At 36.7% G+C, this 67,713-nt stretch overlaps 6 protein-coding genes across 8 annotated transcripts; 3 read left to right on the forward strand and 3 right to left on the reverse strand.

Annotated features, from left to right (window-relative positions):
- Nucleotides 1-662: 662 nt before the first annotated feature.
- Nucleotides 663-2,315, forward strand: LOC306864771 (neurogenic differentiation factor 6-A; the record flags this gene model as incomplete). Its single annotated transcript, XM_079408989.1, has 2 exons — nt 663-861; nt 1,326-2,315. Exon 2 carries the CDS (start codon nt 1,332-1,334, stop codon nt 2,313-2,315), a length of 984 nt encoding a protein of 327 aa, XP_079265115.1. The 5' UTR covers nt 663-861; nt 1,326-1,331.
- Nucleotides 2,316-22,787: 20,472 nt separating this feature from the next.
- LOC306864814 (eukaryotic translation initiation factor 1b) lies at nt 22,788-24,196 on the reverse strand. The gene is made up of 4 exons (XM_079409051.1): nt 24,010-24,196; nt 23,387-23,550; nt 23,208-23,309; nt 22,788-23,101 (listed from the first exon to the last, which is right to left on the reverse strand). The coding sequence occupies exons 1-4, from the start codon at nt 24,038-24,040 to the stop codon at nt 23,057-23,059; spliced, it is 342 nt and encodes a 113-aa protein (XP_079265177.1). The 5' UTR covers nt 24,041-24,196; the 3' UTR covers nt 22,788-23,056.
- Nucleotides 24,197-24,503: 307 nt separating this feature from the next.
- On the forward strand, nt 24,504-33,617 carry LOC306864749 (ATP-dependent zinc metalloprotease YME1L1-like). 2 transcript variants are annotated; one of them, XM_079408957.1, is made up of 18 exons: nt 24,504-25,151; nt 25,665-25,784; nt 26,178-26,361; nt 26,760-26,855; nt 27,297-27,406; nt 27,551-27,698; nt 27,795-27,878; nt 28,144-28,317; nt 28,404-28,556; nt 28,644-28,776; nt 28,863-28,925; nt 29,556-29,668; nt 29,757-29,912; nt 30,015-30,166; nt 31,582-31,708; nt 31,793-31,866; nt 32,422-32,508; nt 32,586-33,605. In XM_079408957.1, the coding sequence occupies exons 1-18, from the start codon at nt 25,119-25,121 to the stop codon at nt 32,727-32,729; spliced, it is 2,151 nt and encodes a 716-aa protein (XP_079265083.1). In that variant the 5' UTR covers nt 24,504-25,118; the 3' UTR covers nt 32,730-33,605. The 2 variants fall into 2 exon arrangements, with proteins under 2 accessions (XP_079265083.1, XP_079265082.1); XM_079408956.1 differs by having other exon boundaries at nt 24,515-25,151; nt 27,795-27,902; nt 32,586-33,617.
- A 565-nt stretch (nt 33,618-34,182) lies between these two features.
- Nucleotides 34,183-40,950, forward strand: pks1 (polyketide synthase 1; the record flags this gene model as incomplete). The annotated part of the gene is made up of 6 exons (XM_079409865.1): nt 34,183-34,296; nt 34,374-34,527; nt 34,604-34,764; nt 34,854-35,057; nt 35,141-35,322; nt 35,407-40,950. Exons 1-6 carry the CDS (start codon nt 34,248-34,250, stop codon nt 40,948-40,950), a joined length of 6,294 nt encoding a protein of 2,097 aa, XP_079265991.1. The 5' UTR covers nt 34,183-34,247.
- A 660-nt stretch (nt 40,951-41,610) lies between these two features.
- LOC306864646 (patched domain-containing protein 3-like) lies at nt 41,611-46,424 on the reverse strand (the record flags this gene model as incomplete). Its single annotated transcript, XM_079408782.1, has 4 exons — nt 41,611-44,169; nt 44,257-44,402; nt 44,987-45,108; nt 45,693-46,424. 4 exons carry the CDS (start codon nt 46,422-46,424, stop codon nt 42,221-42,223), a joined length of 2,949 nt encoding a protein of 982 aa, XP_079264908.1. The 3' UTR covers nt 41,611-42,220.
- A 3,218-nt stretch (nt 46,425-49,642) lies between these two features.
- Nucleotides 49,643-53,427, reverse strand: LOC306864782 (retinol dehydrogenase 12-like). Of its 2 annotated transcripts, none has more exons than XM_079409003.1 (7): nt 53,306-53,427; nt 52,888-53,000; nt 52,655-52,810; nt 52,464-52,568; nt 52,181-52,390; nt 51,233-51,425; nt 49,643-51,064 (listed from the first exon to the last, which is right to left on the reverse strand). In XM_079409003.1, exons 1-7 carry the CDS (start codon nt 53,317-53,319, stop codon nt 50,962-50,964), a joined length of 894 nt encoding a protein of 297 aa, XP_079265129.1. In that variant the 5' UTR covers nt 53,320-53,427; the 3' UTR covers nt 49,643-50,961. The 2 variants fall into 2 exon arrangements, with proteins under 2 accessions (XP_079265129.1, XP_079265130.1); XM_079409004.1 differs by having other exon boundaries at nt 50,978-51,107; nt 53,306-53,395.
- Between the last annotated feature and the right edge of the window lie 14,286 nt (nt 53,428-67,713).

Here is a 67,713-nt window from a genome sequence, read left to right on the forward strand (position 1 = left end):
TGTGTGAGGAAGGTGGGGAGGGATGGTGTGAGTGTGTGCATGTGTGAGAGAGTGTAAACAAAAACCCAGACTTATTTTCATATGTAGAAGAAAAAAACTGTTTAAAATCTCAGAATCCGTGTTGACTGGGCACATTTATTAAATGTCAGAGAGTCAATTCATCTAAACTTTATCTAAATTTATGTTTTGACTGTCACATAAAAAATGCTTTCATGATGACAGACAGTAGGATCAGTCATTTGGCAAACGCCCTTGAGGAGACTGACCAGGCAAACAAGAGCCATCAATCATCCAGTTCCTGCTGTCATTCACCAGCACTGACCATTTTTTTTTACATTTACACAATATACCTGATATAAATAAGAATCTATTTTGTGTCTATTTAGATTTAGTCTGCTCATGCATGAAAATCAAATCCCAATTTCTTCATTTCTATCAGCAAAGACTAAGAAATGTAATTCCCTGACGTCTCACAGCATTCCTGTTCATCCACGGCATCAGATTCTAATGTTGAATGCTGGTACTCGGTCCTTTATTGAGGCTGCTTTGTGGTTTTGCAGTGGTACGCAGCTCGAGGCACACGCCAGATGATCAGGGGAGGAATACAGGTCCCCCGGGACCCGGTCATGTGACCAACCCATGCCACGTGACGTCAGCGGCAGATGGCATGGGTACCAGCTCTGGCAGTTGGCATCAGTGTCATTTCTCTTAGCGCGAGACAAGGAGAACAGTGGGGAGGTGAGAAAAACGCACGAGCTGTTCACCTGCTAAAACACCACGCGGAAAAAAAAGTTGAAAATAGGAAATATGAAAATTGTCATCTGACACCATCATAATCCAGGTAAACTGGATCGTTCGAGGGTAAGGATCGACATCTGTGCTGCATGACTGTGTCTGATTTTAAAGCCTTATGTTTTGTAAATGCACGAATGTGATGCAATTTCACACATGAAAACAAGTTTACTGATTCATTTCTGTTGCAATGTCAGTTGCAGCTACATTTTTGTGATTTGATTAGAGAATCAATATCTTCTGGAATTCTGTCTGTAATTGTTACGTTAATACACCATTGCATACGCTCAGAAAAAAGGTACAAATGCTGTCACCATGCTGGTATCTTTTCAAAAGGTACACCTTTGTATCATGTTTACCCCTAACGGGTGCATATTAGTACCTTTTAAGGTACATTTTAGTGAAAGGGTACCGCCCCAGTGACAGCTTTTGTACCTGTGAGAGTGTATTTATTGAGCACCATGTATAGGTTGTTTTTAAATCGCTGCTGATTGATTCAGAAGATCTATTATCTTCTCATCATCCCCAGTTAGAGCACAATGCTGACTCTTCCGTTTGAGGATCCTGTCATAATGGAGACACAATTCGGGGCAAACTTTCCACGGGACTGCGTGGGTGAAATGAAGGTCACCAAACAAGAGCCATTTAAAAAGGAGGAGATGCTCTCCCACACGATTGAGGACGAGGATTCGGAGAAGGATGAGGACGAACGGGAGGACGAACAGGATGAGAACGGTCTACCTCGGAGGAGAGGGCCTCGGAAAAAGAAAATGACCAAAGCCAGGGTGGACCGGGTCAAGATGAGGCGCATGGAGGCCAACACCAGGGAGAGGAACCGAATGCACGGTCTGAACAACGCCCTGGACAGCCTGCGCAAGGTGGTGCCCTGCTACTCCAAAACCCAGAAACTGTCGAAAATCGAAACCCTGCGGCTGGCCAAGAACTACATCTGGGCACTTTCTGAGATCCTGAGCACTGGGAAGAGGCCTGACCTCTTGACCTTCGTTCAGACCCTGTGCAAAGGGCTCTCGCAGCCCACCACCAACTTAGTGGCCGGATGCCTGCAGCTCAACGCCAGGAACTTCATCACGGATCAGATCAACAGCGAGGCGTCTTTCTCCGGCAGGTCGCCGTACGAATCCGTGTACACGACCTACCACAGTCCGGGTGTGGTGACGCCCTCTGGACCCTCGGTAGATGCGGTCAAACCCTTCAGGCCGTTCAACTACTGCAGCTCCTATGAGTCTTTCTACGAAAGCGTCTCGCCGGAATGCGGAAGCCCTCAGTTCGACGGCCCCTTAAGCCCGCCTATTAACTTTAACGGGATCTTTTCCCTCAAGCACGAAGAGCCGGTCGAATACGGCAAGAGCTGCCACTACGGAACGCGCTATTGCGCCGTGCCGCCGCGCTCCTCCATCAGCCAGACCGCGAGAGGCTCCTCGGATCTCCACTTCCCATATGACATTCACCTCCGCGGCCAGTTTTACCCGGTGCAAGACGAATTAAACACTTTTCATAATTAATGAGAGAAAGTCAAACGTGAGTGAAAAGGACTGAAAAATGCAGGACATTTAATCGCACATGTATTATTTATAAAGTCCATCTCTGTTTTTGGTTTTAAGCCATTGGATGTGTTATTATTTATCCTTTTTAATTAAATGGAAAACGTGCTTAGTGTTCCTAATTATGATTTTAAAATTATTAGACAAAATATGTGGTCTGATGGAAAAACAATCCACAAACAAAAACAATGTGTTTTACGCAGAGTTTCTCGTTTCTTTTTAATTTGATGGCCTGTGTGAGTATTTATAGATCTAAAATCTGTCAGTATAAGGACTCTTGCTCCAAAAGGCATATTTTAATTATAAGGTCATTTGAATATTAGCGATGAAAATTCAGTAAAATAGGAGAGCAATAATTGCTAAGGGTGCTATGCAATACACACGTCTATAATTCTCGATCTGGCCATTTATTATCCACTTAATTTGTCTAAACAATGTTCGCACAAAGTTTAAAATATTGGTGTTATAAAGAATTAATTGCTCATCATTTTGTAAAGCATAAATGCGTTTATTCGTTTAAGAGACGTAACATAAAAACGTAAGAACATGAATTGTATTTATTTCCTTTGAATCAAAATTTCCTCATCATTTACGAAAGTTTCGTGATGTATTACACAGTGCACTATTTAAATGTTGGTTAAAATTGATTCAAAAATTGCCTATTATTATTATTATTATTATTATTATTATTATTATACAATAGTAATAATATGTTAAAGACCACCACGAAGAGGCAATTATGGAATCGATTTGTTTTCCTATAGAAGATGATATATTTAAATGGATGTAATTCTGAAAAAAACGAAAAAATGACGGTATATTATTCATTTGTTTCATTGATTTCAAGTTGTGCAATTTAACTTTATAAATGTGGAAAATCGAGTTTTAAGCACCCTCTTAATTTTCAAATATTTCAAATATCTCACATTTGTCTATGCGCATCATATTTAAAAGTATGATAAAGGAATATCACAACACGATGATGTAATTATGCAACAGATTGTTTGACAATTCCGTATTTTCTCAAATGTAAAGTCGTCGATATATTGTGACACTGCGTACAATCTCGGAACAATCACTGTAAGCAAATGCATTTGAAGCATGTAAATCTCTAATGGAAAGGTCTGTGTGCTGTTTAGTGAACTCATGTCACGGGAAAACCTGCCTTAATATATTTGTCACGCATCATTTATGCAATGTCATGGACGTCTGCAGTGGTGGATTCGTGCATTCTGATTTTTATCACCAAACGGTATTTTGTGTGTGTGTGTGTGTGTGTGTGTGCAAAAAATTACTGAATGCACTGAAACTGGTCTTTGTACACTGTCGAGCTGTTTTGTACAGTAAAATAAAGTTGAATTGAATACAGTTCTGTGTTGAAAACACTGTTCGGAATACATGGCACTCTCCAAAATCAAATTAAAAAAAAAAAAAAAAATATATATATATATATATATATATATATATATATATATATATATATATATATATATATATATATATATATATGTGCGTGTGTGCCGCTAGAAAAAACGAAAACAACATTTAATGCAATGACGCATTTGGATAATTGCAAAAAGGCTATTGAACGCTTTAATATATAGATCAATAAATTTAAAGTCTAAAAACATATAGGCCTATCTGCTACAATCACTATTACAGAGATCATAACTGTCTACAGAAAAGCAGAGAGATCATCTGGTTATCAAAAGAGGACAAAGGAATTTAATTCATGAAGTCGCCAAAATCGGCAAATCCATCTCGTGCATTACTTTACAGGCTCATGCGACGCGTTGGTCAAGGTTAATTGTAAAATGAGACGTTCTTGAGATGTTATTCAGGACTGGGTTTAGGGGAGTAAAGGTTGTCTGGCTTGGAGTCTCTCCTGTCTCCGAGCTGGACGCGGGCCAAACAGCGACAGACTGCGGCATCAGGAGCCCAAAAACAGCTATTCCCCCGCGAATGTGCATTGTCATCCCCGATAAACCAGAGTGACAGCATTCATAATACGTAGGTTACAAAGAAATGGGTTTAAAAGCCATAAAACGAATAGTTTACGATAGATAGATATATATTTTTTAATAATTCAGGGTGCAGTCTTGTAGTTCAAACTGTGGTTATGAGTTTGGAGTGTGAATTGTTTAGGATAAAATGCACAAAATAGTCTGACAGTTTTGACAAAACAGCTTCATAAGATCTCACAAGACTTCTCTTTTCTCGTAGTATACTCTTAAAAATAAAGGTGCTTTAAAAGGTTCTTCAAGCGATGCCACAGAAGAACCATTTTTGGTTCCACAAAGAACTATTCACTCAAAGGTTCTTTAAAGAACCATCTATTTCTTACCTTCTTATAATCTGAAGAACCTTCTTTCACCACAAAGAACCTTTTGTGAATCAGAAAGGTTCTTCAGATGTTAAAGGTTCTTTATGGAACCATTTAGACAAAAAGGTTCTTCTATGGCATCTTCTGTGGAGTGTAGGCCTAATTGATTCCTTTTCACGCTTTCAAAGAAAAAAATAGACCAGTAATCTCCGTTAATATCCAATTAATCATCACGTTGTCCTAAAACACCTAATGCTGTTGACAGGTGCAAAAAATCAACCTGCACAATCACAGATCGTGTGCGATGAGACTCTCGATCTGCTGTGGGGATGTTGAGGTGTCAGAAAAACCCCACAGTGGCGATATTTCACACAACTCAGAGAGAGGCAGAACATATGCTACCCCAGAGACAAAGCTGTCAGGAACGAACAGCTGAAAAATGAGCAGCAACACTTCTCTATGCTTCTGGAAAGTTCTCACCACACGCTTTCTGTCGACGTTTTAGAGCGTTATTTACTTTTAGGTAAAAACGTAACTAATCTGTTTACTGACAGAGAAGATGCAGGCCTTATTTTAGCCAGTCCCTGTATCCAGTAAGCCTATTTAAATTCGTTTAGCCTACATATTTCATTCCTAGAACTCTAACAATATAAAATGTCAAATATAAAATACACTTTAGAGTAGACTAGCCTGTAGAATTTTAATATTAAAATAATTATGAAACACAAACCAATTTGTGAAACACCTGTTCTGGCCAACATATAGGCTACTGTTAATATAGATTTACAACAAATATGACATGAACATGAATTATATTAAAATACGATTATATGATTAGGTTAGGCTATGAAAAAGGTAAAAAAGACGATTTTTAACTAAACAAAAATGCTATGCAAATGTGCATTACTAGTGACAAGGCCCATAATATAAAATAGCCTATATTTTTCAAATATCATCACTCAACTCAGCTTTATCAACTCACTCATATATTAAGGCATAGTGACCTTAGTCAAGGACTTGTTAAACAAACCCGAATAAATTGTTTTCAGAGGTCAGAGGTCATGCCAACCTGCCATTATGACCTCGTTATATACTCTCTGAGTAGGTACTTATTTTGAATAAGTACTTACTTTGTGCTGTTTTATAAATACACTCTTAGAAATAATGGTTCTTTATTGACATTGATGGTTTACATTACACAGAAGTTTCTTTATTATTAAAAAGTTCTTCACATTAAAGAAAAAAAAAATAATTTTATGAACTCTTCACTAAAAGGTTATTTGGGGAACCAAATGTATTAAATTTTTTTCTGGCATTAGTGTGAGAACCTTCTTTTGGAACTTAAATTGTTCAGACGGTACTGTGAATTTCGACATATTACTCTTTTCATATACTGTTTTTCACCTACTATATAGAAGGAAAGTATGCATACTTGGGTGCTGCCTGGATGTTGTTAGCATTGTTCCATCAGCCCCAGCTGGACAATGCTCCAACTACATCATATGGCAGCAAAAAGCATCTTATATAATATTATGGTATTTGCTTTACCAGTTTTTTTAGGGATCTTAAAGCATGCAGTGGACTTTTCCTCTCAAGTCACAGCTCAGGATACTCATAAACAAGACTGTCCAAACAAAAATGAATTTATTTTTATTTATTTTCTTTATGTACTCACACTCATGTCATTCCAAATTGGTATTTCTTTCTTCTGTTGAACACAAAAACAACATATTTTGAAGAATTTTGGTAACCAAACAGTTTTGGGTTCCATTGACTTCAATAGTATTTTTTATTCATACATTGGAAGTCAATGGAACCCAAAACCTCTTGGTTACCAAAATTATTCAAAATATGTTCTTATATAACTATTTTGGTGCCATCAGCCAGTCAGCTTTGTCACAATGGCTTCAGAGTCACATGGCATGCACATATCAGGTGACTGGTTAAAAAACAACCTTCAGCAAAATTGAGTGCAAAGGTGGCAGATTTCAAATTGTGTATTTCCAGGGCTGCATGCAATTTAAATAAATGGGAATGTGTAACAGATAGCGTTATAGATGTTCCAGAAGTGTATTTATAATACACACCTACAATATACTTCATTAACCATTGAGAAGCTCTCAAATTTAATACACGCTATTAAAAGTGTAGGAATTCGGACGCAGCCCACGTTTCCGAGCTCATGCTAAACATGCATTACAGATGTTGAGATCTCTGCCGGCGTGCTTCAGAGGGAGGTTGTTTGATTATAGTTGTTAATGAAGTAGCTTTCACTCAGTAGCTTTCGGTAACTCACACCTGAGAGCCTCAGAGACAGTTTCTGGAATGAATTGCTTGTTAATAATAACGGTAATTAGGAATGAACAATGTAGAGCTGGTGCAATGTTGATTTATCTGTTCAACGCCTCTCTAACGGGTGGAGAAAGGGTGTTGTCATACGTTAGTCCCTCTCCTGCTCCCTCTCTCAGTCTCGTTCCCAAAAAATCTCCACAAGTCCCGGGTCGCAGATGGTGTGGGACACAGAATTTTCCTAATAATCTTTCTTTCTTTTCTTTTTTCGCGCAAGTGCTGGTGGCTTAGGGATTTCTCATTTTAATTAGAGGGTTTAAGGAGATAAACCCCTTTGAAAACCATGTCCTGCGAGAGGAGGTGCAGGTGATCCTCCCCACAGAAGCAACCACATCGTCAGCCAGCAACTCATTTGCATATTAGATTGGTGTCAGTTTGGCACCCGTCCTGGCTGAGATGAACGCCCCTATTTCTAGACTTGGCACGGTGTGTTCGGATCCTGGCACGGGACACGATTGTGTTTTCAGTATAAGGGTCCCGGGGTACTTGATCTCTCTGTTATTATACGGCCCTTACATTTGACCCACAATCTTAACTTAAACTAATAGAGACTCACAGGTCTGGAATTGGCGTTTTCTCACTCGCTTTGTGCTGGGATTTTTCGGGTACGAATCACTTTTACATTCAGCCTGACCGTCAATGGCTGAAAAGCTATTTGAATTTCATCTAAAGCTGATTTTCAACTAGTTGGCAGAGAGCGTGACATCAAGAGGCCCTAGAGCTCATCAATCTAGTTGGTAGTTAATGTGAATTTCAAAACCTAATATTAAAAATGTATGAACTATTCCCATTTGGACAAATTACATGAAGTTTGTCTGAAGTCGATGTTGGCTAATCACAGGCACATTTAGCAGCCATTAAACCCGAATGTTGGACAGTAAAGTCATTTGTATTCCATGTTAAATCTAGACTAAAGGAAAGTTAATGACTATTTCTGATAAATGTCTTTGCCTGCACCCTCAGCACACATTCCGACACGAAGATCAATTGAAAACCTCATTTTATATGGATCAGAATGCTTTAGTGATTTTTTATTTTTTGAGATACAGGTCTGACAGGTTCATCTCAGCTGCTATTTATTTCATATTTTATTTCATAAACTTGTCCAAAATGTTGTCCTGTGACTTATTTTATTCTGGGAGTTATAAGATCAGTGTGAGCTGTTGGTTTTCAAGGCTGGAAACAGACACTGTTAAAATGTATTACTTTGTAAATCAATTTTGAGACCATTCCAGTCTCAATTCAGTTATTTCAATTCTTGTTTCAAACTAAAAAAACATGAGGAAAATATCCTTTATCAAAAGTAAAAGAGAAAAAACATAAGTAACTGAGAAAAAATGCGTATGTGTGTGTGTGTGTGTGTGTGTATGTGTGACTGTGTGTCTTTGTAAAATGGCACAGACACAGACACAAGGACCAAATGGTCTCTTGGCACCAGATTCAGTGCCATAAATTATCACCGCAGTTAATGGTGAAGACGATTTCATGCAAAAATCTCTCCTTTTTTGTTCCCACAAAGGCGGCAGTGCGGCCCCACTTCTAGATACTTACCAAATTAAACCAAAAAACACACAGGTTTTCAATCTTGCAGTAGAATTTTCTAAAGATTTCATATTAGTTCTAAATTAAATGCTTAAAGGTTTTGGGGTTTTCATTAAAATCAAAATAAGTGGTCCAATCTCATATGCCACAAAGCCTATCTGTTTCCAGTGGACTACATTTCCCAAGATTCCATTGGACATTGCATGGCAAGGTAGGCCAAAGCTTTTATTTGAATGCTCCCAATAGGCTATAGATCCTTAGATTGATGCATAAAAATGTATTTGCACAGTTCCCCGCTGCAAAAGAAGTCATGTTTTACATCAGTTTCTAAATAAGTTGTCCATCTGTACTGAATGTAATGCAACAAAAAATAACGTGGCAAACCCGTCTTTCTGTTGAGTTCAAGCGAAAGGTATGCGAAAAACAAACATAAAACTGACCACTAGTATGGTTCCTCCTGAATAGGCATAAATGAGTCCTATATTGGTCGGTTCTTTCTAGTGAACCAAAAATATGCAGAGCGATCAGTACTGTACCTTGAATAATGAACAAATTATTCATATGGTCCGGGGTCATTTTTTGAAAACAAAAAACAAGTTTTAAAAAACAAGTTACCTGTGTATTTTATTCAAGAGATTCAAGAGTTTTTATTTGTCACATGCACAATTATACAGAGTATAACCAGCAGTGAGATGTAGGTAAGTGTTCTGAAACACTACCATGTGTACAACATTATCAGAGAGAGTATATTTTAATTAATTTAATTAATGTGTGTGTGTGTGTGTGTGTGTGTGTGTGTGTGTGTGTGTGTGTGCGTGCATGTTTATGTGGTTTATGAGGACACAAATTTGTATAATGACATGGGTATGACAGAGGTATTACAATATGAAGGTGGTTTATGAGGACACTGCCTATGTCCCCGTAATTCAAAAGGCTTAAAAAACATACTAAATGGTGTTTTTTTTTTTTATCTAAAAATGCACAAAGTCTCCTGTGAGGGCTAAGTTTAGGTGTAGGGTTGGTGTAGGGCAATCGCACACACAGTTTGTTCAGTATAACAACCATTACGCCTATGGAGAGTCCCCATAAACCACAAAAACCAACATGTGTGTGTGTGTGTGTGTGTGTGTGTGTGTGTGTGTGTGTGTGTGTGTGTGCGTGTGTGTGTGTGTGTGTGTGTGTGTGTGTGTGTGAATAAAGGCTACTGTTCTAATAATCTTCTATAATATGAAAACTACAGATCATATGTACAGTAAAATTTAAGTATCAAAGATATATAAAATTATCTGTGTTATGTCAGTTACAGATATGAAAATATCTTTTAAACTGAATTTTAGATTCATATGTTCTTAGTCACGTAAGATGACAAATATTTCATATTTTGCTTGCTTCAGTCAGCATGACCCATACAAAACACTTTGATCAGCACAAACAAACTAAACGACAGTTTTACTCCAAATAGAGCAATATGATGTATTATCGTCACAATAGAAATGGCATTTTTTTGCAAGCATGAGTGATTCATGACTTCTGCTGCCAAAGCATCATGAATCAAGCGCACATTTCTCTTTGCCTTATTGTGCCATTTCGAGCCAGCGATATGAAAACAGCTTCGCCTCAGCGTAATAAAGTGAAGCATAGCTTTAAGCAAAGGTGCTTTCATTTCTGTTTTAACAAAACATTTTCAGATTCCATCAAAGTGGCAAAAAAGTGTGAGAGGATTATAAAAAAAATATGGTGAGCGATAAACAGGCAGGCAGGTGTTGATGATGCAAATGAATCAGATGACAGATGGTTAGCGACTCCATCACTCACTGTGTGGATAATGGATAGAGGTAATCAAATCCCTCTGTGAATTTGGGACTTTCTTCAGAACTTTCTCCATCTATATCACCATCAAACACTTCCTGAGCTGTGCAGCTCCACTGGAGGGAGGAATCAGCATGGTGTACAGTTCTGAAAGACAATTTTGCCACAAATATTCGTTCCATCATTGCCTTCAGGTGTCAACCTTTTTGACAAGTCACAGACATGATAATGAGGGTAAAGCACCTTAAGCACTCATGTCTGAATATCCCTCAAAAAACATGCAAAACACAATCATAGATATAAATATAAACCTTGAGAGATGCCCTCGAGAGAGATCTATCAGTTCAAACATCTCTGAACAACAAGGTTCAGACACAGTATAAGCAGAAACATCCTAGCCTTTTATAATATACAAAAGCTGAACAAATAGCTGATGTTTGTAGAGAAAATCCCTTGCGTATCTTTTATGATTGTTCATTCAAAATAATCTTTTAGGAGAGTTTTTGCACAAACCTGCAAATGCACAAATGCACAAATGTGCAAATTATCCACATTTACAAAACCCCCCTTTGACTGTCTCATCACATTTCATGAAACTTAATAAAAATGTCACTAACCGCGAAAAGTGACGTGCATTAACACAATACTCATCTCCCTGTTTTTGATCCACTACTCTATAAATCTGATGAATGAATCTTTAGGGATATGCTGCTGTTTGAAACATAGCCCTCTAGAATATGTCAAGCATATGTTACGTTCAGTTGAAACCGTCATAAGATTGGTGATCAGGTTAGGCCTTTGGGTGATTTCTCTGTTTCAGAACAATTCTAATGAACCTCTCAAACATGTCTGTGAATTGCTGTCACTACCTAATTGTTCCATATGCAAAAAAAAAACACACTCTCTTAAATTTAAAATGACAAAAAATAATTAAATAAACCAATAAAACTTATGTTTTCTGCAATCTGAACATTTGTTTGAAGCATTTTCTAGCAATTTTATATAAAAACTGTCATCCACACCCATAAATTCATAAATTGGCATTGTTGTATGCTCAACACATGCACACTTAAAGGAATAGTTTTCCCAAAAAATGAAATTTCTGTCATTATTTAATCACCCTCATGATGCATAAAATACGTGTGCTGTTATTTTTTTATTTGGAATACACATAAAGATGGAGCTCATCATGCTGATCTTTAGAGTTCCAAAAATGACAAAAAAATATTATAAAAGCAACATAAATGTTGGACATATAACATGTACATTAATTATATGCTTCTGCATGCATATAAATATGCTGCCTTTAGACATATTTTGGGGTTTAAAAAATCCATGGAGAAAAATCCTTCCTGTACCTCGATCAGAAGCGCATGACACTAACAGCCATACATGCATTCCCTGGGAATCGAACCCATGACCTTGACAGTGTTAATGCAATGTAATGTAATGGCATTTTGGATAAAAGCATTTGCCAAATGAGTGAATGTAAATAACAGCATACAGGTTTAAAATTACCTGAAGGTGACTGAATTATAGAAAAATACTCCCAAAAAATCACATAGAAAATGCAGCTGATGAATTGCAGTTTTTACTGTTCTATGTAACTTTCAATTAAATACTTCAACTGGAGCCGTGGCATTGTGGCTAGTGTACAGTTGTGGTCAGAATTATTGGAACCCTTGGTAAATATGATCAAAGAAGACTGTGAAAATTAACCTGCTTTGTTAATCCTTTTGATCTTTTATTAAAAAAATTCACAAAAAGCTAACCTTTCATTGGATAATAAGAATTTAAAATGGGGGGAAATATCATTATGAAATGAATGTTTTTCTCTGATACACATTGGTCACAATTAACGACACCTTTTTATTCAATACTTTTTGAAACATCCATTTGTCAGTTTAACAGCTCTAAATCTTCTCCTATAATGCCTGATGAGGTTAGAGAACACCTGACAAGAGATCAGAAACCATTCCTTCATCCAGAATCACTCCAGATCCTTTAGATTCCCAGCTCCATGTTGGTGCTTCTTCTCTTCAGTTCACCTCACTCATTTTCTACAGAGTTCAGGTCAGAGGACTGGAATGGCCAGCAGAAGCTTGGTTTTGTGCTCAGTGACCCATTTTTGTGTTGTTTTTGAGGTTTGTGTTTGGATTATTGTACGGTTGGAAGATCCAAACATGGCCCATTATAAGATTTCTAATAGAATCAGTCACTTATTGATTTTTTATCTGTTGGTATTTGATAGAATCCATGATGCCATGTGTCTAAACAAGATGTCCAGGACCTCCAGCAGAAATATAGGCCCACAACATCACAAATACAGCAGTATATTTCATTGTACACATGGGGTACTTTTTATCCCTGTGTTCACCAAACCCATCTTGAGTGTTTGCTGCTAAAAAGCTCATTTTTTAGTTTCATCTGACCATAGAAGCCAGTCCCATTTGAAGTGCCAGTCCTGTCTGATAACTGAATATGCTGGAGATTGTTTTTGGATGAGTGAGGAGAATTTTTCTTGAAATCCTCCCAAACAACATGTGGTGATGTAGGGGCTGTTGACAATTTTTTTTTAAGGTTTTCTGACCCCGAGACTCAACTATTTTCTGCAATTCTCCAGCTGTGATCCTTGAAGAGTCTTTAGCCACTCAAACGCTCCTTCTCACCGTGCATTAGGACGATATAGACACACGTCCTCTTCCAGGCAGTTTCATTACATTTTCTGTTGATTGGAAATTCTTAATTATTGCCCTGATGGTGAAAATGGGGATTTTCACTGCTCTAGCTCTTTTCTTAAAGCCACTTCACTAATTTGTGAAGCTCAATTATCTTTTGCTGCACATCAGAAATATATTCTTTGTTTTTTCTCATTGTGATGGATGATTAAGGGAATTTGGGCTTTGTTTTCCCTCCTATTTATATTTCTGTGAAACAGGAAGCCATGGCTGGATAATTTCATGTTCATAATCACCCTAGAGTGCTCAAAATTGTGAATATGAATGGGAGTATACTTCAGAGATATTTTACTCTTAAGAATTTCTAGGGGTGCCAATAATTGTGTCCAACGTGTGTTTGAGAAAAACATTTATTTCATAATGATACCCCCCCCCCCCCCATTTTAAGTTCTTATTATCCAATAAAAGGTTAGCTTTTTGTGAATTTTTTTAATAAAAGATCAAAAGGATTAACAAAGCAGGTTAATTTTCACAGTCTTCTTTGATCATATTTACCAAGGGTTCCAATAATTCTGACCACAACTGTATGTGATCTGATACTCATTTTGAATCTGACTTGCAACACTTTCTTTTGCTGAATTTCTGTTCCCCTCCATTTTTCCAATTTGCCATTTTCTTTCCTATATGCATGTCTGGAGTTCAAACAGAAGATACAAGCAAAATTTCCAAAATCATGGGGTTGATGCCTATGGTAATGCATGAACTTATATGCATGTTGTGTGTTGGATAAATGCATCTGCCAAATGCAAGTGTAAATTCATATAGTACTGTGAATAAAAGTGGCAAAAGAAAAATAAATATGCTTGGATAATGCATCAAAATGCAGTAACAATTAATGCACTGATGCTGGCTTGGATAAGCGTGTGTGTTTGAAATTGAAGCTGAACTGAAACACTATGTTGCAAATTTATGTTGGTCAAGGGTTCGATTCCCAGGGAATGCATGAACTGATAAAGTGTAAATCTTGAAGACAATAAAAGTAGCTTTGGATAAAAGCATCCACCAAATGCATAATTTAAAAAGAAAAAAATAAATAAATTGCCAAAATAATAAAAATAAGATGCTTGGATAAAGCAGAATTATGCAACTACAATTAATTCACTGATGCCTACTTGAAAAAACTTTCTTTTGCTGAGTTTCTGTTCCCACCTTTCCCTCCATTTTTTGTTATTTATATCTTATTTGTGTTCCTGTAGCTCAAACAGTAGAGCATGAAGCTAGCAACATCAAGGTCATGGGTTCGAATCCTGAATTCCTGTTCCCTATTTTTCTCTTTATCTTTTCCTGTTTGCAATCCATTTGCCATTTTTTCTTAACTGCATTGTAGCTCAAACAGTAGAGCATGGCACTTGTAGCACCAAGGTCATGGGTTCAAATCCCAGGGAATGCATGAACTGATAATGTGCAGGCTCTATCTTGGATTAAAGCAATGTATATGTAAAGTTATATAATACTGTGAATGAATTGGCAAAAAATAAGATGCCTGAATAAAACAGAATAATGCAACTAATTACAGCACTGATGCCTGCTTGGATGAGGTTGAATCTGACTTGCAACACTTTCTCTTACTGAATTTCTGTTCCCACCTTTCCCTCCATTTTTTAAAATCTCATTTCCTGTAGCTCAAACAGTAGAGCATGACGCTAGCAACTCCAAGGTCATAGGTTAAATTAAGTCACGTTGAAAAAAGCACCTGCCAAATGCATAATTTTAAATGTAAATTCATATAATATTGTGAATAAAAGTGGCAAAAAAGATGATTGAATAATGTCGAAAAATGCAGCTACAATTAAAGCACTGATGCCTGCTTGGATGAGCATGTGTGTTTGAGGTGGGCTGGGTTGCGATGGTATCCTTGGGCCTTGTGCGGCAGTCTGTGCTGTTACACCTTGCTGCCTGTTAAGATTGCCCTGCAGAGACAGCGGGTAGCACAGTCTGCCAGCCCCAGAGAACTGCGAGTCAGGGACGGCTGCCAACACAATGCCCAGGAGAGAGAAGATGGGGCCGAGGGCAGGCGACACACACACACACAGAGCCTTCCTCTGGAGCTCATTACAGCGATACCTCAACACGATAGAGCAAGCGTGGGCTGCGGTTCTGTGAAACCACCCACCAGACGATCCTGTGTGCGTGTGCATTCAGAAATGTGTCACTTCTTTTATTTTTCATTTTCATCTCTAAATAGCAGTAGATGGTAGAATGTAAATGAGATGGTTATTACGGCAACGTTCATCAAGCCGGGCTGGAGAGACTTCAATAGCTTGATGAATATGCATGCAAATTTGTTAATTAAGTTAATTATTCTGCTGAAAATTCATTTGTCTTCCAAGGACTTTTTTGCAATGATTTTAACATGTTTCTCTCATTAGTCATGCTCCATGCTATTTAAAAGCACTTTGGTCCACTTTTTAAAAGTTTGACAGTGTTGGAATGAGAATGGAAGATTAAAATAAGACGATGGAACAGAAAATGTGAGAAAGGAAGGATTTTGTATCCTGCCTTTTGGGAAAAAGTAAATGTCAAAGCAAACCAAAAATCTCAATCATGTTGAATTTTAGACATTTTTCTGTTTATTCATTTGCATGTAATATAAACATAAGGAGCATAGTGAGCCATTCAAAGGGGGTTTTTGGGTTAAAGAATTACACTTGAATTTGACAAAACACACAAGCTTAATTATGATTTTTAATTAAGTTTTTGAAACAGTTGTGGTGAAATAATACATAATAAATACATTCAACAAAATGCATTCATTACATTTGCTTAATGATATTTTAAGTTCTAATAGAATTGCTGTTTGAAATGAGCGCTGCTCATTAGAATAGAGGAAGCGGGAATATGTTGTTACATTAAGACTGTTTGATCAAGACAAATGTTTGTTTAGTCAATTAGGGTATTTACAGTAGCCTGTGTTCTGCCTCTATGGAGGTAATGTCTTCATCAGGGAATTTGCATGAAAATACGAGTGAGTTTTGTTCAGATCTAATTAAATGATACATTTTTTATGCATTCATATGGACTGCAAGACAAAAATGCATAAAGAAAAGGAAAAGGTACTGGTAACGACTGCTGTTTAATTTATGGACATTTTCTTTAACTCTAAAAAACAGCACAATGTAATGCGTAAATCAAAATAAAACAGGTAAACACCTGTGGATAATTAGGTTTTGATTTGACTTTTTGTGTATGTGTGTGTGTGAGGGATTCAGTTTTGGATAATGAAGTTTTTGCCACCCTTTCCAAAGTCCATAAAAAACATAATATAATTCTAAAAAATTAAGTAATCTAAAGAAGTACTTTTCAGAACACCTTCCCCTCCCTACAACAGCAAGCCAAGTGTCACCTTTTCAAGTGCCATTATGTAAAACAATCATGTATGTATGTCCTCAGTCGAAGGCAGGCGGCTAGTATTCAATCCTGTCTGTATGTCTGTCTGCATGTTACGAGCCTGTCTGACTGTCTGTGTGTGTGTGTGTGCGTGTGTGTGTGTGTGTGTGTGTGTGTGTGTGTGTATCTGTCAAGCTGTCTGTCTGTGTGCGACAGGAGGCTGTAAATCACTTGAAATCTCTCAGAAATGCAGCGAGCAGCTAGGCTTCTCTGTAGGGGGTCGTCATCTTCTCTTGTCTCGAAACACGCTTCCATACTGCAACAGACCGGCCAACACATACTGCAGCAACTGGCCAAAAACAAGTAGAGACACATGCACATTCCTCATGTATGGAGCATGTGGAGGATGCACAGATTGTGGAAGCACATGAAAGCTTACAGATACCCGTTGCATAACATGAAAACTTGACATTGATGCACAGATTTTGTGATGTAAGGTCCTTAAATTTGGTTTTTCATGCACTTATATATTTAATAAGCTCTGTTTCAAAATCTTGTGAGGTACTTAATTACTGCCTACTGCTTACAGTAAAGTCCTAAATGTTTAGTTTGTATCTCACACTAAACTACTGTGGGGCTTCAGAAGACTAGGAATATAGGCATATGTACAATATTTTTGTGTTTGACAGACATAGTCACTATGACCTTTGTATGAAAAAGCTGCATCTTCTTTTGTGTTTTCTTTTGTGTTTTGTGTATTTCTTTTCAAAAAACAGAACAGCAAACGAGTTTGGAATGACATGAGGGTGAGTAAATACATTGTTGTTTACAAAATCACCACAATCATGCAAATGTTGGCATGTTGCTAAGCTAACAAAGAAATCTCTAATAGAGTGCTGAAGGGATGTTGTATTTTTGTAGGCCAAACTTACGTAGCATTTTAGCACCATTAGGCAATATCACTTGTGTTTTCTAAAGCTTGTCTTGAAATAGGCAGTTGCTAACAAGCGGCTAAATGGGACAAATAGGAGCTGTCCGGGACATTGAACAGGTAAAATAATGTACTCGCCAGTCTGCTTTCACAGTCTCATTGTAAACTTGCAAACTATTCTAATTTAAACTTTCAGGGAAAAGTAAAAAAAAAAAAAAAAAAGTTTGAAATAGTTGTTGAAAGTTTAATGGTGGTGACATTGAAGTCATGTGACCCAGTAGTTATAATTTATAGCCTGAGCTTATATAGTTGAGTTTTTTACTTCTGATGATTGTACTTAGGCTTCAAAACTGATCATGATGCACAAAATGTGTTTTGTTGGTCGCAGAGCTTATTTTCTACAATATTCTAAAAGCCTATGTATGGAAAATGATGTTAGTTTAATGTTGAGGGAACCTGGTTGATGCTAAGTTCTGGATGGCCTACAAAATATATCCTCACTGCATAAAACACATAGCATATTCAAATATTGGGTGAAATGGTCATTTTTTATTAGATTTGCAGTAATATATTGTTTATAATGATAGTTGACTATGTTATTCTTAATCATTTTTTGTTTCTATACCACCTGTTCTAGGATATATATTTATTATTATAGAGAAACTATATATATATATATATATATATATATATATATGTATATATATATATATATATATATATATATATATATATATATATATATATATATATATATATATATATTCTGTTTAAAATTTAAAGTTTTAGTAATTTTGTCATGTTTTTGTTTTTTAAATTTTTATAGATAGATAGAAAATGCATGTAATTCTGTCTTAAATTTTGGCTGGAATATCTTAGATGGTAATAATTAGTATTCTGCCTACTGTTTCAAACTGCCTTCATGTCGGGACCAAGCCTGTGACGCCTAGAGCTGTCTAGGTAGGAAGCTCGCTAGGTTTTGGAACGTTGCTATTGTTTACTATGAGGCCCAGAGCGTTACTTTCATTACCAGTTCTAACTACCTCCAGTCAAAGCTGTTTAATGCTCTCTGGCTGACTTTACAAAGCTTATCTCCATGAACAAAAAACCTGAGGTGTCCACGATGACCCACAAAACCCTGAGGAACCAGCATACAAATTCCACAAGATGTAATTACGATCAAGTTTGTTGTGTCTCACCAATTAACCCTGTACATATCTGAGCATGTTAAAAAAGTGTAAATGTGAACTTTTGTGCGTGCATATGGTACGCAGCCATTCTCAACGACTCCCTTCTCATCTCTAAAAATGGATCACTCAGAGAAACATATTGTAGCGACGCCAGACCGTCCGTTTCCCTGGCAGATGCCGACACCGTGAGTACGAGCCAATGAAAACACATAGTCCCCTGTTCCCTATTTTAATTGGGATATTTTAGTGCTATTAGGCTCCAAACCTCCTTCCCAAAACATTACAAATGCAGATCCGCACCCCGTCATGGTCACTGAACAAGGTACAATCTAGAAACTCAGGTGTCTCTGAAAGCAAGCGGCGGATGTGTCTGGCAACCTGCTCCGTTGATGAAGGTTGAGCTAAGACTAGAACAGAAGAACTGGATGAATGCCATCATTTTGAGGAGCTGCTGTTTTGAGGTTGAGTGTGTAGAGTGAAAAGAGGGGGGTGTTCGGGCTCTGAGGGACTGACACCATATGTTATGTCAGCATTCATTACACTTTTATAGAGGCCTACAGTGCTTTGCTTTCAACGGAATATGTTATCTGTATATAGGATGCATCTGCTTAAAGATGTGCACAGAAAACAGTTTTAATATTTGATTTTTAATCTATCAAAAGTGATAAATTGGCAAGGTAGGTGTACACCGATATCAATTATATATCGCCATCTGCTGGTTTCAAAAGTACTGACATATAGATTAATTTGTACAGACAGCACTCTCACAAAGAGACACATGGAGAGCAGGGGGAAAACAATGGAACTTTTCTTCTCTGAGCATTTCTTTCTTTCTTTCTTTCTTTCTTTCTTTCTTTCTTTCTTTCTCAAAGGAATAAGGAATGGTGAATCTAAAGTAAGAGTCCACACAGATAGCAGTAAGGCAATTGGCTAAATTAGCTAAAGTAACTAGAACAAGGAGTTTTATATGTTTGCTTTAAACAACTATAATACTTAAATTAGAATAATTTTGTCATCCAAACAAAAATGCCAAATATCAGCATATATTTTGTAATAGTTGCTGGATGAACAAGTGAAAATAAATCAGGGATAGACTACATAATTAAGGCAGATTTCAAATGAAAACTTGACATGTTCTCAGGACCAGTGGACCATTTTAGTATATTTATTATAGTTTTTAATAATATTTTTAAATTAGCTTTTATTTCATATGTTTAGCTTTCTCATTTTCATTCTTTTTTTATTTTTAAGTATTACTATTTATAATTCATTTTTGTTTCAATTTGACCTTTTATTAATTTCCAATTAGTTAATTTTAGTGCTTGAACTTATTTCAGTTATTTTCACTTGTTTAATTTTTTTTCATCTAATATTTTATTTCATTTCAACTTTACTTCAATTAACAAAAGTGTTTTTTAATAGTTAATGATAATAACCATGTTCAAGACGAGGGTATTTTTCAGAAATGTCAGATTGGGGCAGGTTGTCACGTTGATTTTGAGGCAATTTATGAAACGTTTTATTATTATTGTTATTATTATTAAACAATTTGTTAATAATTTCTGTGATTTGCTCATTTCTTTTAATACTTGTTTACGTGTTTGTATTCAAATTCTGTGAAAATCCATGAAATCGCACATTATGTTTGAAATACTGATTGTTCTGTTTCTGGTCTGATACTGGTTGTAATTAATTTTGCTTTATGATCTTCATTGCATATTTCATTTAACTCCACAACGTCAACTATGAATGTTAAGAATTCATAAATTCATTTTCCATATCTCAAAGGGAATATAGAAATTTTTGGTCCAGTTAATCTGCTGGAAAAAAGTCTTTAGCAGGTGATAATGTCACAGCAGTTTCCTCACCAGCTAAATCACCTGAACACTTTTTCTTTTTTTTTGCATTGATGAGTTTTCTCTTTTTCATTATGTCTAAGCTGCACAGAGAGGCTGTTGCATGCATAATTCTCGGCCTGTTGGTCAGATATGACAGCTGTACTCGAAAAAAGCTGGAGGTAGGGGTCAGTGTCACTAGTATTATTTATTACCAATATCAACCCGCAGTGAAACAGAATCTGAAGCTGAATCACTGCTTATAGAGACGTGAGCTGAGAGGGGTGAATGCTCGGGAATGCAATACCACACAAAAACAATAGCAGCTGGCTGGCCTCTGGCTAAACACAAACAAAAATAATGGAATCTGCTAACTGCCAGACGGGCATTTAACAGTTTTGTCCAACATCAAGCTCTCATGTGGAATTAATACATATGAATGCATAGCCATTCCTTTCCTTTTTCATATTTAAACACACAATAAGCGCATAAACTCAGCGAGCTGTAAAATGGCTTTTAAGCCTCTTAAAAAGTGATAGAGATCAATTGTTCAGATATGAATGGACCGATTGTTAAAATGAGTGGGGGGGGGGGGGGAGAAAACAATAAAGCATTAAGAGCAGGAAGAGTGTGCTGATGAATAGGAGACATCCATCATTAACTCTGTGTGTTTGTCTGGTGGAGGTAATGGAGTGGAGCAGAGAGGACGGTGGACAGCCCCAGGCATCCACACGTGCTCCGTCTGTTTCCGTCTTATTCAGACATCAGCCTCTAAACTCAGCACTTCATTCCTGACAAACTGTTTAATGTTTTTACAAGCTGGACTCTGGCAAAAATGAACAGATTACCCTGCATAGCGAGTGAATCGTTATTTGAGTCGAATGACTCGTTCGAATCGGTTCACAAAACCAGCGATTAGCTCACGAATCGATTCTCAACAGTTTACCAGTGTTTCTGTGCTGTATTGAATGTTCTTAGTCACTTTCATCCGCAAAATGGCTCAAAAACCTTTGACATCAAAACGAGACATCAAATATCTTTGTGAATAAATTCGATGAACAAGTTTCATGACTAAGCAGGGTTTTATGAGTATGTAAAAGTGACTTATGGTCATATGCAATTAAAATGACACATTTTTAAAAATAAGAATTTGTTTGGGCTTATTATTGCTGTTTAATAGCTTGATAAATAACATCTTATTCACAAACAAGGAGATACGGGGTTTAGAAGTTATATGTAAAAATGACTGATGATCACATACAAAATTGTGCTGTTATAATATTGACCCTGTTGGGAAAAAAACAAAAAAAAAAATAGAACCATCACAGAAAATTCTAATGGTTTCCTCTGCAAATATCCATTACAAACCACCAACTTTTAACCATTAAAAATGGTTTTCTGTAGTGTGTTTTGGGACATAATCCATTAGGATTTATTGGTTTTAACAAGCCACCAACAGAAGGTGACCAGTTACCAGTATAGACCCGCAGGGTTGTGATAGTGTCCATTTTGGGTTTTTTCAGCAGAACTATTTTAAATAACTTTAAGTTTTATACTTTATATTTAGGCTTATTCTCACTGTTTCTACAGATCGGTAAAAGTCACCTCCTTGCAGTTAAAACAGAGGAAAAATGCTTGATGAATGATTCAACTGACTCTCGCAAAATATTTGAGTTACTGGGCTAAAACAAAATGTCCAACACTACTTTTTCACACGTGTGTTTTATATTTGAGGTATTAAAAGGTACTTGTGTTCTCCCAAAATATGAAGATTTAAATGGTTTAATCATTGCAAATAGTCCCAAGTAATTATTTTTCAGACTTTCGTGCTGTAGTAAAAAGTGTTCGAAATACCCACACAGCCAATGAGATTGGCATCCCTCAGTCATGACTGCCATTCCATGCCCTTTAAAGAGGATTACGCTCATGTTTAAGCCTGGCCAGACAGCCAGGACACTGCAGACTTAGGCCACAGCTGAAAGGATTTCCAGCCCTGACAACGAGCCAAACTACAAGAGTGTGAACAAAAGCAGTTTACAAACCAGAAACATTATCAGTATTATAAACTTCCTCCGAATAGTGCACCACAATGGAAATTAGTACATCCATTCAAGATCATTTCCTTCATAAACCTCTAGCCAATGCTTAAAAAAAAAAGCTAATTTTTAAAAAGTTTTTGTTTAGCTGCCATTAGAATCTAATTGCTCATTTTTATTGCAATACTGAAAGATAGTCGTAAGACTTTGACTACATACCAACTACGTGGAACGAATACACAAACACCCATTTCATTCGTGCAATTTAGATTTAAATAATTCAGTCCTGAAAGTTAAGTCTTATAATACTTTGCTACAATAAACATTTATGTAGGAAGAGAAGACAAATGTGTAAAGTCACATAATTTTATTGTCCTTGATAAAAAGATCGTGCAATTGAGTGCATCTATCATAAAACGTTCACAACAAAGATTCAGTATCTAATTCAGACCAGCCTGGAATTAGTGGTCCGCTTGAGGTCATTATTATGACTGCTAAAAACAAACAGTTTTACCCTGCTGTCAGTGTCGTTAGCATATGGTCACAAAAACCCTGCCATGAATATACTAGGATTGCTACATGCTGGTGCAGTCCTTTAGAAAGCCCTGGAGGGGCCAGCACTTTAAAATCCGTGAACCTTCAACTGCTCCTCCTTTACGATGTTGATCTGCGAAACAGAGGATGAAAATGAGTAACTGCTTAAACCAATCAAATTAACCAATTCAAACATACTTTGGAAAGAGAAACCGCTTGCAACTAGTAATATGATTTACCTCCATCAGAAACTGACAGATATTCTTCCTTTGGTCCCCTTGTAACTGAATCACCTCTCCATACTCCGGGTGCTCGATCACCGTACCATTGCAGGCAAATTTCTGTTAAATGCAATATTACTCAACATCAAATGGCACTTTGGGAGAAACGTCTTCAAATAACTGAAGCTAGAAAATACCTTTTTAAAGGCTTTTACAAGTTTCTTTTTATCATAATCATCTGCGATGCCTTGCACCGTGGTCAGTGTCTTGCGGCCGTTCCGTTGCTGAATCCTTATGTGGATTTTATCCTCAGTCCCAGCCGGGAGCAAGTCGTCACCCTTAGTTGCATCAGCAAAGGGATCTACGGAGAAACAATGAAACAGTCTTGGTTACAAGAAGTGAATCTCACATATGCAATAAGAGCTCAAGACTGAAGATGAATTGAAAGTCACACAATGAGATCAAATAATGAGCAACATGAGATTATGGTTGATCACCAATATACACATGCACGTTATTTCCCCATCTGTGGGACCTAAGTGACAAAATCTGGTCACAAACATACACTTTTGATTACTGGATAAGAACTTTTAAAAGCAATCTTACACGTTTAACTAAAAGGCAACGATATTTAGTCAAGGGAGTATAAATAGGATACCTGTTTCCACTCATACTTTTCCTTGTTTAAATACAAATGCTAGTTACTCATTGCGTTTACTGTATTTAAGCAATATTTTGGCACTAATGCATTCATGAGCACACAGAACAACGCTCGAGATGATTTCCGCTTGTTATCTCGCACACGATGCGTGCAACTTACCGAAGGACTGGAGGTTCTGTATATTGGACATGCGATATTACTGCTTTTACTTTAACAGATGAAAGACTAAGGCGATCAGTGCCGCTTGCAGACGCTTAGATTTGTCGTTATTTTATAACACGGCCTAGAAACCACAGAGCGGCTGCTTTTAATCTGCCTGATGCAACTTCCTACTAATGTGGGACACAGCGGAAGTGCTTTCATGCACGAGGCATTTCCAGCTGCATTTAATTTAGAATCATATATTTGTAGATAAGAAAGCAAAAGAAAATCCTACTTGTTGTTTATTACTAATATATAATAAGTAAGAAATAAAAACAGTAATTTTTAAAAGCCGTAAATTGTGAATTATTTATTCTTTTATATTTTATTATATTTATTTAGACTGATTTACTGATTGTTTTGCGCATGGAGCACAGGAAAAAAATAAAAAAAGTAAAATATGCCTCTCACAGCATAATGTTATTTAACGAGGTTGTTTGGTCTTTAAATAACCCGGAAGTAAAGCTAACTAATCTCTAGCTCATAAATTAACGATTAAATTCAGACGATTCCAACACATCATTTTGGTTATAATATAATTGTATGTTATCATCACAATATGTAAAAATGGTGTATTATATAAATAACAAAGATTATATTCCAAAGAGAAAACACTGGGCTTGTTTTACTGTGATATTTCCATTATAATATCCTCCTTTGTGCTTGTTTTCGCTTCATTTTAAATGTTTAGTTTGATTTGAATAAGAAATTGAACAAAACTGATTGACGTTTTCTTATCTTTCTAACGTTTGAAATTTTATTGGCTTGTTATGTGATTAATTTATGATAGTTCATGAACAGAATATTTTTTCACGCCTTACCGTTATTGTCCAGCAGGAAGCACTAAAGGCAACGGTTGTTGATTTATACCACCGCCGAAGAAGTGAAGATATGTAATAGCGATTGATTCGGTGAATTTAACAACGATGTGTTTCGGGTTTACAATGAAAAGGGTAGAGTCATCGGTGAGATTAACAACAATAACACCGGTGAGATTAACAACAATAACACCGGTGAGATTAACCTAAAAACAGAAGAGCAGCGCTAGAGAAAACCTCTCATCCAAAATGTTTTCTCTTCCTACAACCTTTCAGTCGCAGGTATGAGGACATTTAAGTTAATTGTTAATTTCAAAGGCCTTTTTATTGAATAAATTAGTGGCTTTAGCCAGTAATAGTAACCGAGAACGAGAAACTAAACAGTGTCAATGAGACTCTTAATGACAAACATTGATTTTATAAATGTAATCTAGATATTTAATATCGTTTACTGTTAAAAGTTTATTTTAACAACATCCTATTTCTGGCTGCAGTCACTCTTTAAACTGATTACATCATCTTCATTTCATCTGTTGAGATTCTTCTTAGTTTTTCTTCATTGTTGATTGAACATATACTATACTGGTGTTCCACATGCATGTATTTTTAGTTAATTTTTGTGTTTTCTGATGACATTGTTGTGTAATATTACCTTCATGCTGTTATATAACAACAGCTGTTTGATAAGGAAGTTTCAGTAAGTGATCAACATACTCTATTAACAATCATATAGAGAGCTTATCATATGATCATCACTAGGTTATGCAATGTGACCAAAATGTTCTCTTTTTTTAGGGAATGGTGCCTTTGACCCATCTGATCAATGTGGTCCAGTACCTGAAGAGTTCAGCCAACTCGGCCGTAACCACATCAGTGCAGAGTCTGCAGAGAGACCTTGACCCACTTCTCAGTGAGGTATGACAGTCACTACAACAGCACACACTGCTTTATATCATGTGCATGTTAGAGTTCTTGTTTACACTAGGTTATTATAGTAACTAAAAGCAAACCAGTTTTATTACTGAAAAAAAAAAAGTACTTTATTGGAGCTAGTTGCCAGTGCAACATTTCTTAGTTTTATTTAGTTTAACCTGATATCCTTAAATAACTAAAACTTAAAAAAGAAAATAATAAAAACTATATAGACCTATAAATATATATATATATATATATATAACAAAAATATGAAAACTAAAATAAAAATGGAAAATATAAAAATATTCTAATAATATATATATATCAAAATGATATAAAATAATACTAAATTAAAATACAGTACTAAAAATGCTAACTGGCCTGTTTTCACAGCCTAAAGTAAACTTAAAGGACCTGGGTCTGTCAGAGCTGAGGTTCAGTCATGTACATGATGTTCTGGAGCACCTGCTGCCTTCTATAGATCCAGAGGAGAAATCCATCTCCAGCGCTGCTCAAAACTCAACAGCATGGAGAACGTCTCACATTTCTGCCCCCTCCTTCTGCCAAAACAAATATGGTGAGGTTACCCACAACATGAGGTGATGTCGTGTTTTGAAGTATACTTGTCTCTGTGAAATGTTAGTGGCTTTATTCCCTTACAGAACTTTCTTTCTTTATCAACATTGTGCTGTTGAGGAATTAAATATAGGCTGGTTCAGCTTCACAGGGAATGACACCGTACCATTTCAAACCTACTGTACTTGAATACTTTATGCAAGCTAGATCACATGTAGATAAATGCGACACATATTTATTAGGATGTTGAAATATTCTGTTTTATGCACAAACAAGATTCCCAACAGCTTTTCAGTCTTAAAAAGTTTTTTTTTCTTGTCATTCAGACACTAATGGCCCATTGTTTTCTCATCAAAGTGATTGCTATAAATTAAATTGTATGTGTTCTTGTTAACATAGGGTTCTCTCACAAACACATGGGACTTTTTGGCTCTCCGGTGTTTTGCAGGCAAAGTTCCAGCCCCGTCCAGGCAGCCTGCGTAGATCATCTGCAATGTAATCTTTACCTACAAGTGACTAAAATTTAAAGAGGCATTCACAAGGACTTTTAACAATAACTCTAACTATGAAGTTTTAATAATTGTTATAATTCTATGGGAATAGTGAAGTTCACACCACAACTATAATGAAAACAACATAGATAAAACGTTGTTGAAATCAGTTTAGAATATTTTTTTTTCTTGCTGGTGAACAATGAAAACAATCCATCCTGCTTTAAAGAGCTTGAACATTTAAAGAAAGACAACAAAACTGCAATGCTCACTTATGTTAATCGAAACATTATTCTCAGTTGGTTTGGATGCTAATGTAGTTATTGTTATGATTTATAATTTTTTTGGTGAACTGGGCTTTTACTCGGTTACATGCTGTTACATTATGTCTATAAATGAAATTGTGGGTTTATTTTGATGTGTGTCTTTTTGTGTTTATGCTTAGTATGGGTCCAAAACAGAGGTTTCAAGACAATGAGGTCCAAGACTAGACATCAGCAGTCTGGTTTTGAAGGTCCAGTAGATGCAGAGAATTACACGCCAGCCTTTATGAAGGTTAGTAAGCTTAAATGACACAAAAAATTGTTAAGGCAAGTCTGGTCTCAGAAATACAACAGAAATATATGAATGTTCTTAACCTTGTATTTTTCCCTTGCCTTTTATTTGTATTTTCTGAATCCTTTTCTCTATCCTCTTCAGGGCCTCCTTATGAAGGAAAAGCGAGACATGGGGAATCTTGAACAGTTACTGAAACAGAATAACTTGCCAGAATCTCACCAGGATGCTTTCAAGACGGGCTTCACAGAGGGCTTCATGAAAGCTCAGGCTTTGACGCAGAGGACTCAAGGTAATGCTTTTTACAGCATCTTATCTAACATTAGTTAAATAGTAAAAACCATGTTTGCTGCAAGAATTTCGTTCTTATTATTGCTGTTTCTAACAGATTCTGTAAAGAGGACACGTCTGATTATTTTTGTCCTCTTACTGGTGGGTCTGTATGGTGTGTCCAGGAGCCCTCTCTTCTCGGGTAAAGGGTCATTTTCCGACGCTGGTTTGTTTCCCATTTTATTATTTCCTTATATTTGCTTGTCTAAAATCTATTGACTGATAGCATGCATTTGACTCTAGCTGTTTTTCTTCTGCAGCTTTTGTAATAATGTAAAAACAATGTATGAAAGGATTTGTTGCTGTAGTGTGAAATTATTGGTTGTTTTTTGACTCTTTGAGTTCTGAGCAGATAATTACAGTGCAATATGATTAAGCTTTCATTTGATCTATTTACCTATATATAGTTCGTTTCCGCACCACCTCTGGTCTGGATTCAGCCGTGGACCCCATTCAGATGAAGAATGTCACCTTTGAACATGTGAAAGGTGTAGAGGAGGCCAAAAACGAACTTCAGGATGTTGTTGCATTTTTGCGAAACCCCCAGAAATTCACTGTGCTCGGTGGTAAACTTCCCAAAGGTGAAACTCTTTACTTCATTTAATTATGGAAATAGGTTTTTTGTTTTTCGTTTGTGTAAAATATCTAAACTAGATGTGTATTTTAGGTATCTTGCTTGTGGGGCCTCCAGGAACAGGAAAAACCCTGTTGGCTAGAGCTGTTGCAGGTGAAGCAGATGTGCCCTTTTACTACGCCTCCGGGTCAGAGTTTGACGAAATGTTTGTGGGAGTCGGCGCGAGTCGCATCAGAAACCTTTTCAGTAAGCCTTTTAAAGAAAAACGGTCTTGTATTGCCCATAATGCTTCTGCTGTTAATAAAATTGCTCCTTTACTGTTTTTTCTTACAGAGGAAGCCAAAGTTAGTGCACCCTGTGTAATATTTATTGACGAACTGGACAGTGTAGGAGGTAAGAGAATCGAGTCTCCCATGCATCCATACTCGCGACAAACCATCAACCAGCTGCTCGCTGAGATGGATGGGTAAGTCAGTCGCTTTTTATTACATTTAATGTCTTCTTTTTGAAAGAAATTGCACAGGTCTGATTTTAATATTTTGTTGATTTCAGGTTTAAACCCAATGAAGGAGTCATTGTAATTGGAGCTACCAATTTTGCTGAAGCTTTGGACAAGTAGGTTTCTACAGCCACCGTTAAAGGGATAGTTCACTCAAAAATGAAAATTCTGTCAGCATTTACTCACCTTCATGTCCATATTCTTTGAAACTCAAATTGAGATATTTATGAAACCTGAGAAATTTCTCTGCCTCAGTTGGAAGTCAGGTACTGTAACCAAAACTTAGAAGATCCAAAAGTGCTATAAATGCATAGTAAAATGAATCCATAGAAGTCAACTGCTATCTCTATTGTGAAGAGATACTATCACTTTATATGGTGAACATTTTATTTACATGACAATTTTAATTTTGGTTAACTATCCCTGTAATTCAGTGTTTTTACATGCAAGTATATTTATAATTTAATGCAAACTCTAGGTTTAGGCTTATAGACTTACAAGTGGGTTCCATAATTTGCATAGAGCAGCTCACATATTCAGAAATACTTTAAAGGCGTTAAAGCAACAACTATAAATCCCATTGGTATTCATCTTTAACTAAGAATGTTTGACTCTAGCTTTAACATGAAACTTATTGCAGGTAGATTCTACTGTTTCCTTCTTGACGGTTAACACTTTACTCTCAAGTTATACCATATTTGTGATAAACTAAAGCTATAAACTTCTTATGATAATGTGTATTTCAGTGCTCTGGTGAGACCAGGCCGGTTTGACATGCAGGTCACGGTCCCAAGACCAGATGTGAAGGGACGCACAGAAATCCTGGAGTGGTATTTGAAAAAAATTAAAGTGGATTCTGGTAAGAATTATTTAGAAAAAAAAAAAGTTTTAAAAATATTCTTGTTAGGCCAGTCCAGTAAAATAATCTGTTTTTGTGTGTTTTGTAGCTGTTGATGCAGAGATCATTGCTAGGGGAACAGTGGGTTTCTCTGGAGCCGAACTGGAGAACCTGGTGAACCAGTCAGCTCTGAAAGCAGCAGCCGATGGGAAAGACCTGGTCACCATGAAGGAGCTGGAGTTTGCGAAGGATAAGATCCTGATGGGTGAGGCCAGTAGGGACGTACAGCTTAGTCTCTGCAACATGTGATGGGGATTAATGCTTTGATCAAGAGATTCTTTCCTGACATTCTCTTCTCTCTGTCCAGGCCCAGAGCGCCGGAGTGTGGAGATTGACAAGAGAAATAAGATGATCACAGCCTATCATGAGTCTGGACACGCTATAGTGGCTTATTACACCAAAGATGCAATGCCCATCAACAAAGCTACCATCATGCCACGTGGCCCTTCACTTGGTCATGTGAGTAGCTGGTTCCATCATGTTCCATTATGTTCCATTAAGCACTTTTCCCAGATTGACTAATACAAATTTCTAAATCTGGATGCGTGAAATATTGTTACAATATAGCTCATTAGCCGATATGATAGGTTTTGTGTTAATTTATTGGTATAGGTTAATGTTGGATATTTAGTTGGCATTCTCATTTCTCATTTAAATTTTTACATTTAGATTGCATTTGCCATCATACACTATATTGCCAAAAGTATTGGGTCACCCCCTTCTAATGAACATGTTTGGCTACTTTAGTAATTTCTATGAGTACAAATCTTAATGTTTAAGCATATAATGATATTCTAGGGACTTGTGTGCTTCTAATTTTATAGCAACAGTTTGGACAAGATTCAAGATTTTTATTCGTCACATACACAATTATACAGAGTATAACCAGCAGTGAAATACAATTTTTACGTTTCCATCTTTGTTGCCACAGTTTTGTTAGTGCCTTTTTCTGTTCTAAAGAAGGGGGTGTCCCAACACTTTTGTCCTTATAGTGTCTATACAAGTCATTGGTGTTTGGTGATGAGTTTTTGGCTCAAGGTCTGCATATAAAGTCTCACCAGAGGTGTTCAGCTGGGATCAGGACTTGGCTTTCTGCAGACCAGTCAAGTTCTTCCACACTGATTGAATCAATCTTGTCAAACATGTTCATTAGAAGGGGGTGACCCAATACTTTTGGCAAAATAGTGTATAATGGTCACTTAAAGTAAATCATTAAATCATTTATTAACACTTAAATGTAATCTTTATTAAATATTTAATAATTAGCAATTGTATGTAATAAGTATCATGCCTTGAATGATATTATTATTTATTTTACTTTATTTTAGAAGTTATTTTATTAGATTAATGAAAGTTACAAGAATATACAAATATTTTTCTAGTTTTTCAGGAGCTTTATTTTAAATGTATTTAAACAAAATACTATAGAATTTTGATATCAGTAATAACTTGAAAGTAATTATTATGCATTTCAGACAGATTTTTAATATTAATGCATTCCTAGTCACAAGTCTTGAAACACAGTACATTATTTCACTTGAAGATAAAAAACATTTTTGCTGCTGGATTATGGGTAGTGTAGTGTAACTGAGAATTTAGACAAGATGAAATCACTTATGGGCTTCTAAAAAGGAAAATTTTATTCTTTAACAGTTTTGATAGATTTTGAATGACATTTTCACATATAAAAAACAACTTTTGAACTCTTAGCTCACCTGCCTTGAGATCTACATGAAGTTTATTTCACAAAAGAAAAAAAAAACATTTGACAGTTTGCAGAAAGCCCCAGCCCTGCATGAAATTAAAGCTTTTGCTCTCCAGGGTTATACATCATAAACCCATTGTGCCACCTCTGTTCCTTTGGTCTCTCTCAGGTATCCTTACTGCCAGAGAATGATCGCTGGAGTGAGACACGGGCCCAGCTTCTGGCTCAGATGGACGTCAGCATGGGCGGCAGGGTTGCTGAGGAACTGGTGTTTGGAAATGATCACATCACTACAGGTGAGAGGTGTCCTTAACTGATCACTGCTACTTTGAATTCGTTGAAATATCAACATTATGATGTTTTATTGGTTCCTCCTACAGGTGCATCCAGTGATTTTGATGGAGCCACTAAAATAGCACAGATGATGGTGACACGGTTTGGAATGAGTGACAAGGTAAAAAATCATTTTTTATTCTTTTTTTTTTTATCAAAAACAAAAACACTCACTAATTAAATAATTAATTTGTTTACCTGCATGTCATGTGTCAATTATCAGACATCAAAGAACCATGGAAATGCAAATGTGTTGGTAAATTACTGAACTATTAACTTAAAATCTCAGGTGGTACTTCAAGTTAATATTGTAGGTCAAAGGGATTTGACTTGGATCGTATTTTAAGTGAAAATATTTAATATATTCAAAAAGAAATGAAGCAAATAGCTGCTTGGAGAAGCCATTTGAGTACATCCACGTGCTTAAGCCATTAGGGATGTGTAAGCGCTCACATTCCAGACTTAAATCTGCGTTTCATCCTAATCCCTTCCCCGGCGCTCAGTTCATACTCCACGTCCAGAAATGAGCAGCGCACATGCAGGGTCTAAACTACACTCACATCCACCCATCTCTAACGTTAGGATGCTGTAGTAATCAGCGACTTGTGTAAAAGCCTTTGTGCATTACTATTGTGTCTGTAACTGTAATTCACTCACCTGTCTGTGCTTTGAGCAGCTGGGGGTCATGACCTACAGTGACCTGACGAACCACAGCCCGGAGACCCAGGCTGCTGTAGAACAGGAAGTCAGGGTGCTGTTGCAGGTAGGTGTTTAGTTTTTGTTTGTAAGTGATATTTGACTGATGATTGTGTAAATTCATCTTCTAATTGTCTTTTTCAGAACTCGTATGAAAGGGCAAAGAATCTACTTAAGACCTATAGCAAAGAACACAAGCTGCTGGCCGATGCCCTGCTAACTTACGAGACTCTAAATGCAAAGGAAATCCAGATAATCCTGGAGGGAAAGTCACTGGATCCCAGATGATGAAGTCTTGGATCAACAGAGACATTTCAAGGCACATTCTTACTTTACTTGTAAATATAAATGTTTGTAACAAAGGCTTTTGAACGACTTTCTAGCCTTCTCTCTTAATATTTTTCATTTTTAGACAACACGTTGGCTTTCAAACACTTAGCTATATTTTCTATTAATTTGAGAAGGTAAATGGATGGCAAAAGTACATATGCCTGAGCATTGAACCAATAGGTAATGGCTACAAATCAATTGATGTAAATTCTCTGCTTTGTTTTAAAAAGCTACAACAGGAAGAGGATGATGTTCATTATATATTTATTCATCCTATTATTTGTTACCCAGTCACCAGATTGAAGCACTTGTTTATAAGTAATTTTGTGGAATGGATAAAAACAGGAAGCTCATAAATGGTGCACTTTGCTTGAAAGCAAATGGCAAACCAGGTTGTCCCATTATCAGTAACCATAGAAGTATAGATTGTTCACTTTTTGTCCATGCAGCCCTAAACCACAAACCAATTATGAATGTGACTTCAGAATGTCAGTATTATTTTAACATCTACAGATATAGAATAAATATATCTGTAAAAGCGTATCTGAACAATTGAGTGCTGTAGATTTTTTCCTAATATTTCCAATGGACCTTACTAGCCCCTGATTCCATTCATCAAGTTATTTATTTGAATATACTCTTCCAGGGGTTGCTAAAAGCCTCTTGCCCCATCCTCCGCCACATTTTGGTTGTCTGCATGTGTGTGTATGGCTCAGGTGACTGCACTGTTTATATGTGTTTGAAAAATTATTAGTGTGCTTTCTTTTGAAGTTAAATACATGTTTATTTTTATTTATCTCAGAAATGAACATGGCAAGATTATAAATAAAGTTGAAAAAAAAGCTTATTTCCTTGTCGTTTCCTGAAAGTAAGAATGTTAAGCTGGGATTTTGTTTGAGATTGAAATGAACACTGAAATGAATTTGGTTTAATTTCCTGGATCTTTTTCAGAGGCCCAGAATAAAAGACTAGCAGTAAACCATTCAGTCTGAAAATTGCAGGTATCATGTTAGGTGTGCTGAGATAGTCATTGGTTATCTTATTTCAAATTAGTGGTCTACACACATTCAGGTCCTTTTTTCTCATCATTTGTTACATGTTTCTAAATGGAAGCCAATTAAAGCCAATCATGAATTAAAGAATCACCCCAATAGCTTTAAGACAATAGCTTTGTTGTGTCCAGTGAGGGAAACTGCAATCATTGTTTGCATCTTTACCCAAGTCTGTAATTACAGAGTTTTGTTTCAAACCACAATTACTGGTTACAAGAGGAAGGATTGCACATTTAAAGACCCTTTGTTGAAAGAAATGTGCTTTCCCATTGGTTTTCAGTTGTGAAAGGCTTTATAAAAATGCCTAGATGTTACTGGGAGCTGATGAATACTGGCCACAACCATGAGGAGACCAGCAGAGCTGAGAGATGTTTTTAATTTTTGCAAAGAGATATAATGATCTTTGAAAATAATCATTGCTAAAATGGACGAGGATATTGCTATCATTGGAATCGGATGCAACTTCCCAGGAGGTAAATATGTTATGTACTACTGTATTATTTTGTGACAATGCTGTGTGCATTTGCATTACTATCTACTACCTTCACAGGTGAGGGTGTTGATAGTTTCTGGAAAGTTCTTGTAGAGGGAAGGAACTGTGTGGAACAGATTCCAGATGAAAGATTTGACACATCAGAGTGGTTTCATCCTGATGAGAGCAAACCAGGAAAAACACAGACGACCAAAGCTGCTCTCATTGAAGGGTAGGAATAATCCGTTCATTTGAGGTTTATAGTTACTAAAAAGGTGAAATGATGTAAAAGAGTTTCTTTTCTGCAGATTCAATGAGTTTGATCACAAGCTCTTTGGCATCAGCGAGGCTGAAGCTGATTACATGGACCCTCAGCAGAAACTGTTGCTTCAGTGTGCATACCGTGCTCTAGAGGATGCTGGGATACCCTTGGAAAAAGTGAGCGGGACCAGAACAGGGGTTTACATAGGTACATACATTAGATAAATCTAATGCAAGTTCACTTTTTTGATCGTTTTTAACTTTAGGATACTGATACAGTGTTGTGTTTGATTTCAGGACTTATGAACCGGGACTATGAGACACTTTTGAACAACTGTCCCAGCACAATAACCCACTATAATGGCACCGGAACAGCTATGAGTGTAGCTGCCAACAGAATTTCCTTTGTCTTCAACCTGACTGGACCTTCATTTGCCATTGACAGTGCATGTTCTTCATCCCTTGTCGCCCTTCATTCTGCGTGTCAGGCCATTAGACAAGGTAATGAAACTATTTTAACTCTGAAGTCTGTTCATTGCTTGATATTCACATTGTTAATTATCCTTGTTTTACCTCATCCTTAGGGGACTGTGAAATGGCTCTGTGTGGAGGGGTCAGCTGCATCCTTGAACCTCGAGTCTTTGTGGCCCTCAGCAAGGCAAAGATGATCTCACCTGAGGGCACAAGCAAGCCATTCTGCCACACAGCAGACGGCTATGGTAGAGGGGAGGGATGTGGTATAATCCTCCTGAAGCCTTTGAAAAAGGTAGATATTTTACTTTTTAAAATGATTCATTATGTTATATTAAATTCATTTATGGTTTATAATAAGGCAAATGTCTTTTTTCAGGCTCTTGAGGACTTTGATCATATTTGGGGAATTGTGAACAAGACTGCAGTAAACCAAGATGGCCATACCATCACACCGATCACCAAACCCTCCATGACCCAGCAGAAGGCTCTACTGCGCATGATCTACTCTTCTGGGAATTATCTAGCAAATGTCCAGTATGTAGAAGCTCATGGGACTGGAACACCAGCAGGAGATCCGGTTGAAGCAGGAAGTATCTCAAAAATCATTGCCAAATCAAGACCTTCAAGCTCAGGGCCTCTGTATATTGGCTCTGTTAAGAGTAACATCGGACATACAGAATCTGCAGCAGGGGTGGCAGGACTCATAAAGATTCTGTTAATGATGAAACATGAAACCATTGTCCCCTCCGTGTTCTACTCAGATGAAAATTCAAGCATAGATGCTAAAGCTCTCAATCTTAAAATCCCCACCAGAGCTGAAAAATGGCTTTACTCTGGATCCAGGATAAGGATGGCTGGATTAAACAGCTTTGGGTTTGGTGGCACCAATGCCCATGCCATCATCAGCGAGTATGTTCAAGCAACAGTCTCTGACACCCACACTCTTGAACCTCTAAAACTGCTTCCACTGTCTGCAGCCACGGATCAGTCTCTTCAGTTGTGCATAGCTGACACGTATCAGAGGATTTCAGCAGATGAGACAGTTGATCTACAAGCTCTTGCTTATACAGCCGCCTGCAGAAGAAGCCACATAACACACAAATTTCGGAAAGTCTTCGCTGCATCATCTGTCTCAGAATTAAAATCACTACTCAAAGCTAGCATGAACAAGAAATTAGCTCCAACAAAGCAGGACCTAAAGTTAGTTTTTGTATTTTGTGGGAATGGTGTTACTTATAGGGGAATGTGTAAGCAGCTACTGAGAGAAGAACCTGCATTTAGGGACAAGGTCAAAGAGGTTGAAAACTACTTCCAGAAGTTTAGATGCACCAGTATTTTGCAAAAGATTGCAAATTGCTATGACAATGAAGATATCACTAAACCAAACGTTGTCCAGCCACTTCTCTTTGCAATCCAGGTTGCAATTGTTCACCTTTTTAAGAACTGGGGCATAAGACCGGATATTGTTCTTGGACACTCTGTGGGAGAGGTTGCAGCAGCTCATTGCTCTGGCCTGCTGTCTCTTGAGGATGCAGTAAAGGTTGTCTACCATCGCAGTGTTCTGCAGACCAAAGTGACGGGTGGGAGGATGCTGGTCGTTGGTAATGTTCCTGTTCTAGATGTTTGGGAAATTCTCCCTACATACACAGGAAAGATTTGCCTAGCTGCTGTGAACAGTCCTATGTCATGTGTGCTGTCAGGTGATAAAGAAGCAGTTGATAATGTGCACCAGAAGCTTCAGTCTATGTTCAAGGGTAAAAACCTGTTCCTTCATGTCTTGAATGTTCCTGCTGCCTACCATAGTCATATGATGGATCCTATACTGGGCCAAATCAAAGACAGCATTGGACATTTAACTCTGAATGAAAAGGAGTGTGAACTTTTTTCTACAGTAACAGGAGAGATGTGTCGTCAAGGGGACTTTGTCACAGGTGAATACTGGGCAAGAAACATTCGAAAGCCTGTTGCATTTGAACAAGCAATTAAATCCGTTTCCAACCACACAAGGAACACAGTCTTTGTGGAAATTGGTCCAAGACGGGCTCTGCAGAGGAACATCATGGAGATCCTGGGAAATGACACCACAGTGCTTCCTTCAGTGCATCCAAATAAAGACCACGAGACAATGTTCACAGCTGTATCAAAACTGTTTGAACTGGGGGTCAATGTGAAGTGGGACGAGTTCTACAAAGGGTTTGAAATGGAGCTTGTTGCTTTCCCAAGGTATCAGTTTGAATGTCAAAAGAATGAGGTATACTTTGAGGATGTAAGACGGGGAAATGACACCGTCTCTCGCAGTCCACATCCACTGATAAGTCCAAGTAAACGTGATGGCAAAGTAATCAAGTGCAACCTGTCAGCAGCTACAACCTCCTACCTTTGGGAGCACAAGAACAATGGCATCTCCATTGCTCCAGGGACATTGTATGTTGAGTTGGCTTTTGCATCCATAATGGAAACTGCTATTCCAAAAAAACCTCTGAACTCATTTCAGCTCACAATCAACTTTCAGAGTTTGCTTGTTCTAACTAAGAACTGCCCTCCTCTCAAAATCACAATTGAGACATCCAAGGATGCAACCACATTTCAGGTTCAGTCCTCTATTACTGTGCATGCATCCGGCACCATCAGCCATGAAGGCGGTCCAGCTATGATCGAACAACAAGCCATTAACCTCAACACTGTTTTAAAGAGATGTCCATCAGTCATTGAAACAAAGGATGTGTACAACACTCTTAAAGACATAGGATTTGAGTACGGGCCCAACTTCAAACAACTTGGTGACATTTATTACGGACAAGAATTCAAGGAAGCAGTGACCAGTCTCAGGATTCCAGAGGAGGTACTTGACCATCTGTATGAGTATTGCTTGCATCCTGTGGTCCTAGATTACTTCTTGCAAATGTCCTCAGTTTTAGCATTAGTTTCTAGCACCGTCAGGCCTGGATTTCCCTCTGCCATTGGGAGTATGGTTATAGCTGCACCTCCCTGTAAAGAGATGTTCATGTATATGAGATTGACCAAGGAAATGCCCAACTACTTTGAGGTTTGTGGTTGTTTCACTGACAAAGATGGTCATGTGTTGATTGAGCTGAGGGATGTCAGAATAAATTTTCTGGGAAGACATGCACAGATCAGGGAATCATGTTTCTTTCATAACCAGAAGGTTGGGATTCTTGCTAACGGCAATTTCCCCAGTAGAATCAAGGCTTTGGTCTTTGAAGACGCCTTGGGTATTGCAAAAGGTTTAAAGCCGTATTTGCATCCAAAATCTGTACTTGTTCCTCCACCCAATTTAACAAAAGGCTTAGCCTTACAGGTCCCAGAATTACTGCTGAAGTCTCTTTGCAGTGAAGCAGACATGGAACTGGATACGATCCTGTTTATCTGGGGCATTCAGAATATTAGTCACCTCCAGTCTGAAGTCATTCTAGAGTCCTTGGTAGACAGCTGTGATCTTTACCGTCAGGTTGTTTTGTCTTTAAAAAGCTGCAGTCATGCATGTTCCATCCGTGTCATTACATACAGGTCAGCAGAAGGGACAGTTGAAAGTATAAGTCCTGGATTTGTGCTATCTGGCATGACAAGGGCATGTGCTGCTGAGTTGTCAGGCATCTCTTTCCAGCTCATTGACCTTTCCACAGTGTCAAGAGAGGATATAGAAGCACTGGCCCATGTGCTTAACTCACATAAGACCCAAGAGTGCCCAGAAGTCTTCATCAGCAAGGGGAAGGTTTACTCTGCTGTAATAACTCATACTCCTGTCACCACAAGTAGGGAAGTGAAGGCTGAATCAAAAGCCCTCAAGCCCCGCGACTTCACTTTGCTGACAACCAATCCCTACAGGATGACCAGCTTATCAGCTTTGCCTTCAGCAAGTTCAGTCCACACCATTGAGGGGAAAAGCATCGAGGTTCAGCTGAGTAAGATTTGTGTGCACTCATCAGATTATTTTCCAGTTAGTACTTCAGAACTGAAGTTTGGTCAGACGATGTACTGGAACAAGCACGCAACTCAGAACCACAGTCTCATGGCACTTGATTTCAGTGGGATAATTACAGCTGTGGGAAAGGATGTCAACAAACTTAAAGTGGGTGACCATGTTATCTGTTGTTACCCTGTAAAAGCAACTTCTAAAGTTGTTCTCCCAGAAGAAGTGTGCTTCAAAATAAAAAGGCTTCCATTCCTAAAGGACACTCCCTGTGTTTCATACATTTTCCTGATCTGGGAGATACTGCAGTGTGCATTACCCAAGACCAAACAACAGCAAAGGTTAGGCATCTTCTCTACTGTTCATGATTCAGCTTTGCTCAACTTATTGACACTCATAGCAAGCAAATCAGGCTGGAGTGTTTTTACAGAGAGTGAGATGAGTGGATTAGTCCAAAATACAAAGCAGTGTCTTCTTTTTGTGATTCTTCCACCATATGATTTCTCGCTTTTGACAGAGATTGTCAGTGTTGCCAATGCAAATCAAATCATTGCAGTACGTGGCATCCGTGAGCCATGGTACTCAACAGTAGATGTAATGCAGAGGGACAGTGTGAGAACCTACTTCCAGACTCTTGAGATGTCCAAAATATTCCAGAAATCGCACCTTCAGGCATATGGAGCTCGGCTACAGAAGTGGCTGAAGGGAATGCACTTGCACCAAGCATGCCCATCAATACAAAGCAGTACTTTTCAGATGGTGCTCCCTGAAATTATGCCTTCTCAGTCTGCAGAGCATTCTGGATCTTATTTCAGTGCAATAACTCTAGACTTGATAGCTCTGGCTAGTGACGATTCAGTGAGCAAAGTGTCTGCTATCCCTTTGCTTCCAAGAGCAAAGCAGCTGTTCTCAAAGAGAGGTGTGTACATAGTTACAGGTGGTCTTTCTGGTTTGGGATTTGAAACTGTTAAGTTTATTGCCCACAGGGGTGGAGGATGCATTGCCACTCTCTCAAGGAGTGCACCATCTGAAAAGGTACAAGAGGACATAAGCAGTCTCCAGAGGAGATACGGGATAAGAATTCTCACACTTCAGTGTGATGTCTCGGTGTCAGAGCAGGTGATGAAAGCCATTACTGTGATTGGAAAACATTTTTCCTCTTATCCAGTCAGAGGTGTGTTCCACAGTGCTGCTGTTCTACATGATGGATTACTAGAAACTCTCGATAGATCTCTTTTCCAAAAAGTCCTGCAACCTAAAGTCTGTGGTGCTCTCAATCTTCACTTTGCCACGCTGCACAGCCAAACACTCGATTACTTTGTGTGCTATTCCTCAATCTCCTCTTTCATTGGAAATGCTGCACAAGCCAACTATGCAGCAGCTAATTCCTTTCTGGACGCATTTTGCCACTTCCGACGCAATATTGGACTTGCAGGACAGTCAATCAATTGGGGACCCCTTAAACTAGGCCTACTAATGGACAAAGACAATTTTCAAAAGTTTTTGGAAACAAAAGGGCTAATGATCATGGATGTGTCAGAGATTCACGAAGTGCTGGAGAACTGCCTGTTAGATAACTATCCCCAGCAGGTGGTCTGCAAATTTAATTTCAGGAACCTAAAGAACCATGTCCTCTCTCAAAATGTATCTCTCAAGTTTCGCCTGTCCGCTTTAGTGGAGGAGGGACTAAAAAACAAGGTCGGTGAGGACTCCAGGATAAATGTTCAGTCATCGGTAGATGACTGCGTTAGACAGATCCTGACTGAAATTTGTTGTGTGGATACTGATGATCTTAGTGATGAAACTGCACTCACTGAACTAGGAATTGACTCGATGCTGGCCATGACATTGCAAAATCGCTTGTTTCAAGAGATAGGTGTGAATATTCCTCTCGTTGCTTTGCTTGATCCAAACAGTACACTGTCCTCATTGACTGAATTCATAAAACAGAGCACTGAGGAGGACTCTGAGATTTCTGTGAACCTGTAATGTATACAGTTGTTTTCCTTTTCTGCCACCTTGTGGGTTGTACATAGTGAAGACGACGGCTAGTCAACTTTTCCTAATAATGCTTATAAATGAAATGTGACTGAATTGTTTTTTTTCTGGAGAATCCTTATTTTGTGTTCTAAACCTCTTATGAAAAATGCTATATTGCTTAATTGTAGAAAACCACAATATTGTATAATGTGTGAAAAATTTAATCCATCCATTCTGAATATATTTGATTGAACCTATACTTTTCCAGCCCTAATAATACCAAGGAGTCAGAGATCAAAGGTTAGGTATGTCCCATTTTTTTCTGCCAAATATGTAAATCCAAGGCTTTTGAGCAAACATGTGCAGCAACAGACTCATGAAACATGGTAAACGGAGTAAACTAAAAGTGTAATTTTGAATAAATTATATTCTTCTTAAAATTGTAATACTCTACCATTCATAAAAATTAAACAAAACTGGTGTAAAGAGTGAAAATATTCACAGTTTTGCTAATCCTTTCTCAGATAATCCTCTTTTCTCAAGGAAAACACAACAGCACGTGCACTACAGTAGCAAAGGGAATGTGTGTCTTTTAAAAGACATTGAAAAAATAAAAGGCAAGAATAATTTTGTAGCAGTTTATATCAGCCAATAAAAAAGTTACAATTTGTATATTTAGTTATGTCTTTAATAGGCTTTTACACATTCAACATTTCATAAGAAAACATTGCAAACCTCTCATAAATACAGAGCAAAGTATGGTTACGTGCATTCAGTTTATTATTTCACAAAAATTAAGAAAGCTACATATGTGTACTTTTTATATATAACTAAATAGAAATATTCACGTATCAAGAAAAAAATAAGACATTTAAATATTTTTTGGGGGGGCTCATTCATGAAACACAGGTAAGAATTTCTGTTTAAATTTTTCATAAATCCATTCTTAGATAAATTGCATTGAATTGAATCTGGTAATTTACTGAAGAATGTTTTTATGAACTACTTCATGAATGAACACACAAAAGAAACATTTTTAACAGATTTCTTTACTGATTAATACAGTCTATGGTGAGTTAATGCTACAGCTGTTGGGCGGCTACATCCTGAAACCCATAAAACGTCCTAAAATCATTGGCCCAGATGTATCTTTTGTAAAAAAAGTGCCATGTTGCATTCCTGTTGATTTAGATTTACATGTGTAATTTTAATTTAAACATATGAAAGGTGTTACACATACAAACAGAATAAACTTGGAAGAAATAGCGGTAAAAGTATTTTACAAAATGGACGAATCAGAACCGTTAGGAGTGGACACCTCTGAATCTTGAATGTGGTTGCTATTTCCTAAAACACAATTTTGGCCTTCTGAGTACTGTTTTGATTGACATTTGACTCTTAACGTGCCATCATCAGATGCTGTATACATGTGAACCTCGTAGGTCTGACTGTCCACACTGAACATTGGGATAGTGCTTGCCATGCACATGTGGTTATCTTGAACATAATGGTTATTGCCAGTTATCATCCAAATAGGAGAGCAGGGCTGAGACTGACATGTTCGGTGGTTGTCTGGTTGAAAAGTGTGATTGTCATAAATGTCCCGCTCTTTCAGCTCACCATCATTTGCCTTTGATTGAATGTTATTGGTGTGGCTGTTCTTCATGGCCTGCTCTTCTGGGCCTGACTTGCTCTTAGCTGGTGTGCCACTACACATGTCAAAAAAGGTCAGAAAAACTGGGATAAAAGTTAAGCCATGGAAGAGACCAAAGAAGATCACCAAGAACATAATTTTAAAGAAAGTTCTAAAGATATAGTTCTTTGAAGCAGATAACACCACCACCCCAAGAATAGTAGACACAGCCCCCTGCAAAATAGGGTATCCTAAATTAAACAGGGCTTCCACTGCCTTTTCATTCGCACTGGGTTTCTTATTAGAGACAAAGGCGTAAGAAATATGAGCAGAGAAGTCTACAGAAAAACCAATGCAGACGACAAGAATGATCATGGAGATGGTGTCTAAATTAACATCCCACAATGCCATGAACCCAGTGACCCCCACAATGACAGATGCAATGGAAAATGTGACCCAAAGGGAGCACAGAGGGTTTGGGATGAGGAGAAGGGAGATAAGCAACATTACAGCCGTTGTAACCCCAATGTTCTGGATGGTGTTGGTCACTATCACCGCATACTGGTCATGGTAGATGAAGGCGGGGTGGTAAACTAGTAAAGGAACAGGGCACTTTTGTGCTGTCTCTCTCAATTGATTCAACATATTCATCTCATCCAGGGCGGTAGAGATATTTACGGTCTGTATGAAGAAGCGAGACGCGTGGATGGAGTTGTTGGTGAAATTGACGTCCTGTTTGAAATCGGAATAAAATCGCAGAAATGCTCCCAAGTTATCTTTGAAGACATCTTCAGTGCTCAGATTGAGTTTGGTGTGATATCCGTAGTACTTGTATGATTTGATCCAGGAGGTGAATATATCCTTTTCAATGAAAGATAAGTTTTTGAAATCTTCAATGCAAGTTTCAAGATCTGACATGTACTTTTCATCCCAGTACGGAAATTCCCGTCGGATGACAACCATGATGTTTGGACCATATTCAGAGAAATACGCCTTCTCGTTGTCATAGTATTTCACCACGTAAGAATCGTCAGCTGCTAAATTACGGAGATCAATTCCTTCTTGAATTTGAAAGCAGCCATAAATGCTGATAATCAAATAGATGCAATACAACACAATCACAAAGACCTTCGTCCACGATTTCGTCAGAAATGGGCCATAGTATTTTTTAAAGAAGTGATTCATTGGTTGTACCTCCTCTGTGCCTGTATGGGGATCGTAAGCGCCTCCCACGCAACATAATTCGTACCACTTTGACTGACCCACTGCACACTTCTCTGGTACTTCCTTGCATGTCAACCAGTGCTTGTTGCTGTTTTCTCGCCGTCCGTTAAGAACGAGGAACGCTCCGAAAAATGTGATGCTGTAGATGTAGCAGAAAAGGATGGAGGTGCTGGTGTACAAGCAAAAAGAGCGGACGGAGCGGAAGGGCGTCATGAGGCCGATGTAGAAAGCGAGCACATCTGTGAGCGTGGTGATGGTGATTGAAATTGCCGCCTCTTTGTATGTATTAGACAGGCGAGTCTCCACTCGATCGTGAACACTGGTCTGCTGCCAACAGGAAATGAGAATGAACATGTCGTCCACTCCGATCCCTATTTAAAACACATTAAAAAATCACTGTTAAATCTGCTAATTATACATTAACACTGTACACAACTGGCTTTATAGTTATGTTTTACCTAATATCAGGAATGGAGAATTAGCAACTGTCATGACAAATGGGACACCGATGTGTAACATCATCCCAAAAGAGGACAGAACAGCGAGTCCAGCAGAGAACACCCCAAATGTAGCAACCCATACTTTGTTTCTGACACAGTCAAACCTGGAAAAACAGACAAAATAGATTTTTTAAGGATTCCTCTCCATTAAATTCAACTATACCTCGGTTAGCAATTGTCACAGATGTTGTCAATCGACCGTAACATGAACTTAACTCATTCATTTTGAACAAATCTTGTTTGGAATCATTTTCAAACATCATTTGTTTTGAACGCAGTTGGGATTTATGGGTTGAACAAATCATTTATGTTTCCTATACAGAGGCTTTAATCTGAAAAATTAATGATGAAAGACTTGAAAAGGTGAACTAATCACTTCTGTTTTGCGTAATATATCTTTAGGTGTATTATAATTATTTCCAAAGTTGGAATGTGATTAAAGATTGTGTATGTGCATGTTTGACAAATTTAAGATTTGTTCATTTTGCTGAATGAGATTCAGAGATCCAATCAAATGATCCAATTTTCCCATCACTACACTACGTAAATTATCTAGAAACAACAAGTCAAATGTGGATTCTGGGAACATGTAAAAACATCTAAACAGAAGCCCTGGTAAAATCATGTGCTAGATATTGCACAATACTCTGGGAAACAGAAAATATCCTATCTATTCAAGTTAACATACCTCAAACATGAGAGAATGGAGAACGCGATGGCAATGACATATGTGATAGAGAAGAGAGGAATCACATCCTTTGTGTTTGCCTCAAATTCCACCTGCCTTGACAAAGATGTGGAATGGGTCACCTGAGGATGCAAATTATAATGTCGACAACATCATTTTAGATTTAGCTCATAAGAATAGCCAAAAAACATTTCTTATTTTAATTAAACAAATGAATGATAAAAGGATAAATAAATTAAACATAAACATTTCCACCAATATTGCCCAGAAAAAAAAGAAATTACAGTTAATTCTAGGAAATGTTGATCAATAGATGGAGTTGTCACAATGGAAATCTGCCAGTAAATAGCTTACTACAGGCCATATATATATATATATATATATATTGGGGAAACAATGATAAAATTACAACCTTTAAATAATAAATAAAGAAATAAATATTTTAAGAGCCCATACCAACAGCCCATACTAAGGTTACTTGTAAAACCAAGAGCTATTGCAAAATATGATATATGGCATGGGATCATAATTTAAGACCAATTAAAACCAGGTATTTGAAAACGACACTGGAATCAAAAACAAGCATTTGTGCAACTTTTCACTCAAAACGTTACAGCTACAGATATACAAGACCATAGCCCTTGTGACAACTAGCCCCGATTGCCATCAAAGAACTCAAGCAGTACATAAATAAAACATAACCTACCTTAATAAAGTTCAGTGATAAATTAGAGGGAAAAACTTTTAGGAATTCATTCAGCCATAAATCCGTTCTGGAGCGATTATCCTCCTTCAGGAAATAAAACAGGCGCACTGCTTTTGCACTTTTAATAACAGAAGAGTTTATATTCACTCCACCAAGGGAATAGCCCAGGAAAATGTACGAGAATCCAAAGCGAAAGAACGGAAAGGTGAGCTCGGTCGTTTCTAAATTATTACCATAATATTTATAAATGCCCAATATCTTATTGGGTATGCATTTCTTGTACCGTCTTGCGCAAAGTCCCTCAAAAGTGAGCAGTTCGTGACCCATGGACACATTCAGCTCCTTGACCTTCCTGTCTAAGGTTACTATCTCCTGAAAGGCAGCGTCTGTGAGGATGTTGGAGGATCTTGATACCGCTATGAAGGACGCGTAAACTCCATCCGTGTAGAGTCTCTGGTTGGAGAACACCGAGTCGTTCTGCGGAAAGTTCTGCTGCACGAACTGCCTCTCCAGTTTGGCAGGACCGTTCACAGGTGTGAACTGATCCTCAATGTCATTGGCCTCGCGATCTTCTAAGAAATAAAACCCACTCCCCAACACCGCAGAGATCAGCAGAGGAGAGATGAAGAACCACCACGGGTAAGTTCCCACAAAGCGACCGAACTTCTGGAAGCAGATGGAGATCGGCTTCTCCACGCAGTCTGTGGTGCATCCAGCCATGTTCACCGGCATTTTGGAAAGATTAAAAGAAAAGTTTAGTGGGGGAAAAGCTGTGCTAAATAAATTAGATCAACGTAAACCTAACGTTCTCTGTATCTGGATTGTGTCTGAAGCATTTAAAGTTTAAACTAGCTATATAAACTAGTTAAAAGTTGAGCTCCATAATGCATGCGGGCTATGTGAATATCCCAACGCATTTTTTGCGTGAAAATCTTCAGGGAACAAGCCGAGAGCGACCACTCACGGGCACCTACAGCAAATTATGTTTAGACTGGCAAAATAACCACAGACATATTACCCAAAATGTTTGAAGTATGCTTCAATTAAATCTGATGCATGGATGATTAAACTATGCATAATAAAATGCATTATTTTATTATATACACTTATAAATATTATGTATTTATGTATATTACCCAAAATGTTTGAAGTATGCTTCAACTTAATCTGATGCAAGGATGATTCAATTATGCATAATAAAAATACATTTAACAGTTATATTATTTTATTAAAATATTATTATATATGTATATTACCCAAAATGTTTGAAGTACTGCTAAATAATATATTTTACTATGCATAATTTAATCATTCAGGCATCAGGATGATTAAATTATGCATAGTAAAATACATTATGTAGCAGTTATATTTGATTAAAATATTATTATATGTAAATATGTACACTTAGTCACGGTGCACATGATACAAGAACACGCAGACCAGGATGTAAACTCAAATAACAGTCTCTACTTCAAATAAGGCAGGGCAAGGCTGACACAGACAGGAACACCGGGGAGTAACGAGTAGACCAGATGAAATCAAACTGAATGGACAGGACTATAAATACACAGGATAGATAATGAGACAAACACAGCTGGGCAAGAATGAACTAATAATCACACTAGATGAGGACAGGAAACAAACCAAATAAGGAAACATGAGGCACTTATATGCATCATATATTTATATATATTATCTAAAATGTTTGGAATATGCTCGATTAAACCTGATGCATGAATGATTATAATTAGAATTATTTAGCAGCTATATTATTTTATTAAAATATTATTTTATATAAATTTATATTTATGTATATTATGTATGCTTCACTCTCAGAAATAAAGGTACAAAAGCTGTCACAGGGGCGGTACCTTTTCAAAAGGTACTTTTGTACCTATTAGGTTCAAATATGACAGCTTTTGTACCTTTATTTCTGTGAGTGTTTGATTAAACCTGATGCATGAATGATTAAATTATGGATAATAAAATACATTATTTAGCAGTTATGTTATTTTATTAAAATCTTATTATATATACATATGAACACTTATATATACATTTACATATACACACAAAATACAATTCCTATTTCATTTATAAATATATTAATATTTATAGATTATGAATATGTGATAATTTAGCATTATATGGCTTAATGAAATTATATTTGTTCAAGTTATTGTTATAGTGCTCCTAGAACTCTTAATAATCAGTCGCATGTGATCTGTTTTTAATGAAAAACTTAATTTGTTGCTGGTTTATTTAAGGCATATTTGTTTACAACACACAGAAGTAATATTTGAAAAGAGTTGCCAGCAATTATAAATAAAGATTCTTTAATGATTTGTTGCCGTTCATCAGTCAGCAAACAATCCTATTCTAATTAAAATATTTTGGTGTACAGGGCTCAGATGGCTTAATGGTTCTTTGGATATCAAAAACTTTTTTGAAGCCACGTTATATATTCTTCAGAAAAGTGTATTGCTTTCTGGAGTCTTTAAAGCATCACATATGGTTTTCTAAACATCTAGAAAAGTAAATGGTTCATTAGGCTGCAAAAACTTGTGGTTCTAATTGGAATGAATAACAGACTAACATTTCTGAATATACTAATTTATATTTTAGAAATAAAGACCAATTGATTTAGGACTTACGTCGTGTTTTCTGCTCATTTTTCTCCATCAGGACAGAAGATGTGAGGAGAGAATGACATGCAAGTTCATTACTGAACACAAGGCTCCATTCATGCCTTTCAGTTACCTCAGTGCTTAATTACCGCAACAAAAATGGCTTCGACTCTCATAACGCTTGTGATTTGCCATTAGGAGATAATTGAGGGCCTCAAATTATTACCACCCAACTGATACTGCTCTTGTATTTTACAGTATCAAAGAGTAGCCTACTTGGAACATATCTAAAAACATCTGTTTGGTTGAAGTCATTTATTTAGCATTTTTTAATTTAACAGCTGCTTTAGTTTTTCATTTTATTTTTTAGGCACAAGACTCGACAGGCCTTGTCAGTCTTTGTTGTCCACAAGATGGGGCTAGTGACCTTTTTTGTATGTTCTCCTGCATCACACTATATTGGGCAATGAGTTGTTGTCATGGTGATCAGGTCAGGGTGAGAGCAGAGATGAGAGATTGTCATGGCAACTGAGTGTGAGAGAGAGTAGAGCTGGGTTGCAGTACTGGCATCTTTCACATCAACTGTTTTGTTTGTTTGTGTGTGTGTGTGTGTGTGTGTGTGTGTTTGTATTGTATCATCCTGTTTTTGACTTGTACTTGACTATTTATTTTTTCTACATGTACCCTTGTGTTTCCAATGAAGTCTATCCTATCTTCCTTATATTTTAAATATATTTTGGAATGAATGTAAGAATCTTTAAAAAAAAAAATTAATAAAACAAATTATGTATGAATTAAAAAATTTATTATATTGTATTATGATTTTTCCCCCGAATTTTTTATCTTTTCCTTTGGATAAACAAACACTACATAAAAGTACAATATCCAATATACACTGAACAAAATTATAAACGCAACACTTGTTTTTGCTCCCATTTTTCACGAGCTGAACTCAAAGATCTAAGACTTTTTCTATGTACACAAAAGGCCTATTTCTCTCAAATATTGTTCACAAATCTGTCTAAATCGGTGTTAGTGAGCACTTCTTCTTTGCCGAGATAATCCATCCACCTCACAGGTGTGGCATATCAAGATGCTGATTAGATAGCATGATTATTGCACAGGTGTGCCTTAGGCTGGCCACAATAAAAGGCCACTCTCATGGCCAAAAACAAAAGTGTTGCGTTTATAATTTTGTTCAGTGTATATATATATATATATATATATATATATACACACACACACACACACATATACATATAAATGTACAAATGCACACTGTATATACTGTATACTGTATATAAAGTACAATGATATATGTTAAATATTATTTAATGTTTATTTATTTTTAATTCTCTTCTCCTTGGGTCATACAAAACTCAAAATTAAAACCAGGATACAAAATTGTAAATGCATTCAAAAATATTCAGTGCATTTTTCAACTGCCTGAATCTGGCATTTACTTCTTATATCATTTAAATATGTACCTGTATTATATGGAAAATGAACTCACTTCAACCTGAGACCGAAATCTACAAAATATAACATTTCAATTTCAAATCATATATAAAGTATATCACATTTGGTTATGTATTGATCTTTTATGCTAGTGCGTTTACAAACCCGATTCCAAAAAAGTTGGGACACTGTACAAATTACGAATAAAAAAGGAATGCAATAATTTACAAATCTCATAAACTTATATTTTATTCACAATAGAATATAGATAACATATCAAATGTTGAAAGTGAGACATTTTGAAATGTCATGTGAATGGACTGTGGCAAAGTGGAAAACTGTTCTTTGGTCAGACGAATCAAAATTTGAAGTTCTTTTTGGAAAATTGGGACGCCATGTCATCCGGACTAAAGAGGACAAGGACAACTCAAGTTGTTATCAGCGCTCAGTTCAGAAGCCTGCATCTCTGATGGTATGGGGTTGCATGAGTGCGTGTGGCATGGGCAGCTTACACATCTGGAAAGGCACCATCAATGCTGAAAGGTATATCCAAGTTCTAGAACAACATATGCTCCCATCCAGACGTTGTCTCTTTCAGGGAAGACCTTGCATTTTCCAACATGACAATGCCAGACCACATACTGCATCAATTACAACATCATGGCTGCGTAGAAGGAGTATCCGGGTACTGAAATGGCCAGCCTGCAGTCCAGATCTTTCACCCATAGAAAACATTTGGCGCATCATAAAGAGGAAGATGTGACAAAGAAGACCCAAGACAGTTGAGCAACTAGAAGCCTGTATTAGACAAGAATGGGACAACATTCCTATTCCTAAACTTGAGCAACTTGTCTCCTCGGTCTCCAGACGTTTGCAGACTGTTATAAAAAGAAGAGGGGATGCCACACAGTGGTAAACATGGCCTTGTCCCAACTTTTTTGAGATGTGTTGATGCCATGAAATTTAAAATAAACTTATTTTTCCCTTAAAATTATACATTTTCTCAGTTTAAACATTTGATATGTCATCTATGTTGTATTCTGAATAAAATATTGAAATTTGAAACTTCCACATCATTGCATTCTGTTTTTATTCACAATTTGTACAGTGTCCCAACTTTTTTGGAATCGGGTTTGTAATACCAACTGGTATTACTTGGACTCATCAGGAAGAGAGATGCGTTTTCACTCCCATGTGATGCTGAGCATCTTACAGCTGAGTTCCCAGAGGCGCTGGGCCACCTCGTCATCCATGGCAGCCTGGGAGCATTTTGCAGGTGCGCAGTCACTGCGTGGAGAGCAGGAGACAGGTGAGTATGAGATAAGATGGTCTACCAGACAAATTAAAACATGCCTGAACTATTGCAAATTGTTTTATGAAACACCATGAAATCACACAAAAGTTTATCAGCAATTATTGAATACTGTATGATAATAATATCGAAAATCCACTGACCTGTAATATTTGCCGCTCTCTGTCTCCAGTTCAGGGGCCACGGTGCAGTAGATGGTGGTCTGAGCTCCCTGCACAGATGTTTTGGTGAAGGGCTTTGCTAACCACATGACGGCTTGTTGAGGTTTATTCAAGTGCCTCCACAGTTCGGTCTGAACCACTCCAGGATGGAGAGCATACGCTGTGACTCCAGTACCTGAGACGCCACACAAAGACCAGATGAGAAGGATTATTATGATTATTTTAGCATCAGTTAGAATAGAATTCCCTAAGGACAAGGTCAGAAATTATCCAGCGCTAGGGGCAAAAAATGCCACAAAAATGAATATAAAAAAATTTGTGCTGTCAAATGAATAATTGCGATTTAACTGCATCCAAAATAAAAGTTTTTGTTTACATTATATATCTATGTGTACTGTGTATATTTATGTATATATAAATACACACACACATTTTAAAAATATTTATGTTTTTACATTTATATATTCATATTCTTACCTTTTATATTATATATAAATATATTTAATATATAAACCTAACATATTTTTCTTAAATATATACATGCATGTGTTTGGACGGGATTAATCGTTTGACAGCACTAAAAAAAAAATTTTTTTCATTTGTTATCTAGAATTTTGTTTTATAATATACTATTTTTAGTTCTATCAAATTGGTTTAGAGATGCCTAAATCATATGACAAATCACAAAAGAGGGGGAAAAAACTAAATTGCAATTGAAGCTTTTTTTTTTTTTTTACTTTTATTTACTTTCAGCCCATGGCCCTCAATTAAGATTTTTGATCCATTGTGGTAAACAGTTTGGGTACCTGTAGTTTAGACATTTTATTGACCATCAAAAATGGATTCAACTGAAGCTTTTGACAGAAAAAACTGCTTGAGCAGATCGTATTTATATTTAGTAACGTAAATATCAATTTTAAAAAGACTCACCTTCTAGTCTTTTGGCCAGCGAGCGAGTGAACAGAATGTTTGCCAGCTTGCTCTGGCTGTAGGCTTTCTGTTTATCGTAGTTCTTCTCACTGTTGATGTCTTCTAGGTTGATGGTCCCCCACTGATGTGCCATGGAGGACACATTAATGATCCTTGCAGGAGTTGATCTCTTAATCAAATCCAATAACAGATACGTCAACATGAAGTGACCTACAGGAAGAAGAACAGTGCTGATATCACTATTAAAAATGGTGTCTGATTTGGACAAATTATGCATGCTTACCCATGTGGTTCACTCCTATTTGCATTTCAAAACCATCTGCTGTTTTTCCAAAAGGACAAACCATCACACCAGCGTTATTGATTAAGATGTTGACTTGTTTTTCCTCTGAAAGACAACCCAGATATATCATTGTAGAGCTATATAAGGAAGACATCTGTAAAGGAATTTATACCATACCCTGGTGATCTCACCTTTATTGATGTTCTCTGCAAATTCTCTGATTGATTTGGAATCTGCCAGGTCAAGCTTACTGATAACAACATCCTGGTTTCCTGAAGCATCCTTTACTTCCTTCAGGGCTGCATCAGCTTTCTCCATATCTCTACATGCCATAATAATACGAGCTCCTAAAGACAAGACAGCAGAAAGTCAGGATTTTTCCATCAGATATTATATTAATATTAAACGGTTTAGAAATGCCCACCTCTCTTTGCCAGGTCAATGGCTGTCTCTTTACCAATTCCAGTATTGGCTCCAGTAATTATAACAGTTTTACCATCAAGTCTAGCATCAGATGACCACGAGCGGAACATATTTCTGAGGAGGAAAGGAAAAGATTAAATGTAACACAATTATTGTTGTCATATTACTCAAGTTGGTTACTATGGGCTTTGGTTTTATATGACAACTAATTTCACGTGCTCAGTGGAAAAGTGTTAAAATATAATCCTTCGTTTTTGCCCAGTCATGTCTGGTCTGTTTTCGATTCATACCATCTGACATATTTTCATTACATGAATGAAAATCCCTTTGCTTTACTTCCTAGGCATGTTATTGAGCAACATTTTACTGTCAACATCTATAAAGCATCTGAAATATAACATATACATTTCTGTTCATACCTTAGAGCTTGCATTTTACGATAACTTGTATCCAGACACAAAAATATGAGTTCATAAACTATCAAAAAGACAAAAACAGTCTGATGAACTCTCGCACTGTCACTAGTGGGAGGAGTCAAATGATGTATAAGGAAGACTAGCGAAGTTGCAGTTTGTTATTGGTCAGAGACCACGAAACTCCGCCCTTTATTACGTATTTCTATTTTCCTTTCCAACTGTGTGTTAATTTTTGATATTAATAGTATTTTAGATTTTTATATTTATTATATGCCAACATAAATATCATTAGTATCTGGAAATCGGAAATAATTGGCATATTTTAGATTTAAAAATAACTAGTTGATGTGATTCTTACTTTAACCAGGAGATGTCAGTAAATGCATGGGAAAGAAAGCAGGCGTCTAAATATTTGTTTAGCATTTAGGTTCACGCTTTCCTACAAAAGGCTGAAATTTTGGTAAGGCTTCTACTTTGCATTTTTCTAATTTAATAATAATGTAGATATATTATACTTATACTAGGCCATCAGCAATTTAAGAAATTTAAGTAAAAATTGTACTTCAGCAGCCCTCATTGATGGCATAAACTCCATAAGTTTGATGGCACTGTTCTACAACTTGATCTCCATTTAATTTTCACCATGTCCTGTGACAAATTAATTTGAAGTATAGATATTCCATGTAAAATTATACAAGATTACATAGTGGAACTCTCAATAAAGACTGACTTGTCATGCCCTAATTTGTTTCACTAATTCATAACTTCGCTAGAACTGTCACATAGTTGCCTGTCACATCTTCTACATCATTTATTTTTAGCTTCTTCACACTTCTATCTCCCTTTCTCTTTCTCTCCAACCCACCTACACTTTGCCATTCTTTCTTGGTGAGATTTTAATTGCTTAAAATTGCACCACAGCTGCCAAACACACTATGTACGCCACACTGGATGAAAAGCATATTGGTCTAACATGTATGCTACTTGTTAGACAGCACTACTGCGAGTTCCTCGCATTGCAGTGATGCCCTTATTAGTTATTCAGTGTCTGAGTGAATGCAGTGTAATGCTGCACTGAATAGTCACATCCTCCATAAACATTTAACATTTACATAACTGTGCATTTATATACTCAACATACATTTAATTGTGCAACTATAGCATATATATAGAGAGAGTTACACGTCTAATCTGTAGATGACAAGTGGAAAAGTATATATTTATTCTGTTTGTGCATTGCATGTAGCTTAAATGACAAATAAAAGACTGACTTAATAATGCATAATACATTTGCATAATGCATGATGGTCACATGACATCAGGGGACAGTATTACCGTTTAAAATTTTTGCATTTACTTTTTGCATATCTCATTTAGAGATATATTAACTAATTACTTAATTATTCACTTACACCCAATGGTGTACTTGTGCACTATGACATCAACACACCTCAACACAGTCAAAGCACACTTTGCTATCTCAAACAGGAAGTGCGTTGTCAGCCATCATATGATAGTGTGTAAGTAAACATTTCCTTCCACCATTTGCAACAGGACAGCCACAGAGAGAAGGCTATAATTAATCACCTCTGATTAATAGTCACTTCAAAGATGACACATTTAAGGCCAAACTTTGAGTTTTAGTTACAACGAGCAAACAAACCTTGCAATATATTTTGCAGCACTTCTCAGTTTTTGATTTACAAGTGACAGGCGGTTTTCTTAGCATTCAAAGCTGCCATAAAAAAATAATTAAGCTGTCATGATAAGCCTTTCACACACCTTCACTTTGGAGAATGCTTTACAAATATGACTCACTAAACAGTGATCTTGAGCGATTATGGGTCTCAAGAAACAAACATATACATTTACATAGACTAATTATCTGAAAGATTCACTTGGACACTATAACAAATGGAGAAATATAAAAATAGTGTTGCTTTATTTTGACCATTACACCCTGGACCAGCTAATTAACGCGGATCTATAATTAGTTACTGTGTACTACTAAATATGAGACTTCTTTCTTTTGCTTGCGCTGTCAACATGATGTGTGTCAGTTCATAATAGGAGCGAACGTGGCTGCTGTAGAGCTACAGAACCCGAGTGAAAACATTGTTTTCAAGGAAAAGAAGTCTACACAGAAACTCTTTGAAAAATAATACAAGCTTGTTTACCGAATACTGCACAGTATTTACTGACTAGTACTATTTTCATATAAACATTAGTGTTGCAAAATTTTACATGAATTATAATTTTTTTAAATGATATTATATCTGGTTTATTTGTCACACTAGGATTAAATAGTTAAGGTGCATTGAATGCTATTCCTCACAAAGCCATCGGCTTCATCCAAAATCACATATTTCACTACTAGTAGCTATAATATAGTAGCCTTTGTGAAAAATGTAATATGTCTGAAGTCACTGTACTCATAAGATTATTATATCAATACTAAGATTAGGCAAAAAGTACCCATGCCTTAGGCTACTAGTTATTTGCGATATTTCAGACGCAGCCATAGACCCCTAAAGAGGAGGCAAAAATGGATGGTTATAAATCTATTGATATAAAGAAAGGCTAATTGCCTACTGCTTACATAGGCAGCTGCCTACCAAGGAACCTCATAAGTGACTGATTTAGAACACTCTATAGGCAGCCAGTACCTCTTCATGCATGACATGTGCGTCAATAGAGTCTGACATTAGCATGTTGTGAAGTTGGCAACACAAAACCCTATTAACACAAAAAAGTCAGCACACACAAAAATGTGGTTATATCAATTACACTGAATATTTTCATGATACTTTTAGGTATTGATTTAAATGCAAGTATATTTTATAACCAATATACTTCTCTCTCAATTTCCTGGGATTGGCTTCTCTGTAAATTACATGCAATGTTGCCTTAGAAATTCAGTTGTTTTAATCTGCTTTTGTGACTGTCTGGTGTCAACAGAAATGTAACAAACCTGTCTCAGACATTAGTGTGTTTCTGCATAATGCCGCATGTGTTTCTCTTTCCTCCTGAATCCCTTGATGATTGACATTCATTGCTATTTTTATCACACTGTCTCACCCTTTTTGGGTGAAAGTACTTGTGTTGACATTTTCTTGAGTATTTATTATGTGTGTATAGCAGAAACTGGTGGTTTGATCACTGTGTCAACAGGATTGTTTTATGACTCGTTCCTGTTTTGATCTCCTGAAACTTTCACAGAAATTAATCTCCCCCATGATGCACGGGAACACACAGTGTGGCTATTTTAATTTTCAATGAAGTTAAAAGTATCTGAATTACATAATAATTTATTTTTCAGTGATTTCCAGGCACCTGCTTCACAGTTCTGTAAACATTTTAGAACAATAGATCATGTTGTTTTTGATGGGAATTGTTTACTAGCTTTGCCAGCAGTCTCCTGAGGACTCCTTATTGCTCTTTCGTTGCTCAGGAGGCTTAAATGAATTCTGAATTACGTTTCATTGGTAACAACTGACGTACCTTTTGAAAATAGACAAAAATAGCTTTATACAAATTTTTGTCTATTTTCCAAAGGTACTATGCTGTAATATTGTGAAATATTATTACAATTTGTAAGCAACTGTTTTCTATTTGAATATATTTAAAAAAAAAAAAATGATCCTGTGATCAAAGCTGAATTTTCAGTATCATTACTCTCAGTCTCATGAGTCACATGATCCTTCATAAAGCATTAATATGCTGATTTGGTGTTGAAAACACTTTTGCTTCTAAACATTTTTGTTCAAACGTCATACTGGAAAGTTCAAAACAACAGCGTTTGTTCGAAAAATAATTCGAAAAATAGGCTATTATTGTCTTTACTGTCTTGTGATCAATTTAATGCATTCATGAAAAACTTTTGAATGGAAATCTTTTGATCTTTTAGTGTCTTGGTAAATCTGAGTAAAGTCTGAAACAGTGATTTTGAAACTGGGCTCCTTTTCTCAGTAGGTAACTTCCACTTAATCACATTGATATATCAATTGAGATAATAAAATTATTCTTTCCTATAAGTCTTAAGTAAGTTTCAGCTGCAGTCACTTCAAACGACTCTCTATGTTGTCTCGTGTCATAGAAATGTCCCAGATACAACTCCCAGCCCTATCGCTGTTCTCCTGAGATTAAATTACCAGCTCTAATTCCTGTTGATCTCGACTCTTTACATAGAGCAGGTCACCTTCATAACTTAATGACTGTGTTTGTGCTATAAGGTGTTCTGTTCTACCTGTGTGGCTTTGTCTTTCTGCATCACTGAGAGTTTTATGTCTCTCTTTGTGAAGCATTCTGCATGTAATGTATAGGGTCTAGTAATAATAATGTGCTGGACTTACTGTGATTTCGTAGGTCAGCAGGTCTGAGCTAGAGTATAATTCATCTCAGCAGGGTAACACCCACAGACAGGGGTATTTCTGGACAAGTTCAGCTTTGCTGAACTGAAGTGAGATACAGTTGGGTGGGTTATATGAATAAGAATTTTGTATTGTGGGTAAAGCTTCAATGAATTTTCCAACTTTTTTGAAGTCCTCTCATGCCTTACACCCTTAAATAACATGTTGGGTATCATAGCAACTGCCGTGCTCAGACAGATCAAGTGTACAGTGTGATGATGAGTAAGATATGTCTCACTATATCCCTTCACACAGCTCAAGCATTTAGTCAGCATCTTAAGTTTGAGTTCCTTGCCTCACGAATCTCATAAGATGTTAACACATATTAAGTTGCTTGTTCATGCTGCTGCATGCTTAAATGAGGTCTCTACTTTTCTTATACTGCATCCATATTTTCCCTTATTTTTGGATGACTAGATGAACTATTAATAAGCAAGCAGTCAACACTGGCAGGAACGTTTGACAACTTTCTAAACAATGTGTGGTTGTGGTGTTTAATTTGTGCACTTTTAGTAACCAGTGGGCAAAAACCCTCAATGTTTGCATTCCAGTGAATTATGCACTCACAGGCTGCTGAAATTATTTTTATCATCTTCATCTGGAAAAATACAAATAAAATTGCAGAAGAACTGCACAGTATGTTCATTTACATGCTAGATCTCCAGTCTATCAATTAAAATCTTTTGAATCGAAAATCTGAATATTTGTAAAAAAAAAAAAAAAAAAATCCATCATGACGACGTTTCTAACTTCAAATAGTTTTGTTTTGTTTTTTTTGTTTTTTTACTAAAATATGAGTCGTTTATACATAATATTGCTTTCTCCTGTGAAAAAGTCGTCTGAATGAGGAGAACAATATGCATAGATCAAGCAATGTTTACAAGAGAAAACAGTCCAAAACAACTATGCTGGTGGTTTTCGATGTGAGATGACAACAAGGGATGGGATTTTTTCACTAGAGAAAGTATTATTATGGATTATGGATATTTTGACCAGAAGGTTATAGCTTCAGAGTCAGGGTTGAGGTCAGAGAGGTGAGATTATTTCCCTTTGGGTGTAGGACACGCAGGACACTGGCGTCAGTGGGGGATGTTAGTCATGTGTGAAAACTCTGGACTAATAGAAAGGAAATGCACAGCTCTTCCTGTCTCTGAACAAATAAACCAACCCTTATCTAGTGAGATGTTGTCCTGAAACCCTCAAAAACATCAGAAGCCATCACGTGTGTTACTCACAGGGAAACATGACAAGACAGTCCTTCATGTATTGTCATTGGCTTTTTCTGGAGTTATTTTTGGATTGCTTATGTTTTTGTTAGCTTATTTGTTGCTTTTAAATCCAAGCCCAGAACTTCAGAGAGCATCACTGGCAGAGCATTGCATTCATTTAGTTTTCATTTTTGAAGCCATATCAGGGGGATGCTATTCAGAATATTTAAAATTTCAGTGTACCTCAAGCAATAAATGACATTAGTTATTCATAAAAAAGTGGTTTGGTAAAGGGATTCCCCTTTTAAATCCTGTATCAATGATATTTTGCGGTATAGAGGTAACTCTAACCCCACGCTATTGATCTCTGTGGGTTATTCTGTGTGCAATTCAGGTCACATTTGTTCTGCTAGAAATGATCACCATACAGTTACAGCATAAGCCTCTATTTTTTTGTTCAAATCAATTACTGTATGAGACAAATTACTGGTTCAGATGGAAGTCAGAAACAGACCAGATCAATTGTCCACTTTAGAACATGAGTTCTGAATGTGGTGCTCATAATTGTATTCAAAAGTTCATTATGATACACATTTTAGTAGTTTGGACTCAAAGCCGGCTAAATTTAGTATGTTAAAATCAGTATGTTGGTCCTGTACTCTTCAAAATCCCTTCAGGGTCTAGAACTATAAATGGATCTACACTATTTCTGTATGGAAAATGTAGTTTGGTTCATGTCCAAGAAGATTGGTAATATGATATAGTGGTAATGAACGATTACCATATTATTTATATGGTACTTCAAGGACTTCCATAGTCCAGAAACCATGGTATTATCCATGTCTTGTTCATTTTGTATTGTTTATTTCAAGGCTATGAAAATACCATGATATTATTTGAACTACATTGGAGAAGATATAAACACTCAGTAGCATGATATATGTCTGTAATACTGGCTCTGTACTCTTTTGTAAGTGTTTTCAAGCCTGCCTTACTGCGTGTGCACCCAGTGCTGCACTATTGTGTTCCTGCCAAAGCTTTTTATCATCCCATAATAAGCACATTACCATGTTGTCATGGATACTTCCAGAACAACACTTCATCATACTGCTACTGCATAATTCATTGTAATTCATTTTAATGCCCTTTTTCTGTCAGAGATGAAAATTACTGTGTGCTGATATTAAAATGTCCCTTCTATATCCTGCTGTGTTCTGATACAACCAATATTTTTATTCTCTGTTCTGTGACTAAATTAGCAGTCAGAGGAAGCAGGCCAAGCAAAACAATTCTTCCTATAAATGTTTATCAGTCCCATTCTGTCGGAAAACAGCACATGAGACAAAAAGTGAAATGTAGAGTTATTGAGAGGAACAAACAGCTGCTGTTTCTAAACCCGCATGCACCACAGTAGATCTTTTAGTAATGAATTGTGCTGTGTCTGGCACATGCTGTGGATTATGGGTGGCTGTATATATACAGTAAAATTGCTCCCCACACTGTAAAACCCGACAAGTTACGGTAACAGATTGCCTTAAAGTTTTAAAACTAATAAATACTAGTACTATAACTCATTTACATTGAGTTAAATTAACTTATTTTTTAGTGTTGGCTTAGTTATTAGAGTAAACTGAACTTAAACATTTGAAAGTTTATTCCACTTCAGGTAACTAATTCTAACTAAGTCTTAACAACTTAAATAACAACTTGGCTAATTAAATGGTTTGAGGAAACCGATTGCCTTAAATGGTTTAAGTTCATCAAACTCAAAGCAATAAAGTTACATAAGACTAAGCAAAAACACTGGTACAAAGAAATCATGACAGAACAGGAGTGTTTTCTCAAGTATGTATTGAAATATAACATAAATGTTTTCAAGCATAAAACAAAATCAGTGGGCTGTATATTAAAAAATATAACATTTAAGCTATCTTATCAGACTTTTCACCAAATAAGTAAGACCACACAAACAAGGAAATGTTTAACAAAATCCATTTTAAATGTTAAATATACCTTTATTAAGGTCTAACCGAAAGAGGAGCAAACGCCTTTCCTCAGATCTCACCTCCTGCTGTTTGAGTAGGAGACTGAGATAGCAGTTTCATATATTTTCATATATTTATAGTGTATATATATTTTTTTATTACAGGATGAACATTATTTTACAGAAACATACTAAACCAAACTCACTTAGATATATTAAATATGTATTCAGTAAACATTACTTTATTGATTTAATATAAAATCAATAAATGATCAATGACTTTAATATATTATGTATTGTACTTTTAAATAAAATAACAATTAGACATCATGAAGCAAGCAACACTCACATTTACTCACAAAAATATAAATATCTGTACAGTTTATTAAGAATAAAAAATGAATATGCTCGTCTAATGTGATTGTAGTTCTGCTGTAGCCGCTGTGCTTATTAAGTAATGCAATCTTGTTAACTGTGTCGAGATGTTCGGTTAATGCCACATATACGGTTGTGAAGGGTTGGAACAGCCTCCATATGCCGTAATGATGTGGATTTAGGTAAGATGCTTATTGCTCCGTGTTCTATATAAAGATAATGAGATCTACTGTGAGATCTGCGATGAAATTGCACAGATGAACTATTTGGCGTGGTGAAGTACTTTCATCAGCATTTTTCACAATGAGACTTATTGTTTTATAAATAGGGTCCAAAAGACTGGCTCTTGTGGATTTCTGGCTGTTTCCATTTTAATTTACCTGAAAACAGCTGAGCTCAGTGTGCAAAGTGAATTAGTGCCATTAAACCAATGACCAAATTAATAATAATGCCAGGCTTTGTTACTCGATAAGCTTCTTTTGGGACTATAGCGTGGCTTGGATGCAAAAAGGAAATGCAGACTGATGTGGAAGTCTTTCATCATCATTCTGTTATACTTTCCTATAATTTTTTCGCTGTTTTTGTGCATGTCATTCTCCAACATGCAGTTCCCAGGAATATTTTCTTATGATTCTTGCCTTCAACTAAACTTTATGTAATAATTTATATTTAGTGTAAATATTTTTTGCTGCTTGTACAGCGGAGGTGACAGGTCGTTGAAAAGATAGAAATCTTTAGGAATCCCATGAGGGCCGCTTACTTGTGTGTCTGCAAATACAGACAGTGAATTTGTCTTCAGAAACATCACACCACTTGTGTTTAGAGGACGTGTATTCATCACCCCTATCACAAATCGCATGTTTACTGTCTCATGAATGTTGGTGAACAGGCTCCAAGCAGCCTGGTACATTCTGGTTGACTGCACAGTGATTGTTTGAACATTCATGTTCTTAGATCTGCCTGATCACCAAGAAGGAAGTCTGATGACAATCAGCATGTCTGAAACGACCTGCTTTGAATTCAGATAGGACGAGGTATTTGTGTTTGCATTGGCAACATCTAGGTTTCCATAGTGCTGGTCTGTGACCTTATCTATTGTCTACTTATATAACTTGATCTGACTGGAATATGCAGGGACAGAATTCATTCTTGTATTTGTTGACTGAGTTTAATTTTTACTTGTAATCCTTGCTTTAAAATGAACGCAAAAGATGAGTATAATTCACCACACCAGTAATGAGATTAACAGCAGCAGTGTGGTCTGTGTTCATCTGATAAGGACAATGAATCAAGCATTCATGATTTTCTCATGAAACCACCTTGAGAACTTTTTTAAAGTGAGTGAATAAGAGTGTCAATGGTCCTGTATACATACCGCTGAAGTAACCGCTTTGAAAGGCAAGGGTGAGAATGTAAATTTGAGTAGTTTGCACCATAGCTAATGGGATAAAAGGTAAGAAAGTTTTGCACCTGATGCTGCTGTATTGACAACGCTAAGGAATGCATGAATTGGTAAGATATATACCTTGAATGCAATATACGTAACTTTGGATTACAGAAGCTGCCAAATGCATAACAGCAAACCGGGATCCACAACTCTTCCAGCAGGATTGATATTTTATCTGGGTTTGTAAGCATGTCTGGTTCAAATTTGGATTAGATTCGAAATGTTTTGGGTTATTTATTTATTTATTTTTTGGCTGCTCGCACTACAAAAAAACTAAATGGATTTTTGTTGGATTTGCCAAAAAAAAAATATGTTTACCACCTGAACAAAGACTTAAAGGGATAGCGCACCTAAAAATTAAAATTACCCCATGATTTACTCACCCTCAAGCCATCCTAGGTTTATATGACTTTCTTCTTTCAGATGAATACAGTTGGAGCAATATTAAAAAAAATGTCCTGGCTCTTCCAGGATTTGGAATAGCAGTGAATGGGGGTTGAGATTTTTTATTTTGAAGGAAAATAAACTGCATCCATCCATCATAAAAAAGTGCTCCACATGACTCCGGGGGTAACAAAAGGCCTTCTGAAGTGAATCAATGCATTTGTGCAAGAAAAATATCCATATTTAAAACTTTATAAACCATAATCGCCAGCTTCCACTAACTGTCGTACGCTAAGGTGACCAGAAATGCCACTTCCTGGACACAGGATTTCTAAATTGCCTAAAATAACCAGGTGTTGGTTGTTTGCACTGCGCTGATCGATCATTGTATGACATCAATATACCACGAGAGCGATTTGAAAGTATAAGGAGCCATCTGCTCTGCTCTCTATAGTGCTTATGCAGCTTGTGATTGTTCGGTGCAGCGTAAACAACCAGCACCCGGTTATATTACGCAATTTAGAATTCCTGGGCAGAATGTGTTCCCGGGAAGTGTCACGTCTAGTCACCTTATCATACGCAAATTCACAACAGAGGCGTTCCAGCGGATGACGTAGGTGTAGCATGAGCTCCGGTGAGAAGTGACGAACGTAGAAGCACAGAGGAGAAAGTAAAACAAAACACCAGTTGCGAATTAGAAGTATAAAACAAGGATTTGTAAAGAAAACGGTGTAGGATTTCGATATAAGCCAATAGGATTTTGTTTGCTGTAAGCAAAATTTGGTTTTCGTGAGACTAGCATGTTCTTACCAGAGTTTACGCTACGCCTACGTCCTACGTCATCCGCTCGAATGCCACTCTCTCATGAATGCGCATATGACAGTATGGTTTATGAAGTTTATCAGTTCCATGACAGTTGCATCTTAATTTATGTGGTTTCTTTAAATAAAAAAAACATCACTGTTTCATCTCATGGTAGGATAGCTCTCATCTTCAGCCTCATTGAGCTCCTACAGGTCACTTTCTGGTCACTAAATGTTTCCATGAGGGACGGTAGTAAAAAAGTCACATGACAGTGTGTACGAAACTAGTAATGTCAAGAAAGAGGAAATTAGAAATGAGAAGGGGTATTGCTGTATTTGTTGAACTTTGCTGCTGAGCACATTCATATTGAGACCTTATTGAAACTATAGCAAGAGCAACTGTTCTGCACTGCATGCACCTGTACACAGATTCAAATACTCTCGACAGTGTTTCCTATACTTTTTCAACAGCGCCACAATACTGCTACAGAATCAAAATGCAGTGCAAAACATATTTTGTGACCAATGATGTCCAATTCCCAAAATAATTACTCTTATGAGCTAGTTCTCCTTAGTGAATCAAAAACAGGGAGACCATTATAGTTTGATTCCAAATTGAATGATTTTAATGATTCATTTCTTTTTAGTAAATCATATACACACAGTGCAACCACTGTTGTTTGATTCCCAAATGAATGATTCTAATGATAAATTTTTTTTTAGTAAATCAAGTACATACACTGCAACCATTGTAATTTGATTCCCATTTTAATGATTCTAATGATTATTTTAGTGAATCAAAAACATACAGTGCAACAGTGATTCGGTTACACTTTATTTTGATAGTCCACTTTAGACATTCTACTAACTATAAGTAACCTTGTAACTACATGTCAACTAATTCTCATTCATTTGTAACTACATGTCTAATAACTCTCAGAGTAGACTGTTAGGGTAGGTTTAGGGTATTAGAATAAGTTGACATATAATTGCAGTTTCTCATAGTCAGTATGTTGTATGTTGTGGACTCATCAAAATAAAGTGTTAGAAGTTATTAAGCAGACAGTCTACTAATACTCTAATGACTGCTAGTTGTCATGTAGTTGCAAAGTTACTTACTGTTAGTAGAATGTCTAAAGTGGACTATCGAAATAAAGTGTTAGCAACGATTCTAATGATTCATTTCTTTTTAGTGAATCAAAAACAAAGTGCGACCAGTTTTTAAAAAATTACACCTACTGCGTACACACCTTAACTTGTCCAAATAACTAGACCTCATGACTGATTCATTAGCTTTGTCAGTGTTACTGAGTTTTAAATAGAATCTTAGTTTCCACGATTCCTGAATAAATTACACTTATAGTCCAGTTGTTTTTAATGAATTAAAACACACTTGCATGACAAATGTGATTCCTGACCAAATGGCTCTTTTAAAAAATATATATTTTTAATATTCAGCAACTATACCAAAATAATAATTAACAGAACCATCAAGGAGCTAGAATTATTGAGAAGAATCATCTCTTTTTAATAATTCAATCATCAAATGTACACAAACATCAAATGTACACAAACAGGCTTTTCCTGTTTTCTGTTGGCAGTAATAGTTGCAATGTTAAATGGCCCGGCCAAATAGCATTGATCCGTGTGAATGTAGCACAATAAATAGTAAAAGTCCAATTTACACAGAAAGCAAGCATGTTTTGCAGAAATGAATGAAAATGACTCTTGTTTTACTTTCATAGGTTCTTATTGACTAAGAAGCATGTTGATGCAGTCATTTAGTGATGTATCAGCTACATGTGACATTTTGTTACCCTCTATGTTGGCACATACAAGAAAATGAAACTTCAGTGTAATGCTTCCTTTCATACAGTTTACACTTTCAGACCGCCAGACTCTCATGGGAAAATGACAACAGTGAGCTGTTGGTTCCTCAGTTTGTTATGTTTTAGCTATTTAAGGATTCATTGTGTTTGTCTCTATCCCGGATGGCCCATTTATGGTGATTAAATAGTAAATGCATTCTTCAGATCCCACGTATCAGCCGAGGTTCTGCAGGGGTGTGCCTTTAGGCCTCTTTCATTTCTGTTTAAATGCAGCAGGATTCGCTGATCGCAGCTAGTGTACTCTGCATATGCACTTTATTTTATTTAACTTGCCCACATGAAAACCCTCATAACTGATATGTTTCATTGTCACTGTTGAGTTTTGAATTATGTCTTAGTTTCCAGGAACTTTAGCAACTCTGAGGTCAGGTTATCTTATGACTCAGAATGACAAATGAAAATTCCCCCAGTAAACTTGAATAATTCAAACTGAATCATTTAATTGATTTATTGAAGTGGTTATGAACAATGAAAGAACTGAATCAAGTAAAGTAAAAACGGTCAATATAATAGGTTGTAACTTGTAAGCAAGTCTTTTACATTTTTTTCTGATGTTGTTGTGCTTAATCACACTGTTTTGGGTGTATACTCACTGCCCTTGGTTTATGTTATGTATTACTGAAATTTGGTTCTACTACTGTAACAATTCAATATTTTGACATCAGTTCAAGTGCAGATCAAGAAGTCAAAGGATCTGTTTTCTCTAAATTCAACAGGTTGATAATGGCAGATTCTGAAATTTGTGAAAGTTTCAGCTGATCGCTAAAATGTCCTGCCACCTTTATAATATATCATGTCTTAACTAAAATGAAAAGAAAATCTTTCGCTCTAAAATTGTATACATTTCAGCTTATTATAATAGCGCATTGTGATTTCATATGAAACCTCTAAGAGCCAATGCCATTTGGCATCACTATTGTCACAAATGAGATTTGAGCCATAGCAGAAAGTTCAATGAATAATGGATTTTCAGCAAAATTAATTATACATTTCTGTGTGTTCATGAAACTCTAAAGCTCTCATATGGCTTCAGAAGACATGCAATATAACATATATTACATATTTTTATACTTAATGCACTTATTTGCCTTTTTTGAAGCTTTACTACTACTTTGTATTGAAAAGACACTTTTTGTGTGTGTTTTATAGAAGAAAGAAAGCGATGACCGTTAAACATGTAAGGTTTGTGTATTATAACACAATATAAGTATTATATGTTGCCCATAAATAAACAATACCCATTTCAACCAAATTTCCTTTTTTTTCTATAGTGTCACTACAGGTCTGTATTTTATCTTATCTTGTGTTCTGTTCTAACTTAATCTGTCCTATTTTAATCCATTCCAGGAATGAGGATTTGGGCTATTTTGGAAATAATCCTTATAAGAACATTGATTAAAATAATTTCAGAATCCCTTCATTTCAGTGTCTCCATATGTGTGGTGAATGCACAGCATGTCTTGCATGTGCCATGCATGCTTTTTCTGGTATGTGCAGACACGGTTACATTGGAGGCGGAGGGACAGTAAAATGTGGTGGTGATTCTAGCAACTTAGACAAGATCTGAAATGATACTCTCCGCCCTGACCTTTGAGGTGCAGGTCAGACGGATGCCAACAGGTGGTAATGTGAGGAACTTGAACCCCCGATAGCTCATAAAGAAACTCTAGCAGCGCATATCTTCAGCATATCTGAGTACAGACGCTTGCTCTGCACTGCGACACGCTGAAGAGGAGATGAAAAGGTAGAGAGCAGATGAAAGACTGTGGAAAAAGTGAGGGAGCACTGAATGCATAATTTATCTTCATTAAATGGATAGTTCACCCAAAAATAAAAATTCTGTAATTTATTCTCAACATGTGTGACACTTTCTTCTGTGGATTTTCACTTTAGTTTAAGGAAACTATTCACT

Source organism: Barbus barbus (genome assembly GCF_936440315.1).
Source record: "Barbus barbus genome assembly, chromosome: 46".
NCBI lineage: Eukaryota > Metazoa > Chordata > Actinopteri > Cypriniformes > Cyprinidae > Barbus > Barbus barbus.

Bases quoted from the DNA above. Each gene is read 5' to 3' on its own strand.
- LOC306864749 (XM_079408956.1), top strand. From the start codon at position 25,119: ATGTTTTCTCTTCCTACAACCTTTCAGTCGCAG. The intron at 27,903-28,143 runs GTTTGTTTCCCA...ACCTATATATAG, and splicing joins AGGGTCATTTTCCGACGCTG to TTCGTTTCCGCACCACCTCT. The intron at 31,867-32,421 runs GTAAAAAATCAT...TGCTTTGAGCAG, and splicing joins GGTTTGGAATGAGTGACAAG to CTGGGGGTCATGACCTACAG.
- LOC306864814 (XM_079409051.1), bottom strand. From the start codon at position 24,040: ATGTCCAATATACAGAACCTCCAGTCCTTCG. The intron at 23,310-23,386 runs GTATTTTCTAGC...TGCATTTAACAG, and splicing joins TTGTAAAAGCCTTTAAAAAG to AAATTTGCCTGCAATGGTAC. The intron at 23,102-23,207 runs GTAAATCATATT...TCTGTTTCGCAG, and splicing joins TCTGTCAGTTTCTGATGGAG to ATCAACATCGTAAAGGAGGA.
- LOC306864782 (XM_079409003.1), bottom strand. The intron at 51,426-52,180 runs GTGAGTCTTTTT...GTGGCGTCTCAG, and splicing joins GCTGGCCAAAAGACTAGAAG to GTACTGGAGTCACAGCGTAT. The intron at 51,065-51,232 runs GTCAGTGGATTT...CTCTCCACGCAG, and splicing joins GAGAGCGGCAAATATTACAG to TGACTGCGCACCTGCAAAAT.